The sequence below is a fragment of the Cibotium barometz genome, chromosome 30, assembly GCF_041138505.1.
Source record: "Cibotium barometz isolate CiBa-2024 chromosome 30, ASM4113850v1, whole genome shotgun sequence".
Lineage (NCBI taxonomy): Eukaryota > Viridiplantae > Streptophyta > Polypodiopsida > Cyatheales > Cibotiaceae > Cibotium > Cibotium barometz.
The window spans coordinates 49010025-49082113 of NC_141075.1; the positions used below are offsets into that span (position 1 = coordinate 49010025).

General features: G+C 45.0%; 2 protein-coding genes across 2 annotated transcripts; both read left to right on the forward strand.

Annotated features, from left to right (window-relative positions):
* The first annotated feature begins 2835 nt into the window (after nt 1-2835).
* Nucleotides 2836-58219, forward strand: LOC147621582 (PRA1 family protein A1-like). Its single transcript, XM_086824374.1, has 7 exons — nt 2836-3164; nt 3341-3381; nt 3480-3558; nt 57286-57372; nt 57488-57576; nt 57670-57741; nt 57866-58219. Exons 1-7 carry the CDS (start codon nt 3007-3009, stop codon nt 57967-57969), a joined length of 630 nt encoding a protein of 209 aa, XP_086680500.1. The 5' UTR covers nt 2836-3006; the 3' UTR covers nt 57970-58219.
* LOC147621583 (uncharacterized) lies at nt 20659-24420 on the forward strand. The gene is made up of 3 exons (XM_086823735.1): nt 20659-22857; nt 23171-23311; nt 23408-24420. Exons 1-3 carry the CDS (start codon nt 20793-20795, stop codon nt 24418-24420), a joined length of 3219 nt encoding a protein of 1072 aa, XP_086679861.1. The 5' UTR covers nt 20659-20792.
* Nucleotides 58220-72089: the final 13870 nt, after the last annotated feature.

Genomic DNA, 72089 nt, shown 5'->3' on the forward strand with positions numbered 1-72089 from the left:
GAGCACACAAACTCACTAGAATAGAATGAACAAATGTGTGCCAGATACAAAAGATAAGTACACACCCCAAAATGAGTAGATAAGAGGGTGTACACGCTTCATGTCTCATCAATCCTACCCAAGACTTCTTCTTCAGCTTAACACCTATGGATCTTCACCATCAACTACCACTCTTATCAAAACAGGATCCTAGCTCCATGAGCTACCATGACAGAAGAAAACCAAGCATAAAAAGAAAAAGAGAGAATACTACAACCTGATGACTTAACATCCATGGGAGCCAAGATACCCATTACAGTGTCTTGACATAGATGCTAGAGCTTCATGAATATCGCCATCGACCTCCTACAACATCTCGAAGTACAAGTAGTCTCCATGCGTGTTGCCTCCTTGTCCCTTCAGAATTCCCCCCTTTCCATTTGCTTACTAACCCCATTGTTCTACTAACTCCTCTTTAATCATACCACCAACCACTGGGATATTGGTCATTAAGTATTCCATGCTAGTCTACTCATTCAAGTACTTTGACTCCTCTAATGAGGATGTCCCACTTGCAAAGGTGACAAAAAATGAAAAAATACCTAATTTTTTTTAAATAAAAAAAGAGTACTACTGGGCACATACAAAAAAGAGAACTCTAAGAGCCCGTATGATTAGCTAGATACTTAATCACCAGTACTCCACTAACTTCTTTCCATCATGCTAGCTCCCCCACTCCCTCTCATTTTCGGAGAGACATGAGAACCAACCAAGTGCGACCTTCTCCACGTGCCTCACCAACCTCTCGCCGATCATCACAAGGACGTGATCGACTTCAGGAGAAGAGGAGTATGTTAACCACATATTGGTTAACACATTCTTATGACAACTATGTCCGCACACTTATGTAATGGGCGCTCGTGCTATATTGTAAATCTCGTTATTTGATGAGAGAAGCGCCCTAAAGACGCTCCCAAGTATTGAGTTTCAAAGGACAGACAAGAGAATCTTGGTCAATTGGCCAAACCATAGAGAAAAGCTTTGTAACTATGTTTTTGGCACCCCGGGTCACTTACTCTCGAGCGGCCTAGTGGAAAAAGACTTCGAACTATAAAAGCCAATTTCTCTTGTTTGTAACTCATTCTCTTGTTTGTAACTCAATTGGCCAAACCATAGAGAAAAGCCTTGTAACTATGTTTTTGGTGCCTCGGGTCACTTACTCTCGAGCGGCCTAGTGGAAAAAGACTTCGAACTATAAAAGCCAATTTCTCTTGTTTGTAACTCATTCTCCCATTTGTGCAATAGAAGTGGAGTGTTCTCTCTCTCCCTCTCTCTTGCAACTCTAATCTAGCATGTGTGGTGTGCTTAGGGTTAGGGTTTGGGAGTGATGCTAATCACGTGTTTCCTCTTGCCTCTCTCTCTCTCTCTCTCTCTCTCTCTCTCTCTCTCTCTCGTGATTAAGCTAACCAACGCGATCCTCTTCCATGGAGATCCCACACGATCTTCGTGAGAGAGTTTGCATCACCCGTTGGATTAGAGTAACCGCCTCGGTGTGACAACGAGTGCGAGAGGACGGCGGTGACGTGCGGTTACGGTGGAGCTCTTGAGCCATGCTCGAGCTTGGTAGATAGGCAACTTCCCAACAACACGATTAGGGTAGGGTTTCCTTAACATTGATTTAACTATTCTTAACCTTCCTAGTGATACGATTAATGCAATCTAATTGTGTTTACACAAAGATTAATGGCTTGATTAAATATAAATGATATGATCAATGCAATGTAATTGTGTTTACACATAGATCAATGGCTTGATCCTAAATGCCTAAAAAACCCCAAAAAATGTAACAATGCATGAAAAAGAAGCTCAATTCGAAGGAAAGAAGTTGGAACATCTACTTGCACCCTTGAATCCCTCAATCTTGAAGGAATGCTCCAAAGTCTCCACGCTCCACAACTCCATCAAAACACAAAAACAACAAAAGAAGTTAGATCAAACAAAACCAATGGATTTGCATTCTAACCGGGCAATGACAAAACACCAATACTAAGTATAGCTAGGGAGTCCTAAGGTAGGGCGTCTCTTAGCAATGGACCTAAGGATATTCACTGATTCCAGAACACTTGAGCCTTGCATGGGAGAAAAGAATTGAGGAATGTAAAGGTCTATACTGATTTGCGTCGTTTGTCATAAAATAACCCTTTCTTATGGAGAAGTAGGGTCCTCAACCTTGCCTCCCTTGGTGTCACTACTATAAGGGAACTTAACACTTCGGTAGAGAGAGGGAGGGAGTTATGGAAAGCTCAACCTTAATACCAAGGCAAGTGTGAGAAAGGGACAAAGATAGAGATGGCAATGGAGAGGGAGAGAGAGGGAGAGGGAGAGGGAGAGGGAGATGGGGCAAAGATGGAGAGGGGGAGAGAGAGAGAGGGAGAGGGAGAAGCAGATGGAGAGGAGAGAGGGAGAGGGAGAAGAAGATGGGAAAGAGATGGAGAGGGGGAGAGAGAGAGAGAGGGAGAGGAAGAGGGAGAGGTAGAGGGAGAAGAAGAAGAGACCAAGCGACATCATTGTACACACTCACCATACAATCTAACACAAGCAAGCATGTATTAAAAGGAAAGCAAACATACAAGCAAACATAAACACAAGACCCACAAAAGCTAGATTCAATTGCAAGACCACAAAAGCTAGATTCAATTGTGAGAATAGGATTATGTGCCTTCTCGTTAATGTATCTAAAATTCAGAAAAACAAATTGTAAAAAAAACATGAAAATTTTCCACCATTGGATTGCAAGATTTTTGACAAAACTCCAAATCCTCGAGGAACAAAAAGAATCAACCCCAAACACGAGATCTTGTTGTATGTGTGTAACGGGACTCAGGAGAGAGTTCAAAAGCACACACACCGACTAAAGGGAACCCTGCAGAGCTGTTATATCCGGATCTACACCGTTGTATATAAATCCAAGGCTTCAATCATCTCTGTCGTCTGATCGAGAAGAACTCTTTGGTGCGTATTGCAATCATGGATTGGGGTAACGTGACTGTGGAGGAACTTGTCGATGCGCTGCAGGAGGTGGATTGGACTTTACCCCCCCGCCCTTTGGCAGAGTTCTTCGCAAAATTCTCTATGCCCAGAAGCATCGCGAAGTGGGAAAGCCGAAGCAAGTGCAACCTCTACTAGTAAGTGCCGCTTTCCACTCCTCTCAATCTGTTGCGGGGCCAGGTTATGGGTTAGGGTTAGGTTTACAGGGCATTAGGATCAGGATTATGGTTTGTGTTGAAAACAGTTGCACGTGAATGATCTTTTTGGAGAAATTAGGGTGTTTTTCCCTGATTTTGCTTGCCTTTTCTTGCAGCTATCGAACAAACTATTTCATTCTGCTCGCAGTCATTGTTGGTGAGTTTTTAGGGCAGATCTGGTTTTTTACAACACATTTCTTCTACCCTTTCTAAAGCATGTCTTTCTCACTATTTGTTTTCTTCCTTGCAATGCAGAAGTTGCCTTTTTGAGGAACCCACTGGCTCTTTTTGCTGTGATCATGGCCGCATTGTGCATAGCATGTCTGAATGATAGGTACTTCCTGCCATTTCCGGGGCTATCCAGTGCTTGAATTTTGTTTGTTAGCATCTAGCACCATGAGTTTGAACAGGTTGATGAGTTTGATGCTGTGGACTGCTTAATATTTCATTGTGTGACATGAAATTTGGGATCAGTTTGCGCCCCCCCCCCCCCCCTCCTAAAAGAGATTTCTTAAGTATATATTGAAAAGTACTTGTGTACTTGTAAAGCCACTGCCAGCGAAGTGTGTCTTGACTGTGATGGTCCTCAGGCAAGACTCCAGATATGCAAGAAAATCTGGCATTTATACTTGCAGTCCTGGGGTGTCCTTGAACCTTGCCCCACGTGGCAGCAAGAGTATACACAATATTGAATAAAAGGGATGCCCTGAATGGCCTCAGTGCATCCTGTAATGAGACTTGTTGTACCATATCTAGGCATAGATAGCAAAGTCCTGAGGTGACTCCTCATATACACCTAGGTTTGAGCCAGGCTACAGTGCAGCATGGCTCTTTCCTAATAATAAATATGAGCAAAGCAATCTTCTGCCACACCTTTTGACCTCTCTACGGCTCCAGATGGAATGCTGTGGGGACTCTGCTAGTAAACCACACGTAGGAGAAAGATGGGGACTTGTTACAGATTAACTCTATGGACAATAAGCCAGAAGACAAATTCTCAGCCTTCTACACAGTTTTTTTTCTTTTTTTGGGAAAAAGATCCTTCTATTAGTTAAAGAAAAACAACCACAAAGGGCTAAGTACAACCACGAAGGGCTAAATACAAACACGCCTCATATAAGGGCGGGAAACAAGTGGTCATAAGGAGAAGAGATGCTTCTCCTCCGGTAGGCTGCTTTGTGAGGAGAAGGCTATCTCATACAGGGGGAGGAGGTGGGGGGAACAACCACACAGGTGGTTTGTAATGCCAAATGGGTTCACCGCCTCTATCCGTCAAGAAAGGGCCAGACCTCCAATGTTATCCTCGCCCTCCGCAAGGTGCAGCCTTTGAAATCCTCTAAGGGAAGCTCTGATCTCTCTAGTTTGCCTTGGGAACCAATAGAAAAAGTGAGCAGCCCACTGTCCTCATTTGCTCCATGGACCACCACGAGGATATTATGTCTGGTAAACACTCCTAGCTACAATGGGGGGGGGGGGTCGGGATTGGAATAGGCATCAGCCACTCCTGAGGGATAGCTGAGTCAATGTCGATGCTAAGCCTATCTCGACCACAGATCCTTGTCGGGCCTCTCTCCTGCTCCTCTAGGGGTAACTGCCTGTGTGCAATCCAATCTCCAAGAGACCTGGTTGGTCCCGTGCTCAAGTCTCCCTAAGATACATGCGGTCGGGCCCTTAACATGTGGCCCCACTGGGTAGATGGACCAGGGGGTTCTAGACCAAAGGCTGTCGAAGCGGCCTTTCTGAGGTAATTGGTACTATCTGTCTGAGGGCTGGCGTGAGATGATCCCAAGCACTAAGTAAACTGGTTGCAAATCTGTCCTCAAAAGCTGGGCTAAAACCATGCGCTCGCATCTCTGTGAAGATCCATCGGGTACTCTGTGGCCACGGGCCCCAAGGCTCGGAGTGCGGGCTGAGATCCGGGCCAATAAGAAATCCTTCCAGGGCTCACCACCGAGAAGAAGTCCTTTGACAATCAACTTGCCGAGCAAGGCACAGCTCTGAATAGCAAAATCGCTAAGGCCAAGCCCCCCTCTTGCTACGTGGCTGAATGATCACTCGCCATGCCACCTTGGCCCTGGCTGGCCTCCCATCACTTTCGGCCTAGAAGAAGTTTTGGATCAATTGTTGTACCTGGCCAATGCATGCTCGAGAAAAGGCCCAGCACAAAGTGATGTACCACATGGTGGCTAGAAGTACTTGGTTTGCCACCACTACTCTGCGTGCTAGGGAGAGCCTCGCCGAGCTCCAATATAAAAGCTTCTTCCGAATACTTAGAAGAAGCAGAGCGAGTTGCTGCTTGGGAGAGATATCAATGCCAACCTTGCAATCGATGCAGTGAATCGAGTGTCCCTCGGGATCCACTGGAAAGCCTCAACTGGTCTCCAAGTCAGAGCAGGTGCTGAATCTACCCAAAAACCAATTTGCCCTCCTGATGCGCGGCAGAAAATCTCAATCACCTCCGCGAATCTCTGGAGATTCCCAACATCTCCTGAAAGGAAGGTTGCTGTGTCATCTGCAAACTCTGAATCAAGCAACTCCTCTTGCGTAAGGTCGTCTCTTTGGCAGAGAGAACTGCTCATGGCGTCGGCGACGAAAAGAAAGAGGTAAGGTGCCATTGGACAGCCCTGCCAAACCGAGCGGGGAAGGGGAAATCCGTCACCTCGAGCCCCCTGAATGAGGACTTGGCTATGCGAGGCTAAGTAGAGTCCTGAAACCCCATGAATCCACTCCACGGGAAATCCCATCCGGCTCATCGCGCCCTCCAGAAAGCTCCAATCCACCCTATCCTATGCTTTCTCGAAATCTAGGAGAGAAGCACAATGAGGTCCTGCTACCGCATCCTGGCCGAAGCTGTTGCCTCCCCGAAGGTAAAAATGTTGTCTAGGATGCTCCTATCTTGAATAAAGCCAGTCTGAGTGTCATGGATCAAGTCTAGGAGAAAAGGCTGAAATCTCCTGCTGATGGCCTTGGCCAATATCTTATAGGCAGTCCCAAGGAGAGTGATGGGTCTCCACTATCGGATCTCCAATCTGTTACCACCCTCCTTGGATATAAAGTGAATCAAGCCCGTTGAGAGCCTCTCTGGCATAGCACTTGTAATCATAATCTCATTGAAGGCAAACAGCTTGAAGGCCACCTTCCATGAGGTCCCAATGGCGAAGAAAGAAGGAAATTGGAAGCCCGTCCGCCCTTGGGCACTTGCCCCTAGGAAGTGCTGTCAATGCCTCCGCCAACTCCTTAGCAGTGAATGGTGTCAATAAAAATGACCGAAGAGAAGGGAAAACCACCTCCCTCGTATGCCACCAAACCCTCTCGCGTGCATCCACCATCTGTGAAGATGCTGGAGCATCAGTGAGGAGGGATCGAAAAAAGTCCGTGGTGATGACTCTCACCTGAGAGGGATTTGAAACAATAGAAAGTATGGCTCTTACCTGGAAAAATCTGCTCGCATTTGCGGGTGCGCCCCTCTGAGAGATGATGCTCTTGGAGGAAAAGAATGTCTATGGGTCCCCCCCACTATGGCCCTTTGAAGCTCGCCTCGTAGGATGCATTGTCGCTGAAATCATTGAGGCCCCCTTAACCCTGAATGTTCCATGAAACAATCCGCATATCAATCTTGGTGTGATGCGGCACTAGCGGAACTACCCTCCACTTGAAGAGTCTTGGGCGAGGGTTTAGATGGGGAATAATCACAATCCGTGCGAGGGTGAAGGTGTGCCAGGTGGACACTAATCCTACCCTCCATGTGACGCCGCTCTGTATGAGCACACGCATATGCATGCTCCGGACTCCATCTATCACAGAATAGGTATCTATGTGTAAGAGGGGGGAAGAGGTACCGCAACAGAGGTATGCATGACCACAAAGAGTAGCACCTCCAGACTGGATACTACCATCCCGGCCTCGATGGGCTGAACCTCCAAGCTCCATTCTAGCCAGAGGCCAAAAATGGGTGAGAATGTCGGTGATGCGGAGATCGTGGAGATGGTGGGAGAGCTTGACTGCGTGACCTTGAATGGCAGCTGCCACTAACTCAAAGATCCCACTCTGTCCCCGGGGTTGAACTAAAGGGGAAAGAGAAGATCATCGCGCCATTATCTGGCGTAGAGGGCTTGGAGTGGTGAAAAACTACAAATACCCGAATAGGGGCTACTATCTCCTCAAATATGTCAGTCCCTTCCGTTGGGGCGGGGTGCGTTGTGGCAGGTAAAATCGGTGATGAGACTAGGGGAGGAGAAGGGGGAGGAGGTGGGGGAGGCGGCGGAGAGGCCGGGGAGGGGTGCCGCTGAGGGGGATTCGTTGGAGAGGAAAGCTGGGGGGAGGGGCGTGTCGGCCTCTCAGAACACTGAGGGTCCGGGGGGGGGGGGTCTCGACGAGGGATCGGTCACCATACTGGTGGGGCCGGAGGGGCCCGCTTCGGGATAGGAGAGGGCGTGTCACCAACGGGAACGTGCTGGGATAAATGCTCGTAATGGTTCTTTGACAGAACCGAATCCTCCTGAGATTTGCTAGCATGGCGCGCTCGATGGCGGCGCTCGGTTCTGGTGGTCGTCTAGCAGCCCGGGCGGGGTCCAACCGTCTGCCACTCACCGTTCTGCTGGGTCACCTGAAGTCAGGGCCTGGTGCTTTGCTGCCTGAGGGCCTGTCCCTCTCTCTATCCCCTAGTGAGGGTCAACATGGGAAACGAGGGGAGGAACCATTGGAGGCGGTCTCCTGGACTGTCGTCGAGGGCAAGCTCTAGCTAAGTGACCCATCTGTCTGCAAATGAAGCATTGGCTTGGGAGGCCAGAATACTCCACGCGCTTCTGTATAGGGTCCCTTGGAGGCTAGGAATAGAAATACAATGCGGTAACGACTTCAACGAGGAGACACAGATACGGAGAGATGGAATCCTAGCTGCCCTCGCGAGGGCCGAGGCAGCAGTGGGGGGGACTCCATCACTCTCTCGATGGCACCATCAATCATCGGGAGAAGAGGAAGGTACTCCTTCCTAAGGCTTGGGAAGCAAACTGTCACTAGGAAGCCGAAACGCTAGCCAATGGGTCAGACACAGGATTGAAGCCGTGCTGCCACCGAGCAAAGAAGGCCTGCGCCATACGTAGTGCAAGGGGACTCAGCTGCATGACTCGGTCTGATGCCGATGGTGGCGAGTCGAACTCCACCTGGTAGTATCTACTATCCGCGCCCCAGAGGGTGAATATCGTTGATCTTTGTTGGTTCGCCAATGAGGCTGGCTTGTAAAAGATCCATGAGCTGTCTGTGCGCAGGGTGGCTACCAACAAGTTTGCAGACTAGGGTGGAGGCCTCAAGTGAGGTAATAGTCGTGGTGAGAACTTGAAGATCCTCTTCGGAGAAAGAAATGCAAGCAACGACGGCTTTGGTTGGGGATGATGGAGCGGTTGCCATGGAGTCCTCCTGAGGGGGAAGACCAGAAAAGACCAAAGCTTGCTGACCCCCCCTCCCCCCCTCCCCCCCCAAGAAGCCTAGAAACACCAACTTGAATGGGAGGGGAGAGAGGAGAGAGGCGGAAAAACAGAAAAGAAGACAAAGAAAAAGAAAGGAAAGGGGGGTGGCTTAGAGAGAAAAGAAAGAAAGAAAAAAGGGGGGGGGTGAGAGATGGGAGCGCCAAGGAAAGATGGGACGGAGGGTAAAGGGAGGGGCGAGAGGGAACGGGTTGAAAGGGGGAGAGGGGGGGGGGGGGGGGGCTGCGCTAGGCGATGAAGACGAGGGGGGAAGTGAAAACAAAAGGTGGGGGAGGGGGCGGAGTAGCGCAAAGGAGGGGGAGAGGAGGTGCAACAAAAAAAAAGGGGGGGGGGAGCGCAACAAAAATAGGGAGGGGGGGTTGGTGAAGGACTGCGAAGAGGAGGAGGGAAGGCGTAGGCTCAAACACAGGGGGAGGGAGAGGCGCAGGCGCAAAAACAAGACCCGAGGGGGGGGGTGGGCCCCAGGAGCGAGCGCACACCTTCTACATAGTTGTGATGAAACACGTTTCATATTTATTGAAAGGCGTGAAACATTTTGAATATCTCATATGAGTTTCTTTCAACCCCTATTTTAAGAACTGTTTTTTGGTGACTTCATCTGATAGCGACCTACTTATACACAAAAAAAAGTACATGCATCTGAGTAGGCATAGCACTGCTGGCTGCAGGTGATTATTTGTGGGCGGAAACTCCCGCAAAGCCATCCTGGGGTCTTGTGTACTCTGTTTGCAAGGTCTAGCATCGTTTTTGGCTGATTTGACCTAATTTTGGCATATCTATTTTTGACACTGCAACACTTTAACCTTGGGTGTTCTCTGTTAAGGTTTGAGGTTGTAATTGTAGCCATATTTGATAGTGACGTGTGTGAACACACTAGGATCAGCCGGGACACTTTTTTTCCTCTTTAGGAGGTTTTTTTCCCATGCCCATCTTGGGGTATACTTATCTTCTTTGTGTGTGTGTGTGTGTGTATTCCTGCAACCCTATTTCTAACATTTGGTATGAGAGCATTCCGTGTTGTTGCCTACCTCTCGCCTCGAGTGGCCTGTCTTCTTGAATCGGATCAAGGAGCCCTTTTGGGAGAAGAAAGAGGTCCGTGAAGTGTGTAGTACTTTGTACTGTACTTTTTTCAGTCAGATTTTCGTTCCGGGCGTGTATAGGGGGTCGTTCGTGTGGTTTTCGGTTTTTTGCAGACATCTTCGGAGACTGGATTTGCATTGTTTTTCATCGGATTCAGGAGTAGTTTTGTCAGATCTACTATAGACGGGTGTGCAGATACATGAGAAAGCATCTACGGGCTTCACTTCAGCGACATCGATCTCTACATCTTTCTAGTAAAATTTCTACTCACTATACTTTGCATTTTTTTCATACACCTTGCAGGTCTTCATTGTTAGTGACCTTGTTAGCGGCCACACTAGTTGCATCAAAGAGCACTCAGCACTTTGCAGGTTGCGTGATTACTTGCTTGGGTATTATCAGAAATGGCAGACAATGATGTATTTCGGATGTTATCCGTGCTGAGGATAAAAGCTTGACGGGACCAACTATCCGTTATGGTCCTATATGATGCTGCATGTATTGGTAGCCAAAGGGTTGTGGAATATTGTGGTTGGCATTGAGAAACGTCCTGGTTCTTCTGATGAAGGCACATCTGCAGACACGGACTGAGTTTCACATGGTGTATTACCACAGCATAGCATACCTCCTACATAGGAACAAACAAAGTGGGATGGAAGAGATGTGCAAGCAAATGCGTTGCTTGCTTTGTCAATTAAGAGGAGTATCATTTCTCACATTCGGTCATGGAGGACTGCCAAACATGCTTGGGATGTACTTGTGTCATTGCACCAGGTACGTAATGAAGCACGTGTTGCTTATATACGCAAGTGAAATATATCTGGACAGTTCATTGGTGTCTACTGTCTTGAATGCGTTGCCGGACTCGTAAACATGCTTGGGATGCACTTATGTCATTGTACCAGGTATGTAATGAAGCACGTGTTGCTTATATATGCAAGCAATTAGAGTCAGAGCATATGGATGAGGGAGACTATGGACAATTTTCTTACAAAAATCAAGGATTTTAAGGAGCAGTTGGACAGTGTTGATGAAATATATCCTGACAGCTCATTGGTGTCTACTGTCTTGAATGTGTTGTCGGACTTGTATTAAGGTTCTGCTTCTACCATCAGACTCATGATGAAAGGCAATCCAAATGCCTTGAAGTTTGAGGAGTTGGTTTTTGTGCACTTGTAAGAAGAGCAATCCAGGCAAAATAGATCTGTCATGCGTACATGAGATCAGGCTTTTGCTGCCAGTCTACATAGAGGCAAAGGTAAATTCTTTTTTTAGGGTAGTTACAAGCTAAAATCAGAGTCATCGGATAAGCCTGCAGACAAGGAAGGCAACAAGCCAAAGAAAAAGGGCAAATGCAACTATTGTAAGAAACCTGGTCATTACATTAATGAGTGCAGAAAACGGCTGGAGAAGGAGAAAAAGAAAGACTCAGGTATGACTATAGCTGATGCATCAGCATTCAATACAGAAAACAAAGAATCTGCACACTATGCACATGATAATTGGGCTTTCATTGTGTAATCCTTCGTATAAGGATGCATGCATGACTGTTACTATTGCACATGTGTGGTATTTTGACAGTGGTGCTAGTAAGCACATTACTTCTCATCACAGTTTGTTCTCATCACTTGAATCTGCTCCAGAGGGAAACATTGTAACATGTGCAAACAACTCCTCATGTCTTGTAAAAGGAGTTGGTAAAATTGTTCTCGCTGTTGCAAATGGTGAAACAATCATGCTTTCAGATGTATTATATGTACCAGGGATCAAGAAGAACTGATTATCTGTCTCTGCCATTACTAAGGTTGGCTTAGTGGCTTAGTTTGAGGATGACAGATGCCTTGTTCATGATCGGAGTGATGGCAAGACAATTGTTGCTTCTGGTACTTTATCTCATGGCCTTTACAGGTTAGATGCATATGAAAGACAAAGGCATGCTGCATGTATAGTTTCTGCCACAAAGACAATGGGTGATGCTCAGTTGTGGCATGCACGCTTTGGTCACTTGAACTTTGGCAGTTTGCTATCTGTTGCGTTTGCATAAACATGACATGTTGTCTGAGCTGCCACATCTTGAAGCCCCTATCAAACATGTTTGTGAGCATAGTTGCAATGAAATGCGTTTCATTCATTTTGAATGAAATGAAACGTTTCATACGAATGAAACGCGTTTCATTCGTGTCCACCTGGGAACTGCACGATTTAAGCATTTTTTATCTAGATTCTTTAGTTTTAACTTGAAAACATGTTTTAATGTGTAAATGATGCATGTTTAATATTGTTTTGCAAGAAAGGCAACATATTTTTTACATATTATAAACTTATATATAAATTTTGGGACCTGTAACCTCCCTGTTTTATATGAAACGTTTTTGACACGTCTAGGATTTGAAAGAAACGTTTATGAAACGCGTTTCATGAAACGCCTGGCAACTATGTTTGTAAGGGTTGTATTCTTGGAAAAATGCAGCGGGCATCATTTTCCAAAGATAGTTCAGTTAGAGCTTTCCAAAAATTGTAGTTTATACACAGTGATGTATGTGGTCCTATGAGGACACCATCTATTGGGGGCTACCTCAATTTTGTCAGATTCATTGATGATTATTCCACACATAGCTGGGTATATCCATTGAAACAGAAATTAGAGGTTTTGTGTGCTTTAGGCACTTTGCTGCTATGGTTCAAAATGCTTCTACATGTAAGATTGGTACTTTGCGTACTGATCGAGAGGGGGAGTATATGTCTAAGGAGTTTCATGCATACATGGTTGATAATGGAATAAAACACCAATGTACTGTGTCCTATACACCTCAACAAAACGGTGTAGCTGAACGTAAAAATAGGTCTCTCATGGAGATGGCATGTTGTATGATGGTCAAAAGTTGGGAGTACGAGTCGTGTGTGCAACATATGTTTTGAAGAGGTCCTACAAAGGATTTGCATACAATTATGCCTTTTGAAGCTTGGAATGGCAAAAAGGCTTCTGTGGCTCACTTACGCATTTTTGGTTGTCTTGCTTATGCACTTGTGTCTCAGCAACTTTGCAGCAAGCTGATGATAAGGGTGTTAAATGTATTTTTGTGGGATACAGCTCGGAAAGTAAGGGTTGCCGTCTCCATCATCCTGCTACCAAGTGGATTCTTTTTTTGTTTTCGGGAAAGAGATCCTTCAATTAGTTGAAGAAAAAAACAGCCTCGAAGGGCTAAGTACAACCACGAAGGGCTAAATACAAACTTGCCTCATATAAGGGCGAGAAACAAGTGATCATAAGAGGAAGAGATGCTTCTTCTCCGGTTGGCCGCTCTATGAGGAGAAGGCTGGTCACCGCCCCTATCTGTGAGGAAAGGGCCAGGCCTCCAAAGTCTCAAGAAGGCTTCTCGCCGCTTTCGCATGCGATCAAACCTCCCTGTAGCTTCTCCCACTAACCGTGGAGGGTGTAAATGATGTCGAGCCATATGCTCCTGATGGTCTCAGTCGACGGAGTGTGGGTACCCTCGATGGCCTCGCTACATCTAGCACGCTAGATGTGCCAGACTGCTATGCTACTCTAAATCTTCCATCGCTGGCATGAGCTTGGTTGCCAGACACGTGCAGGTGGGGCTGTAACTGGTACTACTGCAATACAATGGTGGGAGACCTGAAGGGCAAGGCCTCTCCCATCCTCCTCGTAAGTCTTGACCACTCTAGTCTCGGTGGCCCAAGCGACAGTACCCCAAGTGATGATCTGGGTCGATGCCCTGTCCTTAGCAAAGATGCGGAGAATCCGCTGTCAAATCTGCTGAGCCTTCGAGCAATCCCAACGGCAATTTCGCTGAGACTCCTAGGGGTGGCCGCACCTCGGGCACGCACCTCGAGCAAGCTGCTGACTGACCTCTGACTACTAGCCAAGTATCAACCGCCAGACTCCTGTGTGCTGTAGGCCAAAGGAAGAGTGCTGTAGGCCAAAGGAACAGAGTGATGTTCCTCGGCCGAAAGCAATCCCAAAGCCTCTTCCATAAATCTGAAAGGAAACGTTGTGATAGGCCCTGAGATTGCCAATATGCTGCTGTTGTCGGTGTGCCAGCTATCTCCGGCATCTGGATCCTGCGGCCGAGTCGTGCTGTATATGCAAAGAAAGGGACATCCAGAGTCTCCACCCTATCTGTGGGATCATGCCAAGTCCACTCTCCAAGGTTCCACTGCAACCGCATGAGAGGTCGGCACTCCCAAATCCATAACCGCCAAAATCTCTCCGTGGCCACCTTGGCCGGTGCTGGATCTACGTGCCATGCCCGTGCCCGAAAACCAATCAGCCTCACCCTCTGCAAGGTGTAGCCTCTGAAATCCTCCAAGGGGTGCTCTGATCTCTCTAATATGCCATGTAATCCAATAGAAAAAGTGAGTAGACCACTATCCTCATCTGCTCCATGGACTGCCATGAGGATATCGTGTTTGGTGAACACGCCTAGCCACACTGGGGGGGTCGGGTCTAGAGTAGGAGTCAGCCATTCCGGAGAAATAGCCAAGTCAATGTCGACGCTAAGCCTGTCTCTACCCCGAATCCCTGTTAGGCCTCTCTCCTGCTCCTCTTGAGGCAACTGCGTGTGTGCAACCCAATCTCCAAGAGACCTGGCTAGTCCCATGCTCAAGACGCCCCAAGATATGTGCGGTCAGGCCCCTAGCATGTGGCCACTGGGTAAATGGATCAGGGGGTTCCAGATCAAAGGTTGCCAAAGCTGCTCCTTTAGAGGCCACTGGAACAATCTGTATGAGGGCTGGCCTGAGATGCTCCCAAGCAGGAAGTAGATTGGCTGTGAATCTGTCCTCAAAGGCAGGAATAAAACCACAGGCTCGCATCTCTGCGGCCACGGGCCTCCAAGGCTCGGAGTGCGGGCTGAAATCCGGGCCAAGAGGAAATCCTTCCAGGGCTCACCACCGGGTAGGAGTCCTGTGACAATCAACTTGCCCAGCAGGGCACAACTTATCAGAATGCGCAGCGGAGATGATGACCAAATCTGGGAACATAAGAGCAAATGCAATGCAGAAAACAACAGCACAAGAGAGAGAGAGAGAGATAGAGGCGTGTAACTCTGATCTATATACACAAAGAAGATCCCGAATATGATACAATAATGGCAAGTGACAGTGGGGCCATTTTATATGGCCCCAAGCATGCAGTCAGCCTGCGTCAAGGACAGCCGACTGGACACCAAAGGAGCCCACGACCTGCACATAGCAGTCGGAGAGCATAAAAGGTCCATGACCTGTCCAGACCAGTCGGCCAGCTCCATAATGTGAACACAAGCATAATGATGCAGTCGGACAACACCTGGGTCCTCCTGCCATCACTGGGTAGCCTCCCATGCCAAGAAAAAATAGGAAAAAATGGGAAAAAAATACAGGGAGTGAGGAAAAATGAGAAAACACCTACAAGGGCGGGGACACCCACAACAAAGGCCCTGGTGTCAACATAAAGACAGGAGATGACTTCTAACACCCCCTCTCAGCTCCTGGCTGTGTCACCAACCACAGGGAGCTGGGGTGTTGCTTGAGCAAATCCTGAGATAGCGACTTCGTGAAGAGGTCCACCGTACTGTCCTCCGTTGAATAGAACTCTAGCAAGATGTCATCAACAACGATCTGTTCACGAACAAAGTGCCTCTGGATGACCATGGGTTCCTCCAGTGGAAGCCCAATCCTGAAATGCAACCTTTGCATTTGCACCACCTCACAAGCAGCCTGGTATTGTGCCTCTGTCAACGACAAGGCAAAAGATTTCTTACTGCTCCATAAAATTGCTCCTGGGCCTGAAGTAGATCTCGTCGTGTCCGGATCTCCGCCCCAAATTGAGTCACTCCAACCGTGGAGTCGGACTCCATCAATCAATTCCCCTCCTATGTAAAAGAGTCCATGATCCTTCACATGCCGCAGAAACCACAAGATACGCAATCCTGCCTCCCAAAGAGTCATCTGCAACCATGAGCTCAACGACCTCATCAGGAAGCTCATGTCCAATCTGGTGTCCATCAACCAAATCAATGAACCATTCTGCTTCCGAGTCAAAGAGGCATCACATTGCTCACAAGGATCAACACTTGCTACGGTGCAAAGCCAAGTCCTGGAAACCTGCTAAAGACCACGCAAGGCCTTCTGAAACCTGTCAACCACCCCCTCTGAATCCGGAACCACAAAGCTTGGAGAATGCACCTCCTTCTGCAAGTAATCAACTGCGACCTGCTTGGCTTTCCGAGAGGTCCCCGTGGAAAGAACATCCTCATGTACAGGAGTTTCTTTGTCCCGAATACTACGAGACATCAGAGCATAAGTTACCTGTTCAATTTCCTTTGACTGACGAACACAAGAACCACCAACATCAGTACTGGAAAGTTTCTGCCAACTCCTGCCATCACTTGGCAAGCTATCCACCATCTGGTCCCGGAAAGCCTGCACCTGCAGCGTATCCACACTTAAGTGGCCATTACCAGACTGCCACTCATCACAAACCTGAGGACCTGGGACAGAGAGTGCTGAAAGCTTGTAAACTCCATTCTCCACTCCACCTTCCCAAACCACCTGGCCTATTGCTTTGTCCCGGAGAGCAACAAATTGCTCATCAAACTCCACCGGTACGCTAGTCTTGCAAACCTGATGCACTGACAATAGATGAAAACCAAGTGACGGAACATACAACACCTGGGAGGAATGCTTCCCCCCTCTGCCATCGGGAACTATCTCCATCCTGCCCTCACTGTGAACCGGGATAGTGGATGTATCCCCAGTAAGAATGTGACCAGAATACTTGTAGAGATCTTGTAAATCTGAAGGGGAAGGAGTCATGTGCCTGGAAGCACCACTGTCTAGAATCCATTCTCGAGTATCCGTTGCGGAGAATCCTCCAACCTCCTCTCTGCCTGAAGAAAATGAAACATCGGTGTCCATCACCTCCAGGTTGACGAAAGCCGGAGTCTTCATGACTGATGCTGAGGAATCTTTCACCTTCTCGGTCTTCCGCTTGGGACACTGCCTCCAATAGTGGCCTTTCTCGCCACAATCATTACAAGTCCTCTCTGCCTTTAGTTTCTCGCGGTCAGCGATGGACTTCTTCTCAGAAGACTTCTCCGATGAAGCCTTTCCTTTGCCCGTGTTACGGCCTTTCGACCGTTGGCCAGTTAAGGCCTCCGAACCTCCACCCTGGGAGGGTTTGTGAATCGTTCCTCCTGGTCCAAGACCATGGGCACAAGCTCCTCCCATGTGATGGTGCTGAGCCTGCCACTGGTAATCAAAGACGAGTAAAATGCTGAGTACTGAGAGGGCAAATGCGACAACGTTATGGCCATGTCCTCTGACGATATCTCCTTCCTAGCCTGAAGAACTTCCTGCTGAAGAGCCTGCAGCTTGTTAATATGCTCCCGCATCGTCAACGACTTTGCAGGGCTCATAACCCGCATCTGTACTTCCAAGGAAATCCTCTTCATGGGTGATACCTTGTTGTAAAGAGAAGCCAAATGCTCCCATATACCTCTGGCCAGCGTCATATGCTTTACATGATTGATTACCTGCGGTGTGCAGTTGAGGAAGATAAACGAATGGACCTTGGCGTTGACACGATCCCACATCTGTGCTTGTGCCTCCCGGTCCTTTCGGATCGACGGTAACTCCCCTTCCTCTACTTCCGGCCATGGAACCCCAACAACGATGAAATCAGCGAGGTCGTAAGATTCCAGAACAGATTCCATCATAACCTTCCATATGCCATAGTTGTTCCCATCCAACTGACCGTCCACCGGGAACGTGGGGAGTGTAGGGATCTTCACATGCCTCTCGGCCATTTCTAACAGATCTGCCATTGCGGGGATGTACTCTGAAAAAGGGTGGGTGGGTGGGAACAAAGAAGAACTTACACCTGCAAGTGGCTGTCCAGCAAATCAGTCTGCCGTCCTCTTGCTTCTCCTCTTCCCAAACAGTCTTGTACAGTCCTCCAATCAACAACACAAGAGTCCCTCTCTTGCTCACACAAATCCCAAGAACAATCAAGAGCCTAGGGCTCTGATACCATGTCAGAATGCGCAGCGGAGATGATGACCAAATTTGGGAACACGAGCAAACGCAATGCAGAAAACAACAGCACGAGAGAGAGAGAGAGAGAGAGAGAGAGAGAGAGAGAGAGGTGTAACTTTGATCTATATACACAAAGAAGATCCCGAATATGATACAATAATGGCAAGGGGCTGTGGGGCCATTTTATATGGCCCCAAGCATGCAGTCGGCCTGCATCAAGGACAACCGACTGGACACCAAAGGAGCCCACGACCTGCACACAGCAGTGGGCCAGCATAAAAGGTCCACGACCTGTCCAGACGAGTCCGCCAGCTCCATAATGTGAACACAAGCATATACTGATGCAGTCGGCCAGCGCCTGGGTCCTACTGCCATCACAGGGCAGCCTCCCATGCCAAGAAAAAATAGGGAAAAATGGGAAAAAAATACGGGGAGTGAGGAAAAATGAGAAAACACCTACAAGGGCAGGCACACCCACAACAAAGGCCCTGGTGTCAACATAAAGACAGGAGATGACTTCTAACACAGCTTTGTATAGTTGGATCAATGAGACTGAGCCCCCCTCTGCTACGTGGCTGAATGATCACTCTCCATGCCACCTTGGCCTTGGTTGGCCTTCCATCACCTTCGGCCCACAAGAAGTTTCGGATCAAACGTTGTACCTGGCCAATACAAGCTCAAGAAAAGGCCAAGCAAGAGGTGATGTACCACATGGTGGCAAGCAGTACTTGGTTCGCCACCACCACTCTGCCTGCTGCTAGGGATAGCCTCGCCGAGCTCCAGTATAGAAGCTTCTTCCGAATACTCAAAAGAAGCAGAGCAAGCTGTTGCTTGGGAGAGAGATCAATGCCAACCTGGCAACCGCGGTATCGGACTGGAGTGCCCCTCGGGATCCACTAGAAAGCCTCAACTGGTCACCAAGTCGGGATGGGTGCTGAACCTACCCAAAAACCACACGACTTGTGCCAATTGATCTGTTCTCGTGATGCACGACAGAAAATCTCTATCGCCTCCGAGAATCTCTGGAGATTCCCAACATCTCCAACAAGGTAGGTTGTCACGATTGTGACTTAGTTCATTATACAGTCTCCTTATGATTACAGATACTGAAGTGACATGATTACAGAGGACCCCTACACTTGGATGGTCACGACTATTCACTCTAGAGACATGCCTCTTCATCAAGAGCCACACTCCTTCGACGACTGGTCACACCCCTTCGCTCTAGGGTTGCAACTCTTCATCCAATGGTTGCAGCTATTCGTCCAAAGGATGTGTCTCTTCGCCTAGAGTCATGACTATTGGTCATGGGATGTGTCTTTTCATTCGTGTCTCTTGAACTCCTATATAAGGAGCCTGTTGTATCACAATTTCAATCAATCAATCAAACATCTGTGTTCAAGTCTACTTTCAGTTTCAGTCTTAAATACACAGATAGTGGATGAAATACTAAGTAATAATAGTAATCCTCACAGTGGTATCAGAGCAAAATTTTTCCCGGGCCTACGGTTGTGAGCCTCTCACCCTCTCCGCTCTACTCCCCTACCCGGCGTTGTATGGAAGCAGAAGAAAGATGGAACCTACATCTACGAGTATGAGGTAACCTAAACCTTCTTTCTTAATTCACATATAGAAGACAGATGCACAGATGTGTGTGTGGCGTACCCGGTGAGTATGCAGCGATCTCCTGCTGGTAGCCCTTCGTGAGCCTCTTCATCGGGTTGTGCCCTTTCGTGTATGGGTTGTGCCCTTTCGTGTATGGGTTCGCACCCCTTCACACGAACGATGGCACCAAGAGATGGCACCTCTTCGCATGGCACCCCTTCGCTGCTGAATTTGGAAGCCCCCCCTCTCTTCGCCTTGTTTGCTGCCAGCGTGCCTCTTGATTGCTAAGAGTGGCTGCCAGTTGTCGGCCTGGAGCCCTCACCGTCGACGAGCACCTTCTCTTCGATTAGTCGCTGCCGGTGCCCTTCAACTCGGCGCAATCCAGTCGGCGAGGCTCTTCGAAGCGGCGCATCGATTCACAGGCGACGTGCCCGTCACCTTTACACATAAAAATAATAATAACACCTTATAACTAAAGGCTTACAATTAAGCCTTATTACACGTGGCTCAACCAGCTACGTAAAGCGGCCAGCACCCAACGGCCGCCAGCGCAAGGACACCCGCCGCCAGCGACCAGCGCAAGGAAACCAGCCGACCAACGCATTTTAAAAAAAATAAAAAAAATAATATAAAAGAGCGAATGGGGCCAGTGCAACGACTTCATCCGCCGACCAGCCTATTCGTTTCACTCCGACGCCGTTCGAGAGAAGGTGCGCTCCTCTTCCACTCTACCACGCCAGGGACTTCTATCCACTCTGGCACGCATTTCCATTCTCAACCAGGTGTCCAATGGAACCCAACAGCAATCAGCCCGTGCCTTACATCTCGTACATAGACGAGGTCCCGGAGGCCATATTGCCCGAAAATCCTCGCGAGACACCCACACCGGAGCCCGCCCCATTACCCGAACCTGTTGCAGAACCTGTTCCGGCTCCAGTTCATGTACCAGGTCCCTTGGACTTTTTATTATACGTCAGTCACCGCCACGCCACTCAATTCCAGGCGTGGGTGATCTGGCATATTTACTTGACGTGTCCAGCACACCATCTTGCTCATTACGAGTTTATTTTGGGACGGTACCCACATCTTGCATATTTCCTGGACGAGTGCCGTGTGGATGCAGTGAACCGGATCATCTCGCTCCAGCCCTTGGTTCGAGTATACAACGAGCTCATTGTGCCCGATTACACTCCCTTAACCCCTGCAGAGACACCTCCTCTCGACGAGGTGGAAGACTTCGAGCCTTCGGAGTTAGGCTCCGATTTCTTAGCAGAATTGGGAGACGATTCACTGTCACTCTCTCCTCCAGCAGTACCACATATTTCACCAGCTTCTCCGCGCTACTCCCTCTAGCAGATCCAACATGCCATCTATCTCAGAGGAAGAGGGCCAGCAACAAGACGAGCAAATGCAGGCCATTACATTATTACGCGAGCAGATGGAGACACTTCAGCAGACTTTTTCGACAAGTCTCTCTACCATCAGCAGACGACTCGACCAGTTGCAGCGGCCCCATCCAGCGCGCACACCAGCCAGTGATCCACAACCATCTTCTTCAGAGACTTCGGTAGCAGAAAATGAAGATGAACCAGATCCAACTGCTGAGGTAAACAATGCAGAACTCCAACTTCTTTATAAAATATTAACTGTTGCACAAAAAAAGAAACTCGATGTCAAACTGCCTGCCCCTTATAATGGTCGCCGCGACAAGCGCATGCTTGACCAATGGATATTCAAAATGGAGGTATATTTGACCAATACCGATTTGGTCGAAAGCAAGAAGGTTGCTCTAGCCAGTTCCCTACTCAAGGATACAGCACTTCTATGGTGGCAACGACGTGTTGCAGATGGTAAGCACACTCCTACTTGGGATAAATTCCGGCGCGCCCTCCGCAAGGCCTTTGAACCTGCCAGTGCGGACTACCATGCCCGGTCTGCTCTCCGCTGCCTGAGGCAAACAGGATCCTCAGCCGCATATATCACAGAGTTCCAACGTTTAACTCTGGAAATTGAGAGCCTCAGCCCCGCTGACAAGCTACACAGCTTCATCGATGGGCTTGAACCCCACTTACAGGAAGATGTGCAGAAGTTTAACCCTCTCACCATAGATGCTGCTATTGCCTATGTAGAGCGCCTTGGAGATTTACGACGACAACCCAGGACATCCTTCTTTGGCAATCGGTCCTCAAACAGTGCTCGTTTCTCCCAGCCCAATCGCAGAGGAAATTTATCTCAACCTGCGTCTCAATATTCCCAATCCTCTGGTCAGCAATCTACTCGGCAACAGTCCTTTCGGCCTAGATTTTCAGGTCAGGCAGCAGCCTCACAAACAGGATCCTCTTCCAACAACAACAATCGGAATCGAGGACGCAACTGGCAAGATCGCCGACTCAACAATCGCCGCAATTTTCGCCACGATACCTCAGCAGGTCAGCAAGCCTCTACATCGGCACCTTCAACCTCTCAAGCCAACCCTTCAGGTCTTTGCACAATTTGCAATGGACCACACATGTGGTATGAGTGCCCAAAGCGTAATTCTCGCCAGAATTCCAACATGGAATGTTTCCTAGAAGGTGAATATGGACATCATCATCCTTCTGCGCCAGAAAAAGGCAAGCAGGTGGTTCATGCAGTGCGAGTTTCTAAAGTTGTCAGTGCTTTAATGCTGAATGCCCACAACCATACTTCAGTGCTTGTTAACCTTTCTAATCAAGTTTTGAGCTTATTGGGATTTATTGGCCAGCATTCTATCAATGTTCTTGTTGATAGTGGATGCTCGACTAATTTTGTGGGAACTACTCTCGTCAGCAAGTTGCGATTACCTACTCAGCAGAGTGCGGAAGTTTTCCAAGTGGAACTTGCAGATGGTTCTTTCTTGCATTGCAGCAAACGGATTCAGCAGTTGCATTTTCAGATTCAGGACTATCAGGATCAGCTGAATTTCTCTATTATGCCTTTGTCACACTATGACATGATCCTTGGACAGTCTTGGTTATATGAGTATGATCCTTTGATCAGCTTTCGAGATCATTCCATTCGACTTTATCATAATCATCAAGAAATGGAATTACGAGGTCTGTTTAATTCTAAGCCGATTACTGTTGTGGTTTCTGCTATGCAAGTCAAACGCTTAGTGCGTAAACGCGACAGCACTTCTGCCTTAGTTATGTTGCGAGAAGCAGAAGATAATACAGTTGACCAATCGGAATCCTCGCCATCAGATATTTCTTATTTACAACAGCCCTTCTTTCAACCTTATAAGGATTTATTTCCTGACGAGCTGCCAACGACATTGCCTCCTCGACGTTCTGTAGATCATATGATTGATCTAATTCCTGGACAACCACCGCCAGTTCGAGCTCCTTATCGAGTTTCTTATTCAGAATCTCAAGAAATTCAGAGACAATTGGCAGAGTTGTTAGATAAAGGTCATATACGTCCAAGCAAAAAGTCCTTTTGGTGCTCCAGTTTTATTGGTCAAGAAGAAGGATGGATCTATGCGACTTTGCATTGATTATCGTGCCCTTAATAAGCAGACAATCAAGAATAAGTTTCCCTTGCCTCGCATCGATGAGCTCTTTGATCAGTTGCTTGGTGCAAAGGTATTTTCGAAAATTGATCTGAAGTCAGGCTATCATCAAATCAGGATTCGAATTGGAGATGAGTATAAGACAGCTTTCAGAACAAAGTATGGACATTATGAATTTTTGGTCATTCCTTTTGGGTTAACCAATGCCCCAGCTACTTTCATGACTTTGATGAATGACATCTTTGGTCCTTACTTGGATAAGTTTGTCATCGTTTATCTGGATGACATTTTGGTCTTCAGTAAGACTTTAGCAGATCACAAGCAGCATTTGCAGATTGTCTTCGACGTACTCCGTACGAATGTCTTGTACATCAACAAGAAGAAGAGTCAGTTTTTCAAAGATCATGTGGAATATCTTGGACATATCATCTCTGGACATGGTATTGCAGTTGATCCTAAGAAGATAAAGGTCATTGTTGATTGGCCTTTGCCACTTACAATTTCAGACGTGCGATCTTTCTTGGGATTAGCAAATTTTTACCACACCAAGGTTCACAAGTTCTCAGGTATTGCTGCTCCTTTGACGGCCCTTACAAAGTTAGATAAATTGCAATGGTCACTTGAAGCTGAAAAGTCCTTTAATGATCTTAAGCATGCGTTGACAACTACGTCTGTTTTGGCTATTGCGGATCCAACTCAGCCATTTGACGTCATGACTGATGCTTCGGATAGAGCATCTGGAGGCGTTCTTATGCAGAATGATCGTGTTATTGCTTTTGATAGTCATAAATTTTCGGCTATTCAAATGCGATATCCCGTTTATGACAAGGAATTTTTGGCAATTGTACATGCTTATAGAACGTGGAAGCATTATCTTCTTGGTGCAGATTCAGTGGTTAAGACAGATCATCAGTCTTTGACCTATATCTTTACTCAGCCAGTGATGAATCCTCGTCAAGGACGATGGGTTGAATTTTTGGCGAATTTTCACATGGCAATACTCTATGTTCTTGGATTACAGAATGTGGTAGCAGATGCTTTGAGCCGCATGCCTCGAGCTACGAACTTTGCTATCTCAAATGTGCAGATGGAGATTCCAGCATGTTTTAAGCATGAGTATTTGACAGATAGAGACTTTGGAGATGTCTTTCGAGCTCTCAAATCTCTTCATCCTACTGTTGCAGAAATGAATATGTTTGCCGCATATACAATTACAGATGATTTACTTTATTACTTAGATCGCATTTGTGTTCCTCACAATGCATCTTTGCGGAAACTCCTTATTCAAGAGCATCATGAAGTACCCTTTGCAGCTCATCCTGGAATTAACAAGACATATCGTCTGTTATTAGCAACATACTTTTGGCCTCAGATGCAACAGGATGTTATTAAGTTTGTTAAAGCTTGTCACTCTTGTCAAATTATGAAAGCTTCACGACAACTTCCTCAAGGATTGCTTTAGCCTTTGCCAGTTCCTCAGGAAAGATGGGAAAGTATAAGCATGGATTTCATCACTACTTTGCCGCGTTCGCAGAAAGGCAATGCTCAAATTTTAGTAGTGGTTGATCGGTTTTCCAAACTGGCACATTTTATTCCTTGCAAGAAGACTGTTTCTGCTCCAGATCTTGCAGCGTTGTTCGTACAGCATATTTCAGAATCCATGGATTGCCAAGATCTATTGTTTCTGACAGAGATCCAAAGTTTACTGGACATTTTTGGACTTCCTTATTCAAATCTCTTGGTACAAATCTCTTGTTCAGTTCTGCTTATCATCCTCAGACAGATGGACAGACAGAAAGAGTAAATCAAATTTTGGAAGAAATGCTTAGGCATTATATTCAGACAAGATTAGCTTCTTGGGAAGAATATTTGCCTCTTGTGGAGTTTGCTTATAATAATTCTCCACATTCAGTCACACTGGAATGACTCCTTTTCAAGCAGCATATGGTCACACTCCGCTTGTGCCTACAAACTTTGTTCTTCAACACAAGGTGGCATTAGCAGATCAGTTGATTCAAGAAATGCAAGATATTCTTGTACAAGTTCGAGACAGACTGATTCATGTTCAGCAGAAGTATCAGAAGTATGCAAATAAGCACAGAAGGCATACTGAGTTTCAAGAAGGTGACTTGGTTTTGCTTTATGTTGCACCGCATCGATATAAGACAGTAAAGTCAGTCTTTCCGAAGTTGCGACCGTGTTTCTATGGTCCATTTAAAGTTATAAAGAAGATTTCAGTTGTCAGTTATAAGTTGGATCTTCCACCATCTTGGGGAAAAATTCATCCGACATTTCACATCTCTTGGCTCAAGGAATACATACAAGGAGATTCATCTATCCCGGAGTTATCTTTTTACGTTCCTGAGAAGATTCTTGATGTTCGTCAGAAAGAAACAAGAAAGAAGATTACTACAGAATTTCTTGTTAAGTGGATGGACTTGGATGAGTCAGATTTTACTTGGCAGACAGATGAAGAAATGCAACAATATCCTCAACTCCTCCAAGAATTCTTTGGCAGACGACCGACTCTCATTTAATCACAAGGGTTTTATTTTAAATGGGAGGGAATGTCACGATTGTGACTTAGTTCATTATACAGTCTCCTTATGATTACAGATACTGAAGTGACATGATTACAGAGGACCCCTACACTTGGATGGTCACGACTATTCACTCTAGAGACATGCCTCTTCATCAAGAGCCACACTCCTTCGACGACTGGTCACACCCCTTCGCTCTAGGGTTGCAACTCTTCCTCCAATGGTTGCAGCTATTCGTCCAAAGGATGTGTCTCTTCGCCTAGAGTCATGACTATTGGTCATGGGATGTGTCTTTTCATTCGTGTCTCTTGAACTCCTATATAAGGAGCCTGTTGTATCACAATTTCAATCAATCAATCAAACATCTGTGTTCAAGTCTACTTTCAGTTTCAGTCTTAAATACACAGATAGTGGATGAAATACTAAGTAATAATAGTAATCCTCACATAGGTTGCTGTGTCGTCTGCAAACTCTTGAGTCTAGTAGCTCCTCCTGCGTGCGGAGGGGAAGGCGCAATCCCTGAAGTCCGGTCTCCTGGGCGGAGAGAAAACTACTCAGCATTCGGGGCATAAATGTTGAGGAAGCCAACGCTATCCTCTCCAATCAGAATGGTAACCCATTGAGCACGTCTTGGAACTATGACTCTTGATCCCCTCACAGATGGCAGAAGCTGCTCACTGACAGAGAGAGACACTTAGAGATACACTCCTTCTTGCGTCCCTGAAGGGCCGAAGGATGGAGACCAAAAAGTATGACTCCTGCTTGGTAGAATCTTCCTGCAGCGGCGGGTACGCCCCTCAGTAAGATGGTGCTCCTGGAGGAAAAGAATGTCGATAGGTCCCCCCACCATAGCTCGATGCACCTCTCCTCTAAGGATGCCTCGTCTCTGAAAGCATTGAGGCCCCCCTAAGCCCTGAATGTTCCATGAGACAATCCTCATATCAATCTCTGTGTGAGGTGGAACTATTGGAACTGCCCTCCACTCGAAGAGTCTTGGGTGCGGGCTTAGACGAGGAATAGTCACAATCTATCTTGGTGCGGGGTTGCGCCAAGTGGGCGTGAATTATGCCCGCGAGAGTATGCATACTCTGTGCTCCATCGATCATCACAATGGAGGTATCTGTAAGAAGGGGGGAGAGGTACTACGAGAGGTATGCATGAACACAAAAAGTAGCACCTCCAAGCTGGAGGTGACCAGCTCCCCTCCTTGGTCTCTGTGGGTTGATCTACCAGCTCCATCCTGGTCAAAGGCCATAGATGAGTAAGAACGTCGGTGATGCGGAGATCCTACATATGATGCGATAGCTCAACTGCCTGATCCTGAACGGTAGCGGCCACCAACTCTGGATCCCACTCTGTCTTGAGGGCTGCGCTCAAGGGGAAAGAGGGCTGTTCGTTGGAAAGAGAACCGAACCCCCCCTGCATGCTGCTAGCCTAGTGCGCACGGCAACGACGCTCAGCTCTGGTGCTCGGCCAACGACCGGGGCGGGGGCTAACGTCCGCTACTCTCCGGCTGATGGGTCATCCATGGTGCTTCGCGGCTTGGGAACTTGCTCCTCCCTCGCCCCCTTGGTGAGGATCTGAGCAGGAAGTTGGGGGGGGGGGGACCACCGGGGGCGGTCGCCTAGTTTGACGTCGAGGGCAAGCTTTGGCCAGATGACCCGTCTGTCTGCAAATACAGCATTGGCATGGAAGGCCGGAATACTCCACTCGTTGCATAATGGGGTCCAAAGCATCCCACTGGGTCCAAAAAACACTAGGTGCTGCTGCCCTAAAAACAGTGCAAAAAACAGGTGTGAAGAAAGTCTCAGGATGTCAAACCGGCTGTGGATGACCACGGGCTGCTAAGAAGAAACGCCTGGAAGAGGCAGGCGACCAGCAGCAATGCTGAGAAAAAAACGCAGATCTGTCCACCTTGCTGAAAACGCAAAAACGCAAGAGGGAGAGGAGGGAGCATCCAACACTGAAGATCACCGATGCCTTGATACCATGATAGAATGTGCAGCGGAAGAAGGGAAAGTGGAAACATAGGAGAGAGAGAGAGAGAGAGAGAGAGAGAGAGAGAAATGAAATGAAATGAAATGATATATTAACGTCTTCAAAAGGCCAAAATGACCTATGAGACCAAAAAGGTTACAACAATTGGTGGATCTGATACAATGTCTGTGTAAGGAAAGCTAAAAACAACTAAACAACTAACTGAAACTGAAACAACTATGAGGAAAAGTACGGTACTAGGAGCTCCTAATGGAGAACATCTGGGAAGAAAACTCCAGCAACAAAGGTAAGCATCATACACATCACTATCCAAAGATGTCTCTCATCGGTCGATGGCGGATATCCTCAATGTCCTCCATGGTGAGTACTCTGACTGGACGTCTCCCATGCCGTGCTAGTATGGTCCTGATCCTCTGTTGTAGTCTCCGCCGGCGTCGAGATGGGCCTCTCATCTTGGGGCGCCTGGACCGCCCCAGCTCTATAGCCCGATCAATCAGTGTACCTCTGGTGCGGCTGTACTCTGGGAGACCCTCTCTATGTCTACGCAGCTCCAACAAGTACAATCCGAGGCATCTCTGATCCTGGTATCTCATGACTCTAGAAAGTGGTCCAAAGCCCTCTCTGAACAGGCAGTGAAAACGGCCTCGTATCTCATAATATACTGGACAGTGACATATGTAATGTAACTCTGTCTCTGGCTCCATCTGGCACAGCTGACAAATCCTGGCCTCAGCTGGTACTCCTCTGAATCTGCCAGTCTCAATCTCTAGCTGGTGTGAGGATGTGCGCATCTGACCAATAGCACACCGTACCCCATGAGAAAGATGAGTATCCATGTAGCTGGGTCTAATCACAAACCCATCCTCCGTGAGCTGGAGAAGATGATCTCTATAGAAAGCCATCTTCGTACCAAGCTCGTGTGTCGGTTGTATCCATGTCCTCCTAGTGTCCAGCTGAGTCAAGTCCTGCCTAATAAGTCTGGTAATCTCTGCCCGTGTGAGAGAGAGGGAGGGTGCATCCAGGGAGTACTGAAATGGAGGTAGCCTGTCCATACTAAAGCCATGCAGTTGGAACCAAGCTGTCATCTGTGCATACCAACATGATCCGTCTCCCTGTGATGCCAACTGTCGTGAAGACTCCAGGGCTAAGCGAGCATATCTGTCTCTAGGGAGAGCCGAAGTGCTATGTATAAAGGAGACTGATCGAGTGAGTGCCTCTACTACCAATGGGGGGGCAGCCATCTCTGCACGGATAATATCATGTGGTACGGAGGCCTTGGCCCTGATCATCCGGGAAATCATAGAAACCGAGAGAGAGAGAGAGAGGAAACACAGGTGAGAACCTGCTCTAAATATCATCATCAAAAGGAATACATGTCCCAAGCAAGAGGGGAGAAAACCTCATATGTGAGGGACTACAGCAAACAATGCTAAGCAAGCAGTGAAGAATAAGGCAGGCAAGCCAACTATATATATGCCCATATGGAGGCAGCCGACTAGGGAATAAATCCTCCACGACTGGGAAAAATACCCAAGACTCCATAAAATGGGGAATAATATGGGATAACATATGTGGGGTGACCAGCCCCTCTAGCTAACATGGTCAGCCCTAGAGGCTAAAATAGGACACCAAACAGGAAGCCAGTAAGAAGGGGATGATATCTAATAAAGTACCCCCAGTTATTGACGGATTACTTGGAAGTCATGAACCTACCGCCAAGCTAAGCAGGAGGGAATGTCACATGCACTCTGCACTGTAGTGCATGGTGACAAGATGGCTCATCATCAGTGCAATACTGTACAGCAATAGAACCCTTTAGGATTTGATATTTGTCGTACGTCGTGACCCCATTGTAATCGTCAGTCCAAGATATGTCAAGCACGAGTTACGTAGGCCATTCCTCAGCCTTAGAGAGTCGGTCAATTAGTCAAGTCCCTTAACCCACTTGGAGAGAATCATTCATGCATATAGAGTCAGTAGAAGCCTTAGGGTTTGCATCAGATCATGGTCGCATATTGCAATCATTTATCCCATATGCACATAGACCACCTAAACCATTGCAGAAGCCTTGGAATATCATCCAGTATTTTTACCATATTTTATAGCATTTATTACGCATAATTCCGCTGCATGTTACATTGCACCATCCATTTTGGTATACTTTTAGACTCCACAATTTCCCTTCTTTCCTCATCAACTGCATCATCCACATTTGCCTCATTAATAGGCTGATCTATGGACTGAAAAACATGCTGATCTGTAACCTGTGTGGGTTGATTTTCAGCATTCCTTGGATTACCCAAATGCTCTATATCAATGTGTCTTGCATTGAACAATGGAAGGAGAGTGTCGAATATGTCCTGCGAACATACATTTGGCTGTTTTTTACATGAAAGCAAGGATTGAATTGTATCTTCCACAAATATAACATCTCTACTCACAAGAATCCACTTGATAGCATAGAATCATATGGATCTAACATCGTAAGCGAGCTGCGCTCCCCCCCCCCCTCCTGCTCTGCATCGTTGCCGACGCCCCCCTGCCCTAGTCGCTTGCCCCCTCTTCCCCTCTTTCGCCAGCCCCCTCTCTTGCCCTTCACCTCCTACGCCCCCTCTTCCCCTCCTGTTTGCGTCTATGCCCCTCCCCAGCCATGCCCGCCTGTGCCCCCCCCCCCCCCTTCTTATCCGCCCCTGCCCTCCCTGACTGCCCGACTGCTGCCCCGCTCCCCCCCCCCCCCCGCCCCGCGGGTCTCCCCGTTTTATGCCAGTGCTCACCTACAGCCACCCCCCCCCCCCCCCTCCATTCACCGCAGCCCCCCCTACTTTCTGCGCCTATCGTTCGCCGCCTTTTTTTTTTCTTTTTTCTTTTCTTTTCATTTCTTATTCTTTTTTCTTTTTTCTTTTCTTTTCTTTTTCTTTTTTCTTTTTTTCTTTTCTTTTTCTTTTTTCTTTTTTTTCTTTTCTTTTTTTTTTTCTTCTTTCTTTCTTTTTCTTTTTCTTTTTCTTCTTTTTTTTTTTTCCCTTTCTACGCCCTCCGTCCCTTCCTTTCCTTTCTTCGTCGTCATCTCTAGCCTATCCTTGTTCCTCCAACAACACCCTCAAGTTTTGGGCATTTCTTCATTTTCTCGGCAAGTTTCGGTCTCTTCTGGTCTTCGCCCCCAAGAGGACTCCATGGCAGCCGCTCCGTCTCCCTCGATCGAAGCCATCGTTACCTGCCTTTCGTTTTTCGAAGCGGACCTACAGCTTCTCGCTATACGACTGTCGCATCCCTAGAGGCCTCCACTCTGGTATGCAAGATTGTCGGTAGCCGCCCCGCGCGTGGCCAACTCAGAGATGATCTTCAGGCTAGCCTCCTAGGCACGCCAACAAAGATCGTAGATATTCATCCTTTGGAGCGCGGCTACTACCAGGTTGAGTTGACTCACCAGTGGCGTCTGATCTTGTCATGCAGCTGAGCCCCGTTGCACTGCGTACGGCCCAAGCCTTCTTTGCACGGTGGCAGCACAGCTTCAACCCGGCATCCAACCCATTAGCTGGAGTTTCAGGCTTTCCTGTGACAGTCTTCTTTCCAAGCCTTAGGAAGGAATACCTTCCTCTTCTCCCGGTGATTGGTGGTGCCATCGGGAGAGAGATGGAATCCCACCCCACCGTCGCCTCAGCCCTCACACAAGCAGTCAAGATTCCATCTCTCTGCATCTGTGTTGCCTCGCCAGATTCTATGCCTTACATGATCTGTGGTTGCTAACTGTGCTTGGGGCACAGTGGTACTTCCAGAGTTTTTTGGATTTGGATCAGAATCACGTTGGGCTTGTACCAGTTCGACGACTTCTTTTTTCAGAGGGGGATGTGGAGTCCTTTCATCTTGCGATGCCCACCTTAGTGGCGTTTACTTATGTATAGCATTGGGCAACTCATGGTACGGAGTTTGAGGAGATGGACCCCATCTTTTCTACAATGTCTTTACATCTTGCGATGCCGATCTTTTTAGAGGATGCTTTTGTATAGCATTTGGCTACTCTTGGTACAGAGTTTGAGCAGATTGACTCTTTTTCTTTTGAGGGTTCCAGTGAGGAGGAGTTTGCTTCTCCCATGATCAATTATCTCCAGGATTTGATCTTGGTTGGTGATGAGGTTTTTCATACCTTCTCCAGGTTGGATACATGACATTCGACTTCGGGGAGCGTTCTTACACTTGGGTTTGAAACCATTATTTAGAGCAGCACGTCACAGCCTACATGGTTGTTTTTGTCAGAATATGCAGCGGAGATGATGACCAGATCTGGGAACACAAGAGCAAAACGCATGCAGAAAAAATACAGCACAAGAGAGAGAGAGATGTAGGCGTGTAACTCTGCTGTATATACACAAGAAGATCCCGGGTATGATACACAAATGGTATGGGGGTTGGGGGCCTATTTATATGTCCCCATATGAGCAGTCGGCCTGCTGACAAAGGCACTCCATGACTACATCATCAGTCGGCCAGCAATAAATGAGGCCCACGACTGCATACATCCAGTCGGCCAGCAGTACAGAGGTCCACGACTGCTGTTGGGCAGTCGGCCAGTCACTTGTGTGTTGATGGGTCAGTCGGCCAGCCACTCAGTGCTCCTGCCAACCTTTGGCTGCCTCCCAAGCCATAGAAAAAATGGGAAAAATAGGAAAAAAATGCGGAGAGTGGGGAAAAATGATAAAACACCTCATAAGGGCGGGCACACCCACAACAAAGGCCTTGGTGTATAAAACTAGACAGGAGATGACTTCTAACACCCCCTCTCAGCTCCTGGCTGTAGAACCAACCACTGGGAGCTGGGGTGCCGCCTGAGCAAATCCTGAGAGAGCGACTTCGTGAAGAGGTCCACCGTACTGTCCTCCGTCGAACAGAACTCTAGCAAGATGTCATCAGCAACGATCTGTTCACGAACAAAGTGCCTCTGGATGACCATGGGTTCCTCCAGTGGAAGCCCAAACTTGCCATGCAACCTTTGCATCCTCACCACCTTACAAGCATCATCACAAGCGGCCCGGTACTCTGCCTCTGTGCTCGACAAGGCAAAAGATGACTGCTTCTTACTACTCCACAAAACTGCTCCTAGGCCTGAAGTAGATCTCCTCGTGTCCGGATCTCCTCTCCAAACTGAGTCACTCCAACCGTGGAGTCGGACTCCATCCAACAATCCCCCTCCTGTGTACAAGAGTCCATGATCCTTCGCATGTTGCAGAAACCACAGGAAACGCAATCTTGCCTCCCAAAGAGTCATCTGCAACCATGAGCTCAACTGCCTCATCAGGAAGCTCCCGTCCAATCTGGTGTCCATCAACCAGATCAATGAACCATTCTGCTTCTGAGTCAAAGAGGCATCACACTGCTCACAAGGATCAACACCTGTTACGGTGCGAAAACAAGTCCTGGAAACGTGCTGAAGACCACGCAAGGCCTTTTGAAACCTGTCAACCACCCCCTCTGAATCCGGAACCACAAAGCCTGGAGAAACCACCTCCTTCTGCAAGTAATCACCTGCCACCTGCCTGGCTTTCCAAAAGGTCCCCGTGGAAAGAACATCCTCATCTACTGGAGGTTCTTTGTCCCGAACACTACGAGACATCAGAGCATAAGTTACCTGTTCAGTTTCCTCTGACTTACGAACACAAGAACTACCAACATCAGTACTGGAGAGTTCCTGCCAACTGTTGCCATCTACTGGCAAGCTATCCACCATCTGGTCCTGGAAAGCCTGTACCTGCAGCGTATCCACACTTAAGTGGCCATTACCAGACTGCCACTCATTACAAACCTGAGGACCCGGGAGAGAGAGTGCTGAAAGCTTGTAAACTCCATTCTCCACTCCGCCTTCCCAAACCACCTGGCCTATTGCTTTGTGCTGGAGAGTAACAAAATGCTCATCAAACTCCACCCGTACGTCAGTCTTGCAAACCTGATGCATTGACAACAGATGAAAACCAAGTGCCGGAACATACAACACCTGGGAGAAATGCTTCCCCCCTCTGCCATTGGGAACTAACTCCATCCTGCCCTCACTGTGAACTGGGATAGTGGACGTATCCCCAGTAAGAATGTGACCAGAAAGCCTGCAGAGATCCTGTCAACTGGAACGGGAAGGAGTCATGTGCCTGGAAGCACCACTATCGAGAATCCACTCCTGAGTATCCGTTGCGGAGAGTCCTCCAATCTCCTCCCTGCCTGAAGAAAATGAAACATCGGTGTCCACCACCTCCAGGTGCACAAAAGCCGGAGTCTTCATGATTGCTGCTGAGGAATCTTCACCCTTCTCGGTCGTCCGCTTGGGACACTGCCTCCAATAGTGGCCTTTCTCGCCACAATCATTACAGGTCTTCTTTGCCTTCAGTTTCTCGCGGTCAGCGTCGGACTTCTTCTCAGAAGACTTCTCCGATGAAGCCTTCCCTTTGCCCGAGTTACGGCCTTTCGACCGTTGGCCAGTTAAGGCCTCCGAACCTCCACCCTGAGGAGGGTTCGTGAATCGTTCCTCCTGGTCCAGGACCATGGGCACAAGCTCCTCCCACGTGATGGTGCTGAGCCTGCCACTGGTAATCAAAGACGAGAAAAATGCTGAGTACGAAGAGGGCAAATGCGACAGCAACGTTATGGCCATGTCCTCTGACGATATCTCCTTCCCAGCCTGAAGAACTTCCTGCTGAAGAGCCTGCAGCTTGTTAATATGCTCCCGCATCGTTGACGACTTTGCAGGGTTCATAACCCGCATCTGTACTTCCAAGGAAATCCTCTTCATGGGCGATACCTCTGTTGTAAAGAGAGGCCAAATGCTGCCATATACCTCTGGCTAGCGTCATGTGCTTTACATGATTGATTACCTGCGGTGTGCAGTTGAGAAAGAGAAACGAACGGACCCTGGCGTTGACACGATCTCACATCTGTGCTTGTGCCTCCCGGTCCTTTCGGGTTGACGGTAACTCCCCTTCCTCAACTTCCGGCCGTGGAACTCCAACGACGACGAAATCAGCGAGGTCGTAAGACTCCAGAACAGAGTCCATCATAACCTTCCATATGCCGTAGTTGCTCCCGTCCAACTGACGGTCCACCGGGAACGTGGGGAGTGTCGGGATCTTGACATGCCTCTCGGCCATCTCAAACAGATGTGCCATTGCGGGGATGTACTCTGAAAAGGGTGGGTGGGTGGTAACAAAGAAGAACTAAAACCTGCCAGTGGCTGTCCAGCAAATCAGCCCGCCGTCCTCTTGCTTCTCTTCTTCCCAATCAGCCCAAAACAGTCCACCAATCAGCAACATAGCAGTCCCCCTCTTGCTCACACAAATCCCAAGAACTATCTAGAGCCTAGGGCTCTGATACCATGTCAGAATACGCAGCGGAGATGATGACCAGATCTGGGAACACGAGCAAAACGCATGCAGAAAAAATACAGCACAAGAGAGAGAGAGATGTAGGCGTGTAACTCTGCTCTATATACACAAGAAGATCCCGGGTATGATACACAAATGGTATGGGGGCTGGGGGCCTATTTATATGCCCCCATATGAGCAGTCGGCCTGCTGACAAAGGCACTCCACGACTGCATCATCAGTCGGCCAGCAATAAATGAGGCCCACGACTGCATACATCCAGTCGGCCAGCAGTACAGAGGTCCACGACTTCTGTTGGGCAGTCGGCCAGTCACTTGTCTGCTGATGGGTCAGTCGGCCAGCCACTCAGTGCTCATGCCAACCTCTGGCTGCCTCCCAAGCCACATAAAAAATGGGAAAAATAGGGGAAAAATGCGGAGAGTGGAGAAAAATGATAAAACACCTCATAAGGGCGGGCACACCCACAACAAAGACCCCGTTGTATAAAACTAGACAGGAGATGACTTCTAACAGTTTTCTTCCAGAGGAGCGGTGTACCTAGCAGTTTGTTCTGTTGCTTTTGTAGCTGAGTTGCTGAGGAGATTGTTTGTGGAGCTTTCTTGGTACCTGTTTCTGCAGTCTTTCATCTTTGATTGAGGACGGCGTCTCTGGGTCACTTAGCTAGCCAAACTGCTTCGTGGGTGCCTCGATCTCGGAACTTCGTATAGAACTGACGCAGTCATCGACTGGAACCATGCTTCCAACGATGAAGAAAGATCTGCTCAGGTTCAATGACTTTTGATTCGTCTACCATGTCTCGCTGCTGTTCTTCTGAAACATCAAACACTTCTAGTCCAACATATGGTTTTAGCCAAGAAACATGGAAAACATCATGCATTGTCCAACTGTTAGGTAACTTCAATTTCATGGAGACATCACTTATCTTTTTAACTATAGGAAAGGGTCCAAAACTATGGAAAGAAAGCCTGGAATAGCATTTGCCCACTTGTTTCAATCTCTGTTTCATGATGCGCAAATACACCTAATCCCCTTTCTTGAACTGGACATCTCATCTAGACTTATTTGCTTGTCTGCTATAAGCTTCTTGGGCTTTGGTCAAGCGGTCTTTAACTGACTCAATGATTTCGAAAAATGCTTCCGTCGTTTTGTTAGCCTCAAGAGATGGAGACACCATTCTCGTCAAAAGAGAGGAGAAACGGCGACCAAATGCTGTCTCATACGAAGTACGTCCGACACTGGATGAATGAGTTTTGTTCGAGATGGCTTGGACCAATGGGAAGATAATGTTTCCATTTGGACTGTTGGTCATGACAGTATGACTTGAGAACACCAAAGGCCAACTGGTTATAGATTTCTATCTGGCCGTCTGTCTATGGATGGAATGCACTAGACAACTGTAACTTGGTCCCAAAGTTCTTGAATAATGTCCTTCAAAAATGCGAGGTGAACTTGGAATCCTTGTCTGATGTAATGGTGCTAGGAAAACCACAAATGGGGTACCAATGGTTGAGAAAAAGACGGGCCGTATGCTTGCATGGGAGGAGCATGCAGAACTTACTGAAGTGATCCATAATGGTAAAACACTGAGTGTTATGAGATCCGGTGGCTGCTGGCAGAGGCCATACAAAGTCCATAGAAATGTCGATGAAAGGTTCATCAGGGATAGGCAAAGTTTGAAGTAACCCAACCTTTTTCGTGTGTAGAACCTTAACTTTTTGACAAATCTTATAGGCTTGAACATGTGAATAAATATCACGTCTCATTTTTGGCCAATAAAAGGGCTGTTCCAATTTCTTGAGGGTACCTTTGATACCTCTATGTCCTCCAACTAAGGAGTCATGGGCATCATGGAGAAGAGCTGCTCGTTTTTTCCAAATGACACAGAGGCGGTTCTTGTAGAACAACCAATCGTTCTGCACTGAGTAATGGCCAGGCTCATAAGTGAGGGCCAAACTGTATTGAGTACCAAACTCGGGGGAATCAACATACTGATCTTTCATGCTATCTAAGTCTTTCCCAATGATTTCGAGAATAGTAGACTCCTGGATGGTCTGGATGCTGGTCTTTCGACTAAGAGCATCTTCGATCGGGTTATGCTTACCAAGGATGTACTCGATCATTCCTCCAAATTGTTGGAAGATCTAACTCCATCTGGCTTGCCGATCACTCCACTGGGCACTTGGCATGGTCTGAAGCCACTTAACCGCTTGGCGGTCTGTTTTGACACTGAAAACATGTCCATAAAGGAAAGGCTTCCAATGTTTGAGTGCTCTGATCACACCCAAAAGCTCTTTGTCATAAACCGAATAATTCTTTTCGGCGACATCCAACTTTCTACTGTAGTAGGCCATGGGTTTGTTGTTCTTCTGGAGAACTGCACCTATGGCTACATTGCTGGCATCGGTAATGACCTCGAAAGGTTCATCCCAAGATGCTAACTTCAGAACATGTGCTTTTGAGGGTGCTTTTTGGAGTGCACGGAATGCATCAAGCACCTTGCTTGTGATTGACTTTTTGTCTGCGAGTTTTCACCCCCTTGAGCAAGTCGGTGAGAGGTGCTGCAAGGTTGGAAAACTGGTGAACATGAGTGTTGTAGGCTTGGCAAAGACCTCTTGGGCGGTCTGAGGGATGTCCCAATCCAAGATATCTTAAACCTTTGAGGGGTCCAATCGAATCCGCACACTATGAGCTGCAGAGGAGGTGTTAGAATTTATGCATCTTAGTGTTTTGGGGTTGTACCATTTATTTGGTATTTTATGTATTTTCTCCTCTATTTATATGTCGTGAGCTGGTCGGCCTGCTTTAGTGTAGTCGGCCAGGTCATTCATGCACTATATAAGGAGTTCCCCCATTTCTCACTATTTTATCCAATCCCTTGCACAAGTTCAACATTCACTTGTTGGCCAATTGCCATTGTAAAGCTTCAAGCTAATATAAAAGGTGATCTTGTCCACAGGCTCACTCTACTCTCTCTCGTCTTGTTTATGCTTCCGCCTGTGCATTCTCCAACAGATGACACACTCGCTCATCAACAGTGCAAGAAACATGTACAGAAGTAGTACCTTGATAGGATATTTTGTCGTATGCCATGACCCCTTTGTGAGCCCCAGTCTAGGACATGTCAGGCACGAGCTACATAGGTCAGTCTCCTAGCCATAGAGGTCTGTCAGGTCAATGTTAGGTCAGTCATCTTAACCCACTTTGGAGAATTCAGCAAGTAGTTCTCATGTAGGTCCATGTAGATGTCAGCCTTAGGAGTAGAATGCATCAAAGGCATGTTAGTTGCATTCAGGTAGCAGGGGCCAGCCCTAAGGCCTACCCAAGGAGGGCAAGCCTTGCTATGGGTATTAAATACCTTAGCCATCATGTAGACCCAGTCAGCAGCCCTTGTGAGGGCTTGGGCAACAATCGGCCAGGCCTAGACAGCTGTTGGCCAGGCTAGACAACAGGCGGCTAGGCCAAGCAGTAGGTGGCCAGGGCTTACTACAGTCGGCCAGTAACCAGACCAGCCCATGACCCCAAAGCCAACATTTAATGCTAAATTACCTAGTCGTGGCAAATAAAAACAGGCCGACAACCTTTCTGCCAGCCGACCAGCATCCTTGTTATCACCAGCCTGGACATTTCCCAGTATGAAAGGGGTTTGGTGGACTCGAGGATGTCTAAATATTTGGAAAGTACAAGCTTTGGGAATGGGGGATTATCCTGGAATACAAAGGACCACACTTCTAAAATTTAGGAGAGTTGCTATTTTTGACCCGACTCCGATGGAAATTCTGTTCGCGTCATTACATCTCGAATTGAGCAGATACCAAGAGTTGGCAAAGTGCCTCTGACATAATGTTTACTAGTTGGGATATTTTTAGAGATAAAGTTTATGGAAGGACCCATCTCTTAGATTGGGACATGTGGCAAGAAAGTGGACCAAAGTGAGACAAGTGGCTTGACACTTGTTAGAAAGTGGATCAAAGTGAGACAAGTGGCCTCACACTTGTCACTTCAGCTATTGTATGGCTCTCCACTTGTCGTTGTAGCCTTCTCTTGCCATTTTAGCTCATGGGAGGTCCAAATCTATAAATTGGAGCCCTCTCTCTTCATTAATGGAGGCTCTCTTGCTGCACACTAGCCTCTACCACCGTTATAGGCTGCCCTAATGATGGCTACTCTCTTTCTCTGCTACCCATGAAGAATACCGACTGTTGGGGACTGTTTTGGAGGCTTCCATCGCGAAGAAATACTGAAGGCAAGGGTAGTTAATCATTTATTATGATTTCTAGCCATTGTACTTGTTGTACCAGCCCTTGTACCTACTGTACCAGGCACTATATTGGCTATTCCAATCCTTGTACTTGCTGTACCTGCTTGTACCAACCGTTGTACCAGCTATACCAACCATTGTACTTGTTATACCAACCACTGTACTTGATGTGCCAGCCACTGTGTCGGCTGTACCAGCCATTGTACTTATTGTATCGGCTGAATGGAGAGTTGTACTTGCTGTACCAACTCTATTACATGAAGACCCGTGGTTTTTGGGGAAGAATCAGTATCCACACGGAGGTATATGGATTATATTGTTGGTTCGGCATTTCTATAGCATGTGTTCTGGCTTGGTAGCCTCGTGTTGGGCTGTGTTATGGCATTTGTATATGGATAATCTGGCATCTCCCGTCGGGATAGTAAGGCCCTCAAAGCTTGTACATGATATTATTCTCCTTGGGTAATAAAATACTCCAAGGGGGGGTCGGCCCATTCGGACCTCTATGCGGTGTCACATGTGCAAGCTCCATTTTCAGCATTTGTGGATGTTTTATTCAGCTTTATGTTTTATGCAAAGTGATGATGGATATGTGTTAAGACTGTGGCGATGTTTAAATATTTTAATATGCATTGATGGTATCAACAAGTGTGCCAAAGGCCCTAGTTCCCTGGGCGCAGCGAGTTTCATTGGTATCAGAGCATAGGCTTCCTTCTATCAATAAGGAAGAGAAAAGATCTCAAGTGGGGAAATGGGTGTGCAATCCCGATGCGATGTTTAACTTCATGTCTTCAATGCATGCTAACTTGTTTTGTGAGGATTTTCCATAACTTTGTAAAGAAAATATGTTTTGTTTCAATATTGAAAGGTTGTTGGTGGTGGAAGGTGCTCGAAGACCTAAACAGTCCACAATTTTTTATTGTTGGAATACTTGAAAGCTATCATTAGTTTTTTCAAGGCTTGATATAATTGAATTTCAGTGAGAGAGTGTCCAAAAGAAGCCTTTCCTACCTAGGTTAGACCTAGGCTAAGTCTTTTGCAGATCCTACCCTACATGCAACCTATGCTACTGTCACATGCACTTTGCACTGTAGTGCATGGTGACAAGATGGCTCATCATCAGTGCAACACTGTTGAACAGTAGAACCCTTTGGGATTTGATATTTGTCGTATGCTGTGATCCTATTGTAATCCTCAGTCCAGGATATGTCAGGCATGACCTACGTAGGTCATTTCTCAGCCTTCGAGAGTTAGTCAGTCAATCAAAGTTCCTTAACCCACTTGGAGAGAATCATTCTTGCATATAGAAGTCGGTAGAAGCCATTAGATCATGTCTGCATTTTGCATATCATTCATTCTGTATGCATATAGACCATCTAGATCATTGTAGAAGACTCAAAATATCATCCAGTATTTTCCCATATTTTATAGCATTTATTTGGCATTTTTACCATATTATTATCAACATTTTCAGCTAGCCGACCTGCTCATGAAAGGCATATAAATAGCCTAGCATTGCATTCATTCATATCATTCATTCATCAAATCACTCTAGCGTTTCTTCCTTCAGCACAAGGAGCATCCACAATTGAGCATTCAACATCTCATCAACAAAACACAGCACCTTCAGCATTCAGCCACTACAGTACCTTGCGTTTTCAGCATATACACAGTTTTCAACGTTCATTCATATCATCGTTTTGCTACAGCTCTTCCGGTGAAGGTAAAACACATTCATTCATTCATTTTCAGCATACATACAGAGCCTAGAACAGTCCCAATCAGCCCCTTCTCTTAGCCTCAGATTTGCAGCCTTCCTATATTCCATTGGAAGAGTGCATAGGCTTGAGATCGGTCATCATTGGTGCTTCTACAACGGTGTACAGTTCAGCCCGACTCTTGGTTTTTCAAAGGTCTTGAGTTTGGCTTATCTACAGTCCAAAGTTAGTCCCTCAGTCTGTTGGGGTAAAGGCGTTATGCCCACCCTTATAGTGTGTACAAGCCCATAAGTTATAGTACATAGTACACTTAGTACTTTTAATGTACTAAGTGCACTATGTGTACTAGTGCAATATACATGTGTGATAGGGGAGTCACACACTCATGCTTTTCATGAGTTGACTTATCCCCACAACTCTCTCTCTCTCTCTCCCTTGCTTCTCTGTGTATGTCTCCCATGAATAAACTCTAACCCTAATTAAGGTTTTCTCCCCATCAACTGGTATCAGAGCCATTCGGTGCAAGCAGATTCTTCCCTTGGTCCCTTGTTGTCTTCAGAGTCTCCAGTCAAGCAAGAAGAGCACTGTGTGTGGTCGTTGAGACAGCAGGTCTTTGAAGTGCAAGGAGTCAACGTGCTGGGCGCAGTCTGTATGTAATTTGGGCAGCGACTATGTGATGGCAGCGCAAGTGTGCAGCCAACCGCTGCCGTCGACCATCAGCCATGAGGAGTAGCCGCAGCATCAACTGGTCGTAAGCGTGGAAGGAGTGTAAGTCTAGGCGTAAGTTGAGCGAAGGCAACGAGCGAAGCGTGAGCGGAGGCTGCGTCAACAATAGGCGCTAGGCGAATAGGCTGCGAAGTCGACACAAGGCGGAAGCGCACAGCTGCCAGCGTAATCGTGGGCAGGGGTGTGTGAGTGCATATATGTCATTCCGGCGACTTGATCCGCCTTCTCTGCTCAACCTTGCCATCAACGCAGCTGTCTGCAACGTGCACCACATCACCGACATCAACTGGACGCCTTCATCCGTGTTCTTGGTTTTGATGCCAAGCGACAGGTCCAAGTCAGTGGCTTCCTCGTCCAGAGGCCTGCTTAATTGAGCTTTCACTCTGCAATTTTTTTTTGGAATCTCTAGAAGCTCCAACCAGCTGCAGTTCATCTGCACACATTTTCAGTAGCATCAGCATCAAGCATCAGCACCAAATTCGCCTGCAAATCAGAAAAATAAAAAATTTCAGAGGTATTTGCCTTCAATTTTTTGCGAATTTCTTATCAATTCAAGCAATTGAGCAGGTACAGGTGCCCAATTGCTCAATTTTTGAGCAAAATTGGCAAAATTGGGTGACATTGGTCACAATCAGGATAAATTTGCAGGAAATTGGTTAAATCAGGATCAATTTGCAGGAAATTGGATGTCGAAATTTGGGGCTTTTGATGTAATTGTGCAATTAAGCACTCATACATGCTGTATGATGTGAAAAATCGCACATTTGGGCAAAATTGCAGCAAATTGCAGTGCAAATCAAGGGGCTTTTGTGCCGATTTGGTTGATTTGCATGCAGGCAATCGCATTTGATGCTGTGGATAATGTGTTGATGCCTTACAAGCACTCAATGTGCCTGTAAATCAAGGGGCTTTCATGTATTTGATGTATATGTGGCCAGGGGGATGTATATGTGGCCAGGGGGAAGCATCGTGAACACTCTGGATGCCTTCATGTGCGTCAATGTACCATGTATGATCAGAAATTGATCTTAAATCAAGGGGCTTTTCAAGTTTGAATGCTTGTTGAGCTTGGCAAAGCAGCAGGCAAGACATTTATGCCTTGAATCCTAAAAAATCAGCTTGCAGTCAAGGGGCTTTTGCCCAATTTCTGTTCAGGACTGTTTTATGCAGTGTACAGGACTGTAAAAGTCTGATTTTCACTCATTTGGACAGCCAGGAGAGCATTTATTGCTATTGTACCTGCTGGTACAGATTTAGCACAGCTTTGTGCATGTTTTGGCATGGCTGTACACTGTTTTGAGTGATCAAAAGGTTCAAATTCAGCTGCTGAACTTGTCGGGACAGGTTTGGTACATCATTGGTGAGCACTTGGTACTGCTGTACAGTACTTTGGAAGGGCAAAAGAGCACATTTAAGGTGCTGTCCAAAATCTGCAGCAACCAGATTTTGGTGTTTTCAGCACAAAAAGTGGGAGAAAAGTTGCATTCTTGCTTCCGCAGTGGGAGATAAAGCTTGGGAGAACATTTGTGAGCACTTTGTGTGCTTTGGGTGCAGTGTTTGCACATCTTGGGTGCAGTGTTTGCACATTTTGCAGGGAGTCAGGCATTGACAGGTTGCATTTTGCTATGGCAACCACAGGTGAGAGCTCTTCATTGCTTCACATCAAGAAGCTTGAAGGCTCGCATAATTATGATATTTGGCAAACCCAGTGCTACAATGTGTTGCTCCAGAAAAAGCAGCACAAGCCTATCAAAGAAAGGGGTGTGATGCCCGCTTCTCTTACAGCTGAAGAGTGGGAAGATATGGATGAGCTGGCAAGATCTACTATCATGTTGTCTGTGTCAGACTCATTACTTTTCAGCATTCGTGAAGAGAAGACAGCTTGGGGAATGTGGCAGAGATTGCAGGACTTGTATGCCCAACAAAGTGCCTCAAGCAAAGTGTATTGGTTGAAGAAACTCATAGGCCTTCAAATGAAGGAAGGGGCATCTATGACAGCCCATCTCAATGAGTTTAATGGTATTATCAGCCAAGTTATCAATCAAAAGCTGGCAATGGACGATGAGTTCAAAGCCACCTTTTTGTTATGCACTTTGCCAGAGAGTTGGGACACATTTAGGACAGCCACTAGCAATTCGAATGCTATGCTGTCATATGCAGATGTTGAGGGTGCTCTTCTTCAAGAAGAGATGAACAGGAAAAACAACTCTGTTGGCAAGTCCAATGCAATGAATGCACGTGGGAGATCCCAGCAAAGGGGGAAAAGCCAAGAAAGGGGAAGGAGCAAGTCTCGCTCCAAAAAGGATTTGGAATGCCATTATTGTGGCAAGAAGGGACACATTAAAAAACAATGCTACAAATGGAAAAATGATCAAAAAGAAAAGGGAAAAGGCAAAGACAAAGAGAAAGACGAAGCCAAAGATGTAAAGCCAAAGGGCAAAAGTGGAGTCAAGATTGAAGAAATCAATGTGTCACATGCAGGTGGTAGTGAGGATGAGGTCCTATTTACTTCTTCACTTGATGCCCATTCACTTCTTACAGGTGGTCATGGTATGCACTCATGGATCATTGATTCAGGTGCCTCCTTTCATGTCACAGGTTGCAGAGACTTGTTTGTCAGGTATACTGCTGGCAATGAAGGAGTGGTTTATTTGGGTGATAACCATGCATGCAAAATTCTTGGCAGAGGTGATGTGAGGCTTGTATTTTCAGATGGCTCACAGCTTATGCTCCATGATGTCAGGCATGTGCCTGAGATCAAGAAGAATCTGCTTTCTACTGGACAGCTTGATGATGCTGATTATGTTACCACATTTGGTAGTGGAAAGTGGAAAATTAGTAAGGGCTCACTGGTTGTTGCCAGAGGCTCTAAGGTGGACACTCTTTATTTCATGCATGCAGGTGTTTGTCACCATGCTAATGTAAATGCAACCGAGCTGCCGGAAATTTCTATGTGGCATAGCCGGTTGGGACACATGAGTGTCAAGGGAATGGAGCAATTGTCTCGTTTGGGTTACTTGTCTTCTCTAAAGTTTTCAAGTTTTCAGTTTTGTGAGCATTGTATTTATGGTAGGCAACTACAGTGCCCCCACAAGAAAGCTCTTGGACAGAAAGATGCTCAGTTAGAGCTTGTGCATACAGATGTATGTGAGATGCCTCAGCTTTCTTTGGGAGAGGCAAAATATTTTGTGTCTTTTATTGATGATGCCACACGCAAGGTGTGGGTCTATCCTCTTCGTTTGAAGAGTGATACATTCTCAGTGTTTCAGAAGTTTGTTGCTCTTGTTGAGAATCAAACTGGCAAAACACTGAAGGCTTTGCGTTCCGACAATGGTGGAGAGTATACGTCCAAACAGTTTCAGGACTTTTGTGATGCTAAAGGCATCAAGAGGGAGCTCTCTACTCCTTATGATCCTCCACAAAACGGGACAGCAGAGAGGATGAACAGGACCATACAGGAGAAGGTCCGTTCTATGTTGTCACATGCTGCATTACCTCATGGTTTTTGGGCTGAAGCTGTTATGACAGCCGTTCACCTTATAAATAGGTCACCGAACACGAGGCTTGGTGGGAAAGTGCCAGAAGAAGTATGGACAGGGAAGCCTCCGTCATACAAGCACTTGAGAGTGTTTGGTTGCGTTGCGTACGTGCACATACGCAGGGAAATGCGCACCAAACTTGATCCTAAGTCTCACAAATGCATATTCCTAGGATATGGTGACAGAGGTGAAATGGGGTATAGACTTTGGGATCCCATGAATAGAAAGATCATACGCAGCAATGATGTCATTTTTGATGAAACATGCATGTATAAGGAGCCTGCAAGGCAACAGGAGCCTGGCAGAGTCATCTTTGATGATGATGGACATCATGGACAACAACAAAGGGCTGTAAATCAGCCATTACAGCAAGAAAACCAGCCCTTAAATGGTGCTGAAAATGGTCCAAATGGACAGCCAGAGATGGCAGAAGATATCCCTATGGATATACCACAGTTAGAGGAGATACCGGGCATGATTTTTCAGCCTTATGGCATGGAACAGGAGCCACCAATGGGTGATATGCAGGCTGGACAGCAACCTGCAAATGATGGTCATTGGGTACGGAGGTCCACTAGACCCTCCAGAGCCCCTGACAGGTTTGTTCCAGGGGTTGACTACTTGATGCTCACTGACTGTGGGGAGCCCTCATGTTACAAAGAGGCTTTACAGAGGGCAGACAAGGCTCTATGGGAGCGTGCCATGAAGTCAGAGATGGATTCTCTGCATAAAAATGGAACTTGGAAGTTGGTGCCTTTGCCTGCAGGCAAGAAGGTTTTGCCATGCAAGTGGGTATACAGGCTCAAAGTTGCACCAGATGCAAAGCCAAGATACAAAGCCAGGTTAGTGGCTAAGGGCTTCAAGCAGGAATATGGTGTGGACTTTGAGGAGATCTTCTCTCCAGTGGTCAAAATAACCACACTTAGAGCTGTGTTGGCTTTGGTTGCGCATGATGATCTGGACTTGATTCAGATGGATGTGAAGACTGCTTTTCTTCACGGTGATCTCCATGAGGAGATATATATGCAGCAGCCAGAGGGTTATGCAGTGAGTGGAAAGGAGAAGCTTGTATGCAAGCTGAAAAAGAGTCTTTATGGGCTCAAACAGGCACCAAGAGAATGGTATCATAAATTTGATACATTCATGAAATCTCAGAAATTCAGGAGAAGTGACATAGATCACTGCTTGTACACCAAGAAAGCTTTGGATGGCAGTCTATTGATTCTCATTTTGTATGTTGATGATATGTTGATTGCCGGGAAATCTCGTAAAGAGATGGATGCATTGAAAAAGAGGCTGCATGAAACCTTTGATATGAAGGATTTGGGTGATGCAAATCACATCTTGGGTATGCGGATACTTCGGGACAGAAATCAGCATGTGTTGTATTTGTCTCAGAAGGAATACATTGGCAAAGTCTTGCAGAGGTTCAATATGGACGGGGGGAAGAAGACTAGTACTCCTTTGCCTCCATATGTGAAACTCAGTGCTATGGACAGCCCACAGTCGGATAGAGACAGGGCTGATATGGCCAACATTCCGTATGCTTCAGCTTGTGGCAGTCTCATGTATGCCATGGTTGCTACTAGGCCGGACATTGCATTTGCAGTGGGAGTGGTTTCTAGATACATGGCCAACCCTGGCAAGAAGCATTGGGAAGCAGTGAAAGGTGTCATGAGATACCTGAAGGGCACACAGGATTTGTGCATTTGCTTTGGCAAACAGGATGCATTAGTGCATGGACACGGATTCGGATTATGCCGGTCATCCAGATAACCGGAAGTCTACTACCGGTTATGTATTTACATTCACAGGAGGTGCTGTGTCATGGATATCCAGGATGCAGAAGTGCACTGCCTTATCTACTACAGAGGCCGAGTATATTGCAGCCACAGAGGCTTGCAAGGAGGCATTATGGCTATCTCGGTTAGTGGTTGATTTGGGTTATACAGGGGATATTCCATTGTTGCATTGTGACAGTCAGAGTGCCATTCAGTTGGCAAAGAACCCTGTTTTTCATGCAAAGACGAAGCATGTGGATGTGAAGTATCACTTCATCAGAGAGGTGATAGTGAACAAGCAAATTCAGCTTGTTAAGATTCATACGGATGACAACCCGGCTGATCTGTTGACGAAGAGTTTGCCTCCGGAGCGGTTTGCTCATTGCGGACACTTGATGGGCATTGGATGAGGCCATTTTCAGCCTTGATATGGCCTTGTATATTATCATGTACATGCTGATTTTTTCTTTTCCTTTACTTAAGGGCACTTTGCCTTTAAGTGGGAGGTTGTTGGGGTAAAGGCGTTATGCCCACCCTTATAGTGTGTACAAGCCCATAAGTTATAGTACATAGTACACTTAGTACTTTTAATGTACTAAGTGCACTATGTGTACTAGTGCAATATACATGTGTGATAGGGGAGTCACACACTCATGCTTTTCATGAGTTGACTTATCCCCACAACTCTCTCTCTCTCTCTCCCTTGCTTCTCTGTGTATGTCTCCCATGAATAAACTCTAACCCTAATTAAGGTTTTCTCCCCATCACAGTCATTCTCTTCAAAGGTGATAAAGCAAATACTCCTAGCAATAGGAGGGGGCTCTTCAGTGGATAATTTGGTGTATAGATCTCTCTCTCTCTCTCTCTCTATGCTGATGATATTGTATTAGTGTCTAAGTCTCCAGGTGGTCTACAACAGCATCTACATGCACTCGATGATTTCTGCACACAGAGGGGTCTTACTGTGAACCTTGGGAAAACCAAGGTTATGGTCTTTCATACATCGAGACAGGGCAGGAGTCAGCTGACATTCACTCTCGCAGGATGCCAAGCGGAGGTGGTGACATCATACGTGTACCTAAGGGTTACCTTCTCTGCAGCAGCCACACGCTTCACCATGGGTTCAGCAGCCAGAGCTAGATTGACACGGGGATATGCAGCATTGGCTATGCTAGAGAGACAGTGCCACCAGGCGCATTTTCAGGAGCCCCGGACGAAGGGGTGGCTATTTGACACATTAGTCACACCGGCATTGATGTATGGAGCAGCGGTATGGGCGCCAGGCCTTGCTACCCATTGGTGGACACAGATAGAGAGACCACAGGCCTCATGATGGCACGCATGATACGCAGCAAACCGTCAGTACCTCATGACATTATCCGAGCAAAGTTTGCTGCGCCTCCTATGATGGTAGAGGCCATATTTCAGACTATATGCCTGCTAGACAGATTCAGAGAGATGCCACAGGACAGATTGTCATACAAAGCTTTTGAGGCATCTAGACAGCTGGCTGAGGCAGGAGACAGAGGATCATGGTATGCACAGGTCACACATTGGTTCTCACAGCATGGCCTAGACATGGATCATCTACCACCATTCCAGTATGACAGGGATGCACCACATATCCGTCTCTCTCATAGTGAGAGGAACAGAGTATTGAGACAGGATCTATGGCAGCTCTATACACGAGAGACATGGATATCGCCTACACACCCTCTTCCACCGAAGATGCTATACTACAGAGATCACTTCATGAGTATCACTGATGATGGATTTATAGAGAGGCCTAGATACATGGAGGGCTTTTTACCACACGGCTCCCGAGTGGCTATTGGTCAGCTCAGAGTTATTTCATTACACCGATTGGAGATTGAGACTGGCAGAGCAGCACGGATCCCCCGAGAGGAGAGGGTATGCAGATTGTGCAGAGAGGAGGTGGAGAGTGAGGAGCATTATGTATGCAGATGCAGAGCATATACAGCCATCACAGAGAGAGATCCCATTTTATTCAGAGAGCCACATTCCCTACGCCAGATCTTTGAGGCAGCAGACCAGCGCATACTGGGGAGATACATTCTAGACATACAGCGCCACAGAGAGACATTATTACAGGCTCAGCCAGCTCCAGTGGGGGGGCGACAGACACAGATTAGTACATTTTTTCAGAGATCCATCCCCCTCCCAGCCCCTACACGGCAGGGAATTACTCTCCAGAGAGCAGACACACTTAGAGCCCGCAGGAGACAGAGGACACCTGGCTTTCGGACACCACGCCTATACCAGAGAGAGATGACAGAGATCAGAGCTCAGTTTCACAGAGAGGGTGCGGAGCGACTGGCTCGCTTCAGAGCACACCCAGGCATGTTCTTCAGGGAGCTGTGGACACCCCCTTCACTGATGTATACCATTTTATACCCCCAGTATGGTACAAGATGGAGCTAGCTAGGTTGCATATCATGATTGTATACTCCATGCATATAGCTTTGCATTCTCCTAGTAGTAGAGCTCCATCCCCTGCACACCCAGATTCAGCTTTTTTGTTCAGTACTTTTTCATTTTGTTGGGATGACAGAGGATACCCCATACAGGTACTCCGATTTGTCTCATAGGCCGAGTTCGGTCTTTTGGAAGACGTTAATAAAATCTTTCTTTCTTTCTTTCTTTCTCTCTCATCTCTTAAAGTTTGAAGTGCTAAAAGTGGATTGCTAAAGACTCGCGAAACTCAGAATAAAGAAGGCAGTGTGAGACTTGTGGGACATGATCCTTCATTACGCATAATTCCGCTGCATGTTACATTGGTATCAGATCCAGCTTGTCCACACACACCGCGTCCTAGCGTGAGAGCATCCTTGGATGGTCAAACTTCGCTCCGGCACGATCACCGACTTCAGTAACATGTCTACAAAGAAGAGTACTCATTAGCACTCCCAAAGGAGACCTTGCTCTTCCGCCTACTACAAATACCATAGCTCTACTTCGAGCACAGAACCAGCTTCTTATGGAGCGTCTCCAACTCTTGGAGGCAACAACAACAAAACCCAAGAGTACTCATTAGCTCTCCCAAAGGAGACCTTGCTCTTCCGCCTACTACAAATACCATAGCTCTACTTCGAGCACAGAACCAGCTTCTTATGGAGCGTCTCCAACTCTTGGAGGCAACAACAACAAAACCCACTCCTCCAGTTACCCCCGACTTCGTCACTCTCTTCTCTCAGGTGGAACAACAAAGATGAGAGGATGAAGCCAGACGGCAGGAAGAAAAAGCAAACAGACGGGACTATGAGGAAGCCCAACGCAGGATCGACGAAGACCGCCTGCTTCAGGCTGAACTTGCCGCTCGGGAGCACCAACGAGAGCTTAATCGAGAGCGCATATTACTTGAACACCAAAGGGAAAATGAGGCCATATATTTGAGATATCAACACCTCTCTTCAGTTTCCCCACCCATAGGTGCCACGAGCTAGAATCTCGCGACATCAACTACAGTCATCCGAACTCAACTGAACTTTAGTAAGTATGATGGTAAGTGTGATCATTTAGTTGATAATCAGTTTATTCATCAAGTTAATGCTCATTTTCCTTTAGCTAGGATCACAGATTCTCAAGATAGAGTCTACGTAGCGGCTCCCCACCTTATAGTAAGCAGGCATCACTAGAGGTTATCTTCCTCCAGAGGAGCAAAGAAAGTACCAGTCAGACAATAGATGTTTTTTTTGTCATACCATTGGGCATGGTAAGAAGGATTGTCAAAAATCCCACATTTCTCAAAAGGCACAACAGTTTCCTTTTCAAGTTCAAAAGGCCTTATTCCAGCGACATTTCATTGTCTCTCCTCATTTGGGGTGTGACATGATCTTAGGAATCTAGTGGTTTCGTCAGTATGAATCTATTCCCAATTGGGGATAGGACATGTTTATTATCTCTAAAGGTTTTCGTGAGCCTGTCATGATTCGTAGGGATAGCAGAATTCTTGGCATTCTTACGATTCGTGGGGATAGGAGCATTCTTGGTATTCCTATGATTCCTATTATCTCTAAAGGTTTTCGTGAGCCTGTCATGATTCGTGGGAATAGGAGCATTCTTGGCATTCCTATGATTTCTCATCTCTAGGCCAAAGGTCTTGCAAAGGAATGTACAGTTCAGCCCGACTCTTGGTCTTTCAAAGGTCTTGCGTTTGGCTTATCTACAGTCCAAAGTCAGTCCCTTAGTCATTCTCTTCAAAGATAATAAAGCAAATACTCCTAGCAATAGGAGGGGGCCCTTCAATGGGTAATTTGGAACCCAATACGGTGTAGATCTCTCTCTCTCTCTCTCTCTCTCTCTCTACCATTTTAAACCCCCAGTATGGTACAGGATGGAGCTAGCTAGGTTGCATATCATGATTGTATACTCCATGCATATAGCTTTGCATTCTCCTAGTAGTAGAGCTCCATCCCCTCTCCCACTCATTGTACTTATTGCACACCCAGATTCAGCTTTTTAGTTCAGTACTTTTTCATTTTGTTGGGATGACAGAGGATACCCCATACAGGTACACCGATTTGTCTCATAGGCCGAGTTCGGTCTTTTAGAAGACGTTAATAAAATCTTTCTTTTTCTCTCTCTCCCTCTCTCGCTCTCTCTCTCTCTCTCTCTCTCTGTCTCTCTATCAGATCCACCATGATGTAACTTTTGGTCTCATAGGTCATTGTGGCCTTTTGAAGACGTTAATATAACATTTCATTTCATTTCATTTTCTTTCTCTCTCTCTTAAAGCTTGAAGTGCTAAAAGTGGATTGCTAAAACTCGCAAAACTCAGGATAAAGAAGGCGGTGTGAGACTTGTGTGACAAGATCCTTCATTACGCATAATTTCGCTGCATGTTACAACTACATGCAAAATGGGCTTAAATCCTAAAATGGAAACCCTAATTTGGTTTTTTCACTTTTCACATTGAATCTAGGATTGAATTGACACAAAAGCTTAAGAAAGAGATATAGAGAGAAAGACTGGTTTTTAGTATATGTATTATGTACATGAGAAGGTTACATATATGCTTGGCCAATGGCCTTTCAAAAGAAGACTATTATGACTGAATTGTGACCTTTCTATTTATAAGAGCCGATTGGTCTACTGAGGCTGCTGTCGGCTTGCTATTTATGCCCATGATTGAGTATTATAGCCTAATGAGAGATTAAATGTGTTGTTAGCGATTTCACTGCGCGCGCGTGGCAGAACATTATGCATCGCTCACTATTAGCTTGATCCTTTTAAAAGCCAGATCAAGCTTCTCATTCCAGGTAATAGGAGGGTTAGACTTTCGTCCACGTCCTTTGAGGAGGTTAGAAAGGGGAACGGTTATGTCTCAATACTCCCTCACTTCTTAAGAAAGATAGTGAATCCTAAAAACAAACGAACGTGTCTAATAGTTTGAGGTACTGGCCAATCCAAAACCTTTTGGATCCGCTCAAGATCTATGCCCATCCCATCTTTGGAAATGCGATGACCTAGGTATGTGATTTCTTTGCAAAAGAATGGCTATATATCAAAATATCGTCTAAGAATACCACAACAAATTTCTCCAAACAATCCCAAAAGAGATCGTTCATCATTTGTTGAAAAGTAGCAGGAACATTCGTGGGTCTAGAAGGGAAATACGAGAAACTCGTAATATGACCATATTTGGTTCGAAAACATGTCTTTAGACATCTTTCTCATCTGTCCGGATACGATGATAACTTGTATGAAGATCAATCTTTGTAAAATACTTGGCTCCCTGGAGCCTATCTATTAGATTGTCCACTCTAGGAAGGGGGTATCTATCCTTGATTGTAGCTTTGTTCAACTTTTTATAGTTGACACACATCCTTCAAGTTCCGTCTGTTTTATGCATCAAAAGCATTGGAGCTCCCCAAGGGGATTTACTCTGGCGAATCTATTTCATCGTAAGATATTCTGACAACTGTTAGGCAATCTCAAGAGAGAACCTAGGAGGTGGTTGATGCATGGTTGGACATGCGGAATGTCCATTTTGAATTCCATCCTCTCCAGGATACTCGAAGATTTAGATGGTGCAGGTGTTAGCACATTCATCCCCAGATTCTGCTCTTTTATGGTGTCCATTTGGTCCCTTTTGCATGGCCCTTGCTTGTGGGCTGGCCACCCCTTTTTCTAGTATTTTTCCTAGCTTTTCTGGCATTTTCCAGTTGGCCTGTCCAGTTGCTCCAGTCGGCCTGTTTTGCAGCTCCAGTCGGCCAGCTTACCTGCTGGCCTCTCATTACTCATTTAGTCTTGTACATATTTTGCTCCCTCACTTATTAGACTTATGGTGTCCCTTGCTTGGGACTGTTTTGCTTCAGTATATTCAGCATAGTTTTCTCCATCTCTCTCTCTCTCTCTTGCACTCTCTGTTCAGCACATTCTAGTGTCACTCTGCTTCCGCTATGTGCACTCTTTCAGTAGGGCCTCCTGAAAGGGAAAGCCTTGTCGTGCCTACTGCTTGGGCTAGTTTCGAGCAGATGTTCAAAAAAGATTTCCTTCGGGCGGAAGATGAGAATGATGTGGTATCCAAATTTACAGAGTTGGATATGAAGACAATGTCCTTTGACACCTTTTTGCACAAGTTTAGAGAGTTGTAGGCGACGACAACGCACATGGACGCGGTCACCTTGCTTAGTTTTTTTATGCAGGGATTGTTCCCCAATCATAAGTTTAAGTGAGGAACAATAATTGCAAAACACTAGAGGATGCTATCCGTTTTGCAAAGATTTATGAAGAAACAATTGTCGGTAAGAGTAAAAAGCGTGTTTCTCAGAAGCAAAAAAGCTCAAGCGACTCGGAGGACCGAGTAGAGCCTACAGAACATTCTTGAGGGCCAGTGCTTTACTTGTGGCCAGACAGGCCATTGGAAAGAGAGTTGCCCTCAAAAGTCCAGGACTGTAGTAAAGTGTCATCAATGTTAGGTGAACAAGGCTGAGCGCCTTAGGGCTAGAGGACTGTCACACGCTTTGGAGATCCCTTATAGTAAATGGGAGAGTATTTCCATGGACTTTTATCACCGGTTTACCATGCACTCGGATAGGACATGATGCCATTTGGGTGGTGGTAGACAGACAGTTCCTGTGATCATCCTTAGTGGGACAGGGAGATGGAGAGGGTGAATTATGTTTTTGAGGATATGCTTCGTGCATACATCTCCAAGAGACCATCAGATTGGGAGAGATACATCCCAATGGTTGAGTTTGCCCATGATTTTAGGGTATTTAGAATGATGTGGCTAGGGATTTCTTGGTAGATATGCAGGAGATGTTAGCTAGAGCTAGAGATTCTATCAAGAGTGCTCGGGATAGAGCACGATTTTATGCTGATAGATGGCGTTCGCCGAGGGAATGTTGGTGTATTTGTGTATACCCAAGAGTTGAGAGATGTTACGGACGAGGAAGGTTGGGAAGTTATCCCCAAGGTATAGTGGATCTTTTTGGAACCTTAAAAAGATCGGAGAGGTAGTCTAAAGACTAGAATTGCCTTAGAATGTGAAAGTTCATCCAGTCTTTCATGTGAGTAGAGTGAAAGAGATGGTGGGAGCTGAGGATAGCATTGTGACTCCTTATGAGGACTTGTCCTATGTTTCACATGAATCAGAAGCTTTGATTGATTTTAGGGAAAGTCAACTTAGAAATAAGTTGATCCTTGAGTATAAAATTAAGTGGAAAGATAAGGCAGAGGAGGACTTGACTTGGGAGACAGTTGCTAGTATACAGCATGGGTTTCCTGGTTTTCTTTATCAGATAGATTTTGTTTCCAAGAGTAGAAACATTTGAGAAGGGGAAGTATGTTATGTACGTGGAGCTAATTTTCGGATTAGCAAGCCTAATCCAATAGGGTTAGGGGACACTGGGACTAGGAGATAGGTGGCATATACAGAGGGCTAAGGTTCAGAATTAATAAACTAGGCTTCTTTGTCACCATTTGGTCCCTTCACTAGTCTTGACCAGTGTTTCAGACACTGAGCGGAACCAAGGTGTGAACGGGGATTTTTCCACAGAAGGAAGCTGAAGCATTTGCTGGCAAAGTTTGGCGTGAAAGATGGCTATGCAGCATGAGCACTATGGGATTTTTATCATTAAAGTGCCTTATCATGTTTGTAAGTTGGTGTGTTCACACATCATTAAAGATGGGCTGTACATAATTATTATTTTGGACATGGACAGGTGAACAAAAGAAGGTGCCTACCTTAAACTTGGGCTACAAGCCTGGGAAAAACATAAAGTTGATATTTTGGGTCAAAACTTGGGCATCAAGCTAGGAAAAGCATAAAATTGATATTTTTGGCCAAGTTCACTTATTTTGGGCAAAAAGGAAAAAGCACTTCAATAATAGAGCTACTCGACTAAAAAAAAGAGAGGAATTTGGGTTGTTTTGAGCAAGGCGCGAGCTCTCTCTCTCTCTCTCTCTCTCGCTCTCTCTTACTGGCCAACTGCAATCTTCTCTCCTCCCATGTACAAGAGCTGGCCGTCTACTGTGCTATGTTGTCTCTACTGATCTAGCCGACAGCAGTATGGAGTTTTCTCTCTCTTATTGGCCGACTGTAGTCTTCTCTCTCCTCCCATGTACAGGAGCTGGCCATCTATTGTCAAATCCCCTCGGATCTCCTCGTAGAGCGATCCTGATACTTGACTCGAAACCTGCAAAACAAAGCCAAACAACGTGAAGGGGGTGCAGGCCTGACTCACCACTCAACCATGACAGCCGTGGGCAAAACCCACAAGTCTTGGCTGTTTCCACCAAGCCACGAGCTGAGCTAACTAGCAAGACGCACTGACCAGTCTCTACCCCCTGACGTCCCATACTGCCATGGAGCTACCCTCGCGGGCCTCGAGATTGTTGCCGGCCTTAGCTGCATGAAGCAGGTGCACGTATGCACTAGATTTGGGCTCCTGACCATAGCGCTCTCGCAAAGACTCGCGAGACTCTATGAACTTTATAGCAACAGTGGGCACCATATCATAGTCACAAGGGAATGTCGTTCCAAGCTCTTGGAACGGGGGAACGCGTTCCATAGAGATAGCCGTTCCCGTTCCCGTTCCAAAATGGCACCGCAGACCATGTAAGAAATATAAGTGAACTATGTATCATGTAGAACACATCTATGCATTATCATGGCCACTACTGAGATGGTTTGAGGTTCTTTCTTTACTATGCCTCTTTCCAAAGCATTTACAGATATATAAAGTACATTTATAAACACATTTATGCAATGATGTGGCGTTCCCGATTCCGTTCCCTTTTATTCAAGATTTTCGTTCCCGTTCCAAACAGTCATCCGTTCCCCAAAACGTTCCCGTTCCCTTGTGACTATGCACCATATAAGTGGATGTTGTCATAACCTCATTATTGGTCAGAGTTTGACCAACACTCTAGCTATGCGTGTGGCAAAGCATAGATTGGCATGCTGAAGGATTGGCATGGATTTGTGGGAGTCATATACAACGTTCCTAGTGCTAATCCTCGGGATATTAGTAGCCTAATCCGGTAGTGTTAGGGGAGCCGTGGGATTATAAGAAAGCAGGCTAATATGGGCAGCTAAGGTTATTTGTAATAAATCCATGTATATTGGCTATATATAACAGTTTGGTTATTTATAGCAACAATGGGCACCTCTTAAGTGAAACATGGGCTATTGTTGTCATAACCTCACTATTGGTCAGAGTTTGACCAAGACTCCGGCTATGCGTGTGGTAGAGTATAGATGGCATGCTGAAGGATTGGCATGGATCTGTGGGAGTCAGACCTTAGCCCTTGGCTTGTGGGTGGTTTGAAGTAACAAACCTACAGTTGGAAGGTGAGCTAGCCTGTACCCCTCGTAGGGGGTTTGTTCTAATCACTTGCATCTCTTGTTTAGGGGATCTGTGGGGTAGTAACAGAGTTTCACTTATATTCAGAAATTGAAGCAGGTGATCTATTACCCTACAGAAAACAAGCCAGCACAGATCTTTACTAAGTGAATTTGCATATGACAAATTCAGTAAGTGCAGGCAACAACTTAAACCCTTAAGAGGGGGATCCATGGAGCAGCTGCATTTAACTCTTAAGGATGAAGTCACATCTTGGCTTTGAAACTGAAGGGGGATTTGTTTGATAAAACCCTGTTGAAGGGTCCATGTGAACATAATGCTAGGGTTGGGTCTATTGTTTCGTCCTTTTTTTTGTTGGTCTGTTGCTTCATCTTTATAATATTACTTTGTATCTTTTCATTGTTGCTGCCAATGCAAGTGTGCTAAGTTCTCACAGTTTCCATATTCAAACTAGTATCATGTAATGATACGGTTTTCCTAGAAGGTTTTGCCATGAAGCTTTTTAGTTGAAGAGAGATGATCAAACATAACTCTTAGCTTACCAGCTGGAACTAACCCAACATGTTTACTGTGCAGCTTTGCACTCAGTGTTAGTCAGAAGCTGACAAGAGGAATAAGGCGTATATCACCCCAACTTGCTGCTAAGATGCGGCCACCTACGATGTAAGCCTGTCCAGGATTTCCATAAGAGGATCACAAGGATGATTTATAGCTATTGCTGCATGCTTTGTTTTATTTACATAGCTGCTTCATTTCGAATAACTTAAGTGCTGTACAGGCCAGTGATTCGAGGGCGGCCTGCACCTAAAAGGGCTGTGTACATCTGTGGGCAAAGTCGGAAACTGGTGGTCATCGTCATGGCTGCAGGTCTGTATGAATGCTTGTAGCTTTTTTCAAGCGTTTAAGGATTTTGTCGCTCATGCTTATTCCTACTTGGGTTGTGAACGCTTTGTTGTGAAGCTACCTGCCTCATGTGGTTTTTGACATCAGCCTTCTTAACTGTATTTGGAGCACTGGCAATTGCCTTGGCATGTAAGTAAAGATGTAACAAACTGCCGAAGTCCGGTGGGTTCACATACATGCACACACATATGCTTGTGTGTATGAATTCAGTACTTATTCTTGTCTTTTTCCTTTTTACTTTCGACGTAAGCAGGTATTATTCTGCATTCAAGTCTGCGAACTCCAAATTTGAAAGCTAGGTTGAACACTTTTCGGGAGGAGTTTCGAGCGGTGTGGCGCAGTTATGGTGATTTTTGATATCTCAGCACAGGGGAACCGCGAAGCAATCCAACACATTTACAGGCATTCTCCGTCTCCCTGATGATGGAGCCCTGAGTTGAGGGCCTCTTTGTAAATTTGTTTTGGTGTAGCATGACAACCGTAGGCCTGCTGGAAACCCAAATGACTTTAAATTCAGACTCTGTATCATAGTTCTAGTTGCATGTAACTTTCTAGGAGCTTCTCAAACTTACATATGCAGTTTTGAAAACAATAGATCTACGCTTCCTTGTCCAAGCCACCATCTTTCAAAAGCTTAAGGCTCTCTTGAGTGCAGACTGATAGCTGTGAAAAAGTCTGTCCTGTTGATTGTCTCGTCTCGTGGCATTGCCTTCCCAGCTAAATCAAAAATGGAAAAATCAAATCAAATGAATTTGTTATTCACAAGTAAATTGATTAAGGCAGTGTCTAGGTAATGTTCTGATTTACATACGCAAATGGTTTTATATGAAACAAGAAATGTGAGACTTCTTAACTGCTGCATGTAAATGAATTGTCTGATGAAAAAACTAACCATGGGATTGTAAGCATATGGGCATCTCTAGCTAGATTGAGCATAGTATATGCATGGATTTATGCATTAATTGACCGATGTTTTTGTTTCATAATTACTTTTTGTCTTCAAAGCTTTACTTGTCTAGTACATAGATAGCACAAAGAATTGGTTTCATCCAAAACTTGTGTGAAAACTGTTGACCACCCTTAGCCATGCATCTAACCATTTCCATGAGTCATATTTTTCTCTTAGCAACACCATTTTGCTGTGGTATACAAGGAGCTGTGCATTGATGTTGAATGCTTTTTTGTGCCAAAAAATCTTTGAAAGCATTAGACAAATATTCCCTCTTTCCATACGGAGGGATTGAACGTTTAAACTAGTTTCACAAAGCAAGAAAGTGTTGAAAGTGAGAAAATATATCAGGTTTCAAAGCAAGAAAGTGTTGAAAATGAGAAAATATATCAGGTTTTACTTTCATTGGGTAAGACAAGTCAAAATCTACTCTAATCATCAGTGATGGGCACAAAGCAAAGATTTCTTTTCAAAGATGGTATCTGCATTGGACTACACATCACTATGTATGGCTGTGATTTGTGGTCATCTCTATTTGTTGCATTCTTTGGGAAAGGTTGGCGAGAGAGCTTGCCAAAGATACATTCTTCACAAAAATATTTGGGTAGGGGATCAAGTTTAGGCCGGTCTTGTAAAATCTTATGTTTTCGTAAAAGCATCAATCCACCAATCAATGTATGGTCAAAACCTAGCATGCCATAATTGGATATCTTTCATATCATTTAAAGTATGCTAGATAAGCATTATCACACTTCTCATACATTTTCAATTTATATAAACCGTAGTTGACAGTTTTAGTAAGCATCTATTTTTTTTATCATGGGCAATGCATTTATCATCTTGAAAATTCAATTTTAAAACCCTCCCTTACTAGGGGCATTGAAAGCATGTTCTTCTTTATAATTAAAATAAAAAGTATATTTTGAAGACAAATCCTCACCACTAGTAGTAAGGAAGATTTCATTATTATATTATTGACAAAACTTCATTGAGAAGTAGTAATATATTATTATATTATTGACAAAACTTCATTGAGAAGTAGTAATATGCTTGGAAGCACTTGCACTATAAGACATGAATCTTGGTCGAGATTAAAGTTGCAAACAACTATAAGTGAAAAGTTGTCAAGGACAACACTCGCAGAGTTCTCTTTCTTGGCACTCTGGTTATTTGGAAAAGAATTGATAGAACTATTGTTAGATTCTTTTTTTTTCTTTTCTTTAGCATGCAATTTATAACACTGTTCAAGTGCGTGGCCAAGCTTCTTGCAATACTGACTAGTAAACTTCTTTGACTTATTGGAATCATCCTTGGTCTCAAAAGATTGGTTTAAATTATTCTTCTCTTGAAACTTCTTGTTTTTGTCCTTGGTGACAAGAGCTTGAACTGTTAGAACTAATAGATACAATCTTTCTGGACTACTCCTCTTGTGACATTAAATTAAGCTATTAAGCTCTTGGTAGGTAAGAGGGGTTGCATTGCCTCTAAAAAAAAGATGGAGGGAAGTATTAAAACTGTGATAAGATTCATTCAAAGAGTTAAGGAATTTCTTGGTCAAGAATGATTTCATCAATGTTGGAGGAGCTGTTCTCTTAAGTCTTGCAACTTGGTTAAGTGTTTATTCACATTTTTCATTATTAAGCAGTCTTTTAAGAAAAGCAACATAAGCATCATTTTTAGCCTGATACATAGTCTCTAAAGTGTTCCAAGCAAGTTTATATATTTTGCAAGAACGAATGTGGAACAATTGATCTTTTGATAGACAAAACAATTAATGCCAAAGCTTGTGCATCATTTAAATCCTCCCATCTCTTTGATTAGGAATAATTTGAGGGACGTGTCTGGGTGTGCTAGTTGTGACTCCTTTGAGGAGTGTCAGGAGTAATTGTGCTAGTGTGGGGCTCGTTAATACTGGGAAGACTCCATGAGTCCTTAGCAAAATAAGGTGTGCTAATCCCAAATTGAGGTTAACTTAGCATCTCTCGGTTACATATGAGAGCATAATAAGTGTCATGAAACGACACTATAAATGTTGTAATTATGAGAATAATTTGCTATGCCTAAGCCTATGTAATTCTTGTAATCATTTGGTTCATCTCTTTTTAAGTTTTGGGTACCCAAGTGTGAATAAGAGCCAGTTGTATAAATACCAAATTCTTATAATGCAAAGACATAATCCCCTTATTGACTCTGGTTCTCCTCTCCTTGCTCTCTTGTGTGTTTATGGGTGAGCGAGAGAGAGAGTACTTCATTCTTGGTGCATGTTTCTCTTGTGCTTGTGTTCATGAGTGCAAGAGAAGAGAGGAGTAAGAGTCCTTGTATGGAGAGAGAGAAAATCTCTTAGTGACAGCTTGAGGAAGGAGGCAAAGAAGTGGAGCTAGTAACCACTAGTGCATCTTGGAGTCTTCAAGAGATACGAGCTTGGAGCTGGCTAGTTTCCCACGACATGTTAAGAGAAGAATTATCCTTTGCATTGAAGGAGGGGTAATGTAGCCATTAACATTTTTGGCGCTGCTGTGTTGGGGAGATTTCTACTCTATTTGTACTCCTGTCATCTTCTTACAAGTCCCTTTTCCCTAGATTTTGCTTCTTGGTTGGTTGAGAGAGGATAACTTGTTGGGGAGCAACCGGTTTCTTTCTACTCTATTTGCACTTCTGTCATCTTCTTACAAGTCCCTTTTCCCTAGATATCGCTTCTTGAAGTTGTGGTTGGTTGAGAAGAGGATAAGTTGTGGATAAGGTTGTGGGAGAAGAAAAAGAAAGATTGTTCTTTATTGTTTTCGCATTTTGAATGGTTGTTTGCATTGATAGAGTTAGAAAAGCAAAAAAAAATAAGTCATTTGGATGTGTACTTTTGCATGGTGGGAGCTCATTAATCATGCTGTGATGATGCAGTGAATATCTTTTTTTTTACATTTTTCTTAATCTTGAAAAAATGAAAACATAAGGAGCCATTGATCCTTTTGTTGGTTATCACATAAACATTCATGTCGCAAAAGAACTAAATTAGAAACTTTGAATTGTAAAAGATTTGCATCTCCAAACCATTGACTTTTTTTTTAAAACCTGTAGATTCATGTAGACGTGATTTTGCAGATTGTAAAATCATGTCCAAGATTCTTATAACTCTTATGATTTTTTGACATTCTAGATGTCCCAGTGACCCTGAGATTGCACATTTATTGTGCATTATTCTTGACCAATCAGATCTTATCTTATCCAACTGTGATCACAGTTCGCAGTTCATGAGCCCACAGTTTGTAATCACTCCCGTGATTGTTGACATCATCAATCATGATGACACATCATTAATCAGGGTGATCCAACTTGGTAAATTGATTGAATTATCACTTGAAACATGCATTAAGGACTTTGGGAACTCAGATATACCTTCATTGAACGTGTTAGGATAAAAATCATCATTGTGATTCAGCAAAAGATCACGGATGTGATTCTGGACCCTACAAAAATCACATCAAATGAGACCTTGAGTTTCATCAAATTAAGTGCTCAGGGGTTTTTGTAAGGTCATCCTAACACTAGGGGTAGCTTCAAACAGTTGAGAGTGAAAAATTTACCATAATTTTTGGCATGATCACGTTCGTGCTTCTGTAGAATTTGGTAATTGCAGATTGGAGTGATTCCAATTGCTTGCAAATTGACATTTTTGCTAGTTAACACTTTTTCATGCACTTAAGGTTGGGAAGGCTTGTTGGTGACGACATTCCCCCTAATGATAGTGCATTGAATCAACCAAGTTCCTTCTACCAAAGAAGCCAAGGGTTAGCTCGCTCGGCTAGCACACAAAGGAGTGTGTTTGGTTTGCAGAGCAGAGACTGGATTCTATTAAATCAACTAGTAGTGATGAAACCATGGAAAACCCTCTTAATGCGTTTCCACAAGGAATTGGCCGAGAGATGTGCCGTTGACATGGCAATGCATGGAGAGGGGGCTTCTGGCCTCAGTGGATTGAGACACAAGGATGACCTGATTCCACTAGACAATGCTAAAGAGATTGAGCAGGCAATGGAGGAGAGCATGCCACCTCTAGAATCTATTCTAGAGGAGTCTCGTGAAGGCATGACCGCACTCGCAACACCTCTCTCAGGTAATGATGATTTGTTGAGAGAAAACACAGACAAAGTCTACGCCAAGGTAGAAATAGACACGATGTTGTGAGCTTTAGAGTTTCAAGAGTTTATGAAAGGCATATTGTTACAAAGAAGGGAACCTGAGAGAAGTAGTCTTTGATGAAGATGTTAACAGAAATGTGGGAGTTGTTCTAGTACCACTTGACCTAAGGATACATGTAAACTGACATGATGGAGCGGATAGAGGCTATGCTTAGAGGCCGAGGCAAGGGTGGAGCGGCCATAGGAAAAGGATGGTGCACAGAGCCCTACCAAGGGAGCCAATTAGAGTGACCCCACACATGAGAGTCGCAACACCTACCAACCTATTAAGAATGGTTAAAGAAATAGGAAGGGGGTTTGCTAGGGAGTTAGGTACCGCACCACCAGCCAAGCCCAACCATGTGACAATATTGATGCATAAATTATTAGGTGATGGCAATGCCATAAAACACATGGAGATATTTGAATCGGTGTGTGAGACTTGTGGGCCTATTAGTGACCAAATGAAAATCTTTGTGTTCTCTCTTACACTAGAAGGAAAAGCACACCAATGGTATCGATTGCTTAAGCATGATGATAGGATTAACTTTACACGGCTTAAGAATGTATTCATACCAAGTTTTGCGCAAAGCGAAGACAAGTGGAGTTCTATAGCTTAACTATACAACATCAAGCAAGAAGAGCACGAGTCTATAAGAGATTATATCTCATATCTGAAAAAGCTAAACTCGAGATGTAAACCTAGAGAAAGGTTAACAGATGAGAAATTGTTGTCTTGCTTCCGTAGGAGAGAAAGAGACACAAGGATACACAATTATTTACTATTTGTTTTGCTAACCCAACATCACTTGATGACTGTTGTAAATTAGCCATCGACTTTGAGGACAACGTGCTTGAGTTGCCACTGCCTAATGACACCAAATCCGTCACTTTGGTAGCTCTGTCGCATGTGTTGAGAGCCAAACAATAGTTGAAAAATCACGATAGCTTGAGAGAGGAGAATTAAGGATATGACCTTAGATGAGCTAAGTACTGAACTTCTAGACAAAATAAAGCTAAAGGAGGTAAGGGATGTGCCCATTAACCAACATCTATTCTTTAGATGGGAGTTGGTATAGTGTTCAATATGCCAACAAAATCACACGAGCATTGAGTGTCCTCAGTTGAGGCCTCTCCCATTGATGCACTACATGTATTGTATATGTGACTTGGGAACCATGATACCACCATGTGTAGGTACCCACCACAACAACCACAAGTACCTCAATTACCTCAGTTGAGACCTACATGGCAATAGTTAGCTTTACTAGCACCACCTGGGCAAGGGAATGCTCCTTGGGCAAGCATGTCAAATGTGCAAAACCAAACAAGGGGAATGCATATAATTCTTGAAGTGCCTATACCACCACCTGTCCTACCACTATAACCATCGGCACCTAGAGTAATGCCAATGAATCAAATGATCATTGAAGAGGTGCCAGAAGAAGGAGATTATGTATAAGAACCTGGGTAAATCATGGAGGAGTTAGATAACACTTGGGAGGTACCCTCGAAATATTTTCTGATGCAACTGAACACACCAATACTAGTGTTTCAGACTTTATCATAATGGAAGATCAAGGATATTAATGCCACAAGGAGAGCCCCACTTGCAATGTTATAACTGCCAAGGACCTCACTGTGTGGCTGCGTGCCCTCACAAGGTTAATGCAACAAACCTGCAGACTACCCAAGTTAGTACACACCCATGCTTGAGCTATGTGAAATGCAAAATTTATCACTTAATCAAAGATTTTATTTATAGAAGCACAGGAGAGACTTTGATGATCCCAATTGTGGAAATCCGAATGATTGGGGTGCGATCAAGGGTGGTGGAAATACTACTTAATATTATGACCTATACACAAGCACGAAAGACCCGAGAAAATGATGGAGAACCTTTAGATAAGTCTTTTACTCACATGTTCGGGAAGGAGAAGAAGGGCTAATAAAGTGATATGAGGAGACTTTTGTGGTGATACATGATGGTTCTAATGAGGGAACAATTGATACTGTATCCATTGAGTTAAGCTCAGTTAAGCCAAGAGAATGTGTTGCCAAAACAAAAGGAAGTGGTGATACAAGAAGAAGCCGGACCGACCATTGAATCCAAAACACCTAGAGGAGTGGAGGAGTACCCAAATGCCGCAAAGGAGATAGAGAATATGGAGGTCGCACGAACCCTAGTTCAAGAAATCCAGAAGAAGTTTGAGGAATGGTTGCAAGAAGCCAGGTGGGCCACTGAAACGGTCCATCCTAGATAAAACAGTATGTGGGAATCAAAACAATTGAATGTGTTAGAGCCTGCGTAAGAACACCTCAAGGATGAGACCTACTCTAAAGGAGGAAATAATGATCTATTCTCAAGGATCTTTGAGGAAGGAGGAGAATATCCTCTGTAGTATGACTCAATAAATCCTAACCTAGAATATGTGGGTAGAATCTGAATCCCTCGAGATGTGGTAGGGTTTACAGCGTTTCTCTTTGCAGAGATAAAAATGCTAATTAGAATCTGAATGAGAGGAAACCCCCAACTATGGAGGGACTGATTTAGAAGACTGGGTGTAAGGGAGAACAAAATCCAACCCGCAACCAAGGAAGAATTTCCCTTATTTGTCGAGGAAGATTTGGAATTGGTTAAAGGAGGGGACAACTTGCCAGAATTAGTTTAAATTCTCATGAACTAAATGGGAATGCATGATGACAGTGATGACTTAAATACAACACTTTCAATGGTGCATACGGGTGATCAAGCTCTTTCAATCCTTGATGGTGGGGCATGAGTAAGCATCATCACGAGGCCATGTTGAAAAAAGTGGGGAAAACCAACCTTAGAACTAACAAACCTCATTGACAATGGCAAACAGTACCACGTCATAACCTATGGGGGTTCGTAGAACGTGAAGATGAAAGTCTTCTCATTCCGCTATTGCTATACGTTTGTGGTCATGAAATTTATTGGACACGCAGATTCGTACGATGTGATGTTTGGTAGACCTTTTTTGAGGAGTGCTAAGCTAGTTCACGGCCGCGGGCTACGGATCACATTTATATATGAAAGGAGTCACAAACCTTAGACGTGCGGACATGGAGGACTCATTCCCATGGATGGAGGATTGTTTGGAAATGATTCTGAAACCACATAAAGGACAAGCTGAGTACAATTATGTCAAACCCATGAATGACGAGAAGAATCACAGGAAAATTACATCTTGTATGTCCCACTTCCAAATGATGTTTTTTTGTGAAAACTGGATGTATGTGCTAGCCACAATAGATGCCATGGGAGAGAGACTGGGACAAATTATGTAGAGCTAGATAGGGAGGATGAAATGACAATCACCCCAGTGCACATGATGAGACCATCTGTGATGGACGAATCATGGGAGATATTTTCAGAAGATCAAGATTCTGAAACTGATTGTTGGTGTGAAGAAGAAGCGTTATCGTGCTACAGTGACATTCTTGGAAGAAGACCCACAGATACTCAATGTCTAAGATATGTTGAGGCCATGGAAATTCATGAGAAATTCTCTAAGATTTGCGGAGAAGAGTTAAGTTGGATAATGTTGAAGAATTCCAAGAACCAATAGTGAGCCAAGAAATCCCCAAACTCACAAGATTGGAAAGAAGGAAAAGAAACAAGGTTTTACTGAGGCCGAACAGGAAGTGAAAAAAGTTTTGGCAAAAAAGAAGGATAATGAAGAGGAACCTGACTTACGGAAGGTTATCAATCATATTAAAACGTTTGATATCAATGAAAGGAAAGTAGTTCACCTGAGGACACAATGATCAAAGGGTGAATAAGAGTTTAATATGGTGGACCTGTGGAGGTGAAAGAGATAGATATGGTAGAGCTTGGTGAAGACCCCAAACTAGTCTTTATTTCCACGGACCTAATTCTGCAAGAGGAAGAAGAATTGATTACTCTTTTAAAAGAGTTTAAGGATAGCTTCACTTGGAACTATAAGGACATGAGGGGCGTGCCCCCCAGAAGTGTTCAACACACCATCCCTATCATGGAAGGCTCAAGGTTAGTTAAGCAATGTACTTACAAAATGAATCCAAAATACTCAAAAATTATAAATAAGAAAATTGACAAACTCATTGCTGTTGATTTCATTTATGCGATTGAGCACAGGTTAGGTATCACCAATTGTTATTGTAGCCAAGAAAAATGGGAAGCTTTGTGTGGGTATAGATTTGAAAAAAGTGAACGTGGCTAACCACATGGAGGATCACTGCCCACCATTGACATACACATAGCATGTTTTGGAAAGAGTGGATGGGCATAAGATTACGACTTCTTAGATGGATTCTTGGGATACAAGCATGTGTCCATTGCCTTGGAGAACCAACACAAAAAAACGTTTACTACCACATGGAGAACTTTTGCATACAAAGTCATGCCTTTTGGGCTGACCAATTCTCATGCAACATTCTAGAGGTTGATGAGCACATCTTTCAAGGACTGCTATATCAAAAGTGGTTGGAAGTGTTCATCGATGATCATTGTGCACACTCGCAATGGACAGAGCATTTATCTTGCCTAAGAAAAGTGTTTGAAAGGTGTCGATTATATTGTATATCTTTAACCCTTTGAAATGCCAAATTTGGGTAAAAAATGGAGTTATAGTGGGGCACATAGTACACAAGAATGGAATTTCCACTGACGACATCAAGGTAGAACTCATATTGGAGTTTCCACCACCTACTATTGGAGTTTCCACCACCTACTATCAATTATAAAAGCGTGCAATGGTTTATGGGTCACGTAGGCTACTGGAGATTCACTGTATTCTATGCTGATATAACCAAAACAATGTACAAGCTTTTGATTGTCTTTGAATGGATTGAGGAATGTCAACAAGTTTACGATGAATTAAAGAGGGCATTATCCAGTGCATCTATCTTGGGACTGCCAAATTGGGACCTCATGTTTCATGTGCACATTAATGCCTCAAATGTTGCAATTGGGTGTGTTTTGGCATGACTAGAAGAGCATAAACTAGACTATCCAATATGCTTTACAAGTTGACAGTGTAATGAACCTGAGATGAACTACATCACAAATGGAGAGGGAAGGATTAGCAATGGTATATGCAACTAAGAAATACAGATACTATCTGTTGCTAATAAGTTTGTATTCTTTGTGTATCTTATCAACATACCTTGCACGACTAGGCAAATTACCTACTAGTTATTGATACTGATGGAATTTGACTTTAGTGTCCTAATATGGAAAGGTTCACAACATGTATTAGTAGATCACATGTCTAGAATACCTAATGGAGAACCTAACATCATTGGTGTTGATGATGAACTACGAGACGCTACACTTTCAAGTTAGATCTGGTACCTGAATGGAGTGAAGAGATCTTAGAATATCTTGCCTTTAGATTCCCATAGGATAAGCTATTGAACAAGGATAAGATGTGATGACTTATTAAGTTGGCAACACCTTACCAATTGATAGTAGCAGGTCAACTATATAAGCTAGGCAAAGATCATGTGATGAGATGGTTTGATAGGGAGGATAAGTTCTTGGCCATTCTTGAAGAGACTCACAATGCGATCGCTAGTGGACATTTTGCGGGCGAAGTAACTACTCGTAAAATATTGCAAGCCGAGATATGATGGGTGGCCAACTATGTTTGGTGACGCCATGGAATTCGTTAAACACTACGATGAATGCCAATGCTTTGATATTTATCATAGACAAGATAGGATGCCTTTGGTCCCGATCATTGTGCAACAACCTTTTTAAAATTAGGGAATAGACTTTGTTGGACCCATTAGCCCAATTGCGCATCAAATGCACATAAATGGTATCAAGTTAAAAATGTAGAGATGCAAGGCTACATAAATGGTATCAAGTTAAAAAAAGTAGAGATGCAAGGCTACATAAATTGTATCAAGGTAAAAAAGTATTATGGACCCTTAACCCAAGATATGTTAGAGCTGTCGGTCATGAAAAAAGAAATAAGAGTAGTTGAATCAAGAGAGGCTGAAGAAAGTGGTACAAGAGGAGGCTAAGGCAATGGCTACCAAAGCCAAGGTAAAACAAAACGGGCTAACACTAAAAGTGAACATGGCTACTCTAACTTTGATCGAAGAGGATGACCTTGAGATAAAGCCTACTTGTTTGGGAAGTTTAAAAGTTCATATTTCTACCAGAAATAACCCTTGGCCATGTAAGGTTTTTACAATACCTATAGGTGACTTGGAAGAAGAGATGCTACTAGGATGGAGTTAGATGACTTATTATGTCTCCCTACTCTAGAAAAGTATCACAAGTGCCCCAAAGAAAGGTAGCCTAGTGTGTCAAACAAAGAAAGGTAGCCTAGTGTGTCAAACAAAGGCAAAACTTCCACCCCACAACAAACCTTTAAATGCCAGAAGCCTCATGTTCATAAACATTGGGTTCCCAAACGACTACTAAAGGCACAGGGGTACTATGAAGGGAACCAGAAGATTTGGGTACCTAAACAATGGGGCCATGAAGGCAAGTCATCTATGCAAGAACCTTGCGATCGGCCACCAACACCCTGAACTACCACACCAAAGCCAAGTAGGAAAACTAGGACGAAACAAGGAAAGCAACAATGGATCCCTATTAAGAAATCGACTCCTCAAAGCCAAATTACCAAAAATGTGTTGGTGCCCAAAAAGAAACCAAGTCAAAAACCAGACCTCAATAATCCTGGCTCGAGAGGTCAAGGTTAAGTGGGAATGGGGATGCAAATTGGTGTGTACTGAAGATGTGAAGCCCACAAGAACTTGAACAAAAGCTACAAGAACCTTCCCAACCCAAAGCATGCTGCATGCCAATCAGACTAGGTAAAATAGGAGAATCTCACGATTCCCTACCCCAAGGGCAATGTTTTTTGTAGCAAAAACACAAGAACACATCTCCAAACAGGACATGTATACACAAGAACCTGCTATGGATTCTATATGGATTGGCTGATTCAATGGATGGAAAAAAAATTTTGTGTTCCAAGGATGAACTTGCTATGGATTCTATATGTTTTTGTAGCAAAAACACAAGAACACATCTCCAAACAAGACATGTATACACAAGAACTTGCTATGGATTCTATATGGATTGGTTGATTCAATGGATGGAAAAAAAATTATTGTGTTCCAAGGATGAACTATAAGTGCTATACTATTAGACCCCTTCTACATCATGGGCTTCATCCAGATATGCTTGGGTTTACCCACTTAAGAATCATGCCAGTAGAGGGAGCCACTTAACCCAGATATGCTTGGGTTTAGCCACTTATGAATCATGCCCATAGAGAGACTCAAGAAGAACCTGCGACACCAATCTGGAGGACTAACATATGCTAATTGAGTTCTAACACAACTAATAGTCCCTTTGGAAGCCTCTTCCCTCATAATTGGGACAATTTCATTTGCAGAATCACGTTCGAGATTATTAGCCGTGCAGAATCACGTCACATTGAAAGTTGGAGAAGCCATCTTGATAGCCATAAATGAGCCCTAAAATGCATAATCAGTCCCTTTGGGACCTCACAAGCTATAAACATCAATTCCTATTTTTGTGCTTCACGGGTTGTGATTCTTAACCCTGTAGAATCATCCCAAGAAGTATGAACCAAACTGTACAATCTTGAGCTCCCATAATTTGTTGTGATTGTTGGTAGTGCTTGAATTTCACCAATTTGATGTAGTCCATCTGACTTGGTTCTCAACATGATCACGGCCATAGTCGACATGATCACGACAACCATAGGCATTATCATGAAGACAAGCATACCCAAGTCTACAAGATACCGCCATGTGTCACTTCATATTAATGTCCAAACACCGTGATCCCAATGTTTTTAGCATTACTTTGAGTATCCAAATGCTCTACATCAATGTGTCTTGCATTGAACAATGGAAAGAGAGTGTCAAATATGTCCTAGGAACATACATTTTGCTATTTTTTACATGAAAGGTGTTAAAAAATGTGGTGCGAAAGAGCATAAGGAAGGTAGGGAGTGAGTCACATGAACATGAGAAGAAGCATGCACATTAGAAAAGGAATAGACTAAGGGTACATTCACTAAGGGTACATTGGCAAAGGTTGATTTGAATGGTCATTTGTAAAAGGTGAAAGTAAAAAACATAGCACATGGAAAGTGAAAGGGAGCACATGTAGTGTGAGCATTTATGGACAAATGGTTGGCACTAGGGTGCACAAAAAGCACGGATTGGAGCCCTTCCCAAGGCTATAAATATGGGTGTATGGAAATTGATTATTGCAATGCAATTATGGAGTGATAGTGTGCCATTGCTTAAGCTCTCACATGCCGCACCATATAGGACCATAACAGGTAGTTGGTTTCGTCAAGCTTTGTATAACATCCGAAACGCATCATTGTCTGCTATTTCTGATAATACCCAAGTAAGTTATCACACAACTTGCAAAAGTGCTAATAAGTGATCCTTGGATGCAACCAAGGTGGCTACTAAATAATAAGGCCACTGATAATGGAGACGTGCAAGGTGTATGAAAGAAATGCAAAGTAAAGTGAGTAGAACTTGTACTCATAAGATGTAGAGTTCGATGTCCCTAAAGTGTAGCTCATAGACAAGATCCGGTGTGGTGAATGTCTGATGATGCTTTCACGTGTACTTGCACACCCATCTGATAATACTACTCCATAATTCGATGAAGAAGTGCAAATTTGGTCTCTGAAGATGTCTGCAAAAAAACCAAAAATAGCGTGAATGGCTCCCAAAACATGCTTGGATTGAAAATCTGACCGCCAAATTGTAGTATAAAGTACTGCATACTTCAAGATCCTTTTTCTTCTCCCAGAAGGCCTCGTTGATTTGATTCGAAAGACAGACGACTCGGGGTGAAGAGTAGGTCGCACAATAATATTGGTGAGGAGTGTATGCTCTGATACCAAATGTTAGAAATAGGGATGCAAGAATGCACCCCCACACACACACAGTGGAGAAGCTCAAGGGAGCACACAATGAGATGATAGATAGATAATGAATGTGTGTTGTACAAAGATGATAATTATATCCCAAGATAGGGGATTGTGAGTGGAAGGGAGGTGTCCTAGATTTGAAAGATAAAAACTTGTTTGTCTTGAAATGAGAGAGCCCTAGTCATCATTGCATTAGGGTTAGGAATAGTTTCATCCATCATATTGCATCGAAAGAAAAATCAAAAGAAGAATGGGATGAACTAGAAAAATTCTTTGGTGCCAAACAAAATAACTCAAAACTTAGTTTTTTGGATTAGACATCAAAGAAAGTGAGCCACTTTAAGATCACTTAAACTAAATGAAAAGTTTATGCAACAACTTGCATGTGTCAGAGCTCCA

Coding starts and splice junctions, on each gene's coding strand:
- LOC147621583 (XM_086823735.1), top strand. CDS start 20,793: ATGCCATCTATCTCAGAGGAAGAGGGCCAGCAACAAGACGAGCAAATG. Junction 22,858..23,170: donor GGCAGAGTTGTTAGATAAAG/GTCATATACGTC, acceptor CCAATGCCCCAG/CTACTTTCATGACTTTGATG. Junction 23,312..23,407: donor GATTGTCTTCGACGTACTCC/GTACGAATGTCT, acceptor ATGGTATTGCAG/TTGATCCTAAGAAGATAAAG.
- LOC147621582 (XM_086824374.1), top strand. CDS start 3,007: ATGGATTGGGGTAACGTGACTGTGGAGGAACTTGTCGATGCGCTGCAG. Junction 3,559..57,285: donor ATAGCATGTCTGAATGATAG/GTACTTCCTGCC, acceptor TTTACTGTGCAG/CTTTGCACTCAGTGTTAGTC. Junction 57,742..57,865: donor ACTGGCAATTGCCTTGGCAT/GTAAGTAAAGAT, acceptor CGACGTAAGCAG/GTATTATTCTGCATTCAAGT.